Here is a 72,089-nt window from a genome sequence, read left to right on the forward strand (position 1 = left end):
CCCTTCACAGTCTAAATATTTGGGTTCCTCTATTTCTTTCCTGTATCATAGACTGTATCAACATGTCACACCAGCCTTAACTTCAAAATTTATCTCAAATATGAGCACTTCTTGTCAACAATATCACTACCATCCTGGTATAAATTATTCCACCTCCATCTTTATTCACATAGGTTTAATTATGCATACAGCAGGTAATATGATTTTTCTATAATAATATAGACCACCATCCTTTGTTCCAAATCTACCAGTGGCATCATATATCAGCAATAATAAATGCCAAAGTGCCTCCCGGGCCACAAAAAGACAGTTTTTTGTCTGGCTTCCATTTCCTTCCCTGACCCTATATACCACTAACTCATTCATATCTGCCTCACTGGCCTTCTCATTGTTTCTCAAAAAAGATCTCATGATATTTTCTTTTGACACTGCTTAGGATACTCTTCCATATTTCCTCATTGACTCACTCCTATATTAGGTTCATATCTCTCTTCAAACTCAGATGTCACATTATAGAGGCCTTTCCTGATTTCCCTGTATAAAACAGCAGTTCCTGCTACCTCAGCCCCATGATTCCCCACCTCCATTATCTTGATTTATTTTACTTGATAGTAGTTGTCACCATTTACAATATATTATTTGTCTATAATAATGATACTTTTATCAGAATGTAAGTTCTTCAAAAGTAAGCACTTTATGTGTTTTGATCATTGATGTATCTTCAGCATATAGAATATGTATCTACATGTAACAGGTACTCAATAAATGTGTCGAATCAATGAATGAATGGTGACTGTTTGAAAGCAATTTAATTAAAATCAGAAATCAGAACAAAGGAGATATGCTATTATTCAACATTGTATCAAGAGTCCTAGCAACTAAATTTTTTGTCAATTAAAATGAGGTAAGAATATCAGGAACACTGATTTTGAGTTCATTATGTACAGATTTTTTATCTACTGAAAAATAAAAACCACAAACTAAAACATTATTTGAAATAAGGAATGAGGTAAAAAATGTAGATGTGTTATACATTTACATTAATAGCCTCAAAACTTTATCATCCCAATACCCACACTTTTCCCCATGTAGTTATGCAGTTCTTATAACTGGAGAGATGTAGTATTTTATTCCATCTTTAATTTTGGTTTTAACAGTGTGACTTTCCGTGGTCAGTAGAATGTTACCTGAATTGACTCAAGCAAGGGCTTGAAAAGCACTTGTAATATTGAGTTTGTTTTCCTGCACCCATTTCTGCCATATCCCAAAGAAGAAACATGTCAGTTCTAGCTTGTTTGTGGCAAGCAGAGAATGACAGAAACCTGGAGATGAGGCATCCCTAGCCAAGCGAATTCGAGATGAGCTGACCCCCAACCAGCCAGGTATAGGAGTGAGGCTGGATAAGACCAGCAGATACGCCCAGCTGAACCCAGTCTAGGTCAGCTGACTTTTAGTCAAACTGTAGACTCATAATCTAAATAAATGTCTATCAGTTTATTCTGCTGGTACTTTGTGGTTGTTCATTATGCACATTATTATGGTTATAGTAAACCTAAACTTGATATAATCTCAATTTAAAATAATTAATGATGCATTCTTCATGAGCAATAACAATACTAAAATGTAATGGAATGAAACTACCTTACAAAAGCAAAGTAAATAATCAATTGCTGCAGAAGGATATATGTTTGTGTAGAATGCCACAAAATTTGTAAAAGACCTAAGAATAAAGAAAATCTTGTTCAAGGCTAGAGAAGGTCAATAATCACAACAATTCTTCTCTCATTAATGTACTTATTCAAAAACAAAATTCCTATCACAACTTCAACAGTATTACTCAAGAAATTTGGAAAGCAGATTCTAAAATGAATACTCAGGGGTACCTGGGTGGCTTAGTCGGTTAAGCATCTCACTTTGGCTCAGGTCATGATCTCACAGTCTATGGGTTCAAGCCCTGCATCAGGCTCTGTGCTGACAGCTCAGCATTCAGATCTGCTTCAGATTCTGTGTCTCCCTCTCTCTCTGCCCCTCTCCTGCTCATGTTCTCTCTCTCTCTCTCTCAAAAATCAGTAAACATTAAAAATTTTTTAAATGAATATTTAAAAAATTAATGTACAAAATAAAGCAAGTCTATTTGGGAAGAGTCAGATTCAAAGAAAGCCATCAGGATATAACAGAGCTAGATAAATATGTCGATTGTATCAAACAGTTAATCTAGGAATTTTTTCAGATATGTAAGGATTTTATAAAATGGTGATGATTGGTTTTCAGATAAGTGAAGAATGAAGACATAATAGCAACAACAATGCTGAGACAATTTTTGGAAAATTAGATACCTTAGAACATTCATAAAAATAAGTACTATTAAAATTATCTAGAATATTACTATAACATGTAACATAATATGTATATGATTTTAAGTAAAATTTTTAAATAAGGCATGGAAAGCATGGACATCAAAAGTACAAAGACAAATGTGTATGTAATTTACACTGCTAAATTAAATACTTCTGAAGAGTAAAAATATCATAACCAAATTTACACACAATAAGAACTCCAAGAAATTTATAGGAAAAAGCCAAGTAATTCAATACAGATTTTTGCAGTGTATATAAAAATCAAGGACAGAAGTAGAAATGTGAATGGTCAATAAAGGCCAAAATATTTTTATTCTCATCAGTAATAACATAAATGCAAAATAAAACAATTTAGTAGCATTTTTTAATCATCTTCCTGAGAAGACCCTCAAAATGTGAAGCTGTTTCACATTAAACTTTTCTCTAGGCATCCTTAGGGAAAAAAAAATGTAGTTGGAAACAGAAAAGTTTGGCTCTTATGATGAATAATAACAGACTTTTCTGATATTCAACAATATGAAGAGAGTGGCCTATATGATTTCTATGGTTTCTTCTCCACTATAGCATCATTATAATATAAAGGAGAATTCAAAACCATAGGGAAAATATAAAATATATGTTGTAGCGAAGTAAAATAATAAATATAACATGTAAAAAGTGCAGAAATGAACGTTCTCATTCTGTCAATGATGAAAAGATAAATCACTCAAATCAGAAATAAGTAAACATACATATTTTAGTATCATTATCTTATACTATAAAATTAGTTCATTATTCATTTAAAATCGATAAGAGAACCACATTAACCACATAAAAACAATTATTTAGAAATGAAATATACTGGTATCATGAAAGGAGATGATCTATTTACTCCAGCTGGAGAATATTTTGGTTTTGTGAAATAGATATTAAAAAAAAGTATATTCTTTAAAGCTGAGATCAATGATAATGCAAGGCATATTAAGGGTGTTAAAAATTATTTCAAAAGTTATTTGAAGCATTGGTGCTACTTAGATATGCAATTATCATTACCTTAAAAATTGTTTTTCAGCTTTTGCAATAAATCACAATAAATTGGCTAGTCTTTTAGAATGGTAGTCTTATTACTCTAAAAAACAAGACACTAAAATTGTTGTTTCCTGGTTGTATTCACTTACCTGGAACCTTTATTATTCTAATGTAAAAACAATCATTCCTGAAATCAAATGAAAGGAGATTAAAAGTATAATAACAAAGAGCCTGGCAAAATATGTATTTTGTAATTATAAACTATAAGAAAATAAGTGATGAAACATTGATATGAAGGTATTTTTAAGGAAATTATAGATATAAACATCAACATGGAGAATTTGAAAATCTATTCTCTCAAGTTAATACAAAACAGTCTAAATCATGCATTCAACATGAAGGTAATTAAATGCTGTAAAGGAAATTGCTAGAAATATATGCAAAAAAATTAAGGAACGACAAATGTTAGGAAGGCTTACTACGTTGTCAGTTTTTGACAAATTAAATTCAACAGTGATCAGTAGATAATTTAAAATACAGTCAAATTTATGTTTTAGGCAAGTTTATAATCATGTCTGCATTATTATTAAATAAGAAAACTTCATATGAATGAACAGAATTCAGTACAGAAAGGCTGACAAAATGATACAACTTCAAGGAAAGGGAAAATTAATTTAAATATAAAAAAGGTGGAAATACTGGATTACATGTTACGTATGTATGATCTTCTGTGTTATATATAGTCATATAGTTTTCCAAAATACTTTTTCATTTAAACTCCCACCAACAGTATATATGAGTTCAAATAGTTTCACAGCCTCAATAACACTTGTATGATTTGCTTTTTTGTTTGTTTTTTTAATTTGTTTTAGTTGTTTATTTATGTTGAGAGAGAGAGAGAGCATGAGCAGGTGAGGGACATAGAGAGAGAGAGTGAGAATCCCAAGCTTTGATGCAGGGCTCAAACTCACAAACCGTGAGATCATGACCTGAGCAGAAATCTAGAGTTGGTTGCTTAACCAACTGAGCCACCCAGTAGCTCCAATTTTTACTTTTATTTTTATTTTTATTTTTATTTATTTATTTATTTATTTATTTATTTATTTATTTATTCATTTATTTATTTATTCATTTATTCATTTATTTATTTATTCATTTATTTATTTATTTACTTATTAGTTTAGCAACTCCATTAATGTATAAAGGTGGAACACAGTGAATTTTAAGTTGTATTGCCCTGGAATGTAATGAAATTGAGCAACATTTTTCATTTGGTCGTTTGAATGTATTCTGTTTCTGTTCTGTATTTTGCACATTTTTCTTTTTTTTTAATTATCTAAAAACAATTTAACATGATAGCTACCTTCTCACATTTTAAAATATGTAGCACAGTACTGTTAACCATAGACACCATTCTTTATAGCAGATCCCTAGAATGTATTCATCTTGCATAACTAAAACTTTAGTCAATGGCAACTCTCCATTTCCCTTATTTTTTCTTTAATTGGGTGTCCTGGTTTATTCTTACTTATTTTTCAGGAGTAAACATGATAGATAGATGATAGATAGATAGATAGATAGATAGATGATAGATATAGATATGGAATTTTTCTCTAATATCTATTGCAAATATTTTTTTGCCAATATGAACATTTTATTTTCATTCTCCTAAGATATTTTTCTGATTACCATAAATTCCTAAGTTTAATGTAATGCAACTTTTTTTTTCTTTCATGGTGAGTGCTTTTATGTCCTGTTAAATAAAACTGTGCCTGCTCAAATAGGTTTTCATCTAAAGTCTTCATTGTTTCTTATTTCCTTTTTAGATCTATAACCTATTTGGGATTAATTTTTGTGTAGAATGTGAGATGAGGCTCAAAATTCAGTTTTTTCAATACAGACGTCCAACTGAACCAGCACCATTTATTGAAAACATCATGGTTTCATCACTTTAAGACAGAGTCCCGTTAGCCATAATTCACATGGTCATATCTGTATTAACATGTTTCTGGAATTTCTGCTATTAATTTGTCTGCTTATGTTTGTTATTGAATCAGTATTCAATCACTTTGTTTTGTTTTAGATGTATAAGAATTCTTGATATTTGTTACTGTTCATTCACCCAAAGTTTTGTAAGAAAAATTATTAGTATGCAGCTTGATAAATTGTCTCCAAGTGAGCACAAACTAGCAACCAGAAATAAGTCAGAGGAACAAGAGTACCAATCCTTAGTTCTCCTATGCATGCTTCCAGACAGGATTCCTGCCCAAAGTTCACAATATCCTGACATCTAGCACTTGAGTAATATCATATAGGATGTACTCTTTATCTTTAGCTTATTTTATTTGATACTTTGTGAGATTCATTTTGTATAAAGTAGCATTTAGTTCTCATTACTGTATTTTATTGCATCGACTGTTTGTGCCACAATGTTTATATTCATTCTACTTTAGATGGAAATTAGAGTTGTTTCTAGTCAGGGCTGTAATTAATAGATGTATTAGTTTTCTATTACTCCTGTAACACAGTGACATAAACTTAGTGGATCTTACTGTTCTGGGAGTTTTAGGTCCAGGTGGGCTTCTTTATTTACACACAGTAAATAAAATAAACATGCAATATATCAAGTGATAAGAAAAGCAATAGAAAAATCAAGAAAGCATAGTATTGATAAAGTGATGGGAGCATAAGAGAGTTTCCATCTTAATATCAAGTAGTTAGGAAGGAACTATGTGTTAAAGAGAATTTGAGCCAGACTGGTTTAAAGTGTGAGAATGAATCATGTAACTCTCTTAAAGTGTAATGGATACATCTCAAGTATAAGGGATATCAAGAACTACAGCCAAGGCCAGTAAGCAGTCTTCTTAGAGTGTTTGAGGAATAACAAGGAAACCAGTAATGGCTAAGTGAATTATGGGAAGAGTGCCTCATAGTGTTTTAATAATCTTTATTCTTTGTAATTAGTATTTATTATATATATGATGTGAAATTAAAATTAAGTTGTACATGCAAAATATTGGATGTTAGGCAATGTTGCCCCTGGTCCATTTTTTCTGCTATCTACCTAAGTCCAATCATTCAACTTCTCTAGGACTTATACTTGTCTTCTGTTCAGGAATGGGACCACATCATTTACTTAGGACTTTCTATGAATATGTTAATAAGCAAAATCATTGAATAACATTTTCCTGTGTATCCAAGAAACAGTCTCTAAACCTTAATAATATTTCAGTAGACCATTTCTTTTTTATATGTGTACATTTTAAGTCTGTTAAAACTTCTCATTCCTTTTTGAAGACTTAGATCAAAAATGGATTTATAAAAATTGTAATTTTTTCACAATGTAAATTAATATAGCAGCTTAAAAATCAAGAGTAAAGTAAATTTATGAAAACTGTAATTCATATGTGAAGTTGGTATATTTTAAGCAAGTCAGAATTCTGAATGACAGGCATTTTATTTTCTATTTTTGTATCTATTGTATACATATTCCTTGGTCAATGCACATAGGCCACCCATAAATGAAATTTTGTAACAGGATTTTCCAATGTCAAAAGGTATTTTTTCCTTAGTAAAGATAACAAATGTATTATTCCTCACCTGATGTTTTATGTTTGCTACACTTTTTATAGAAAGTGAAATAAATGTGCTAAACATTATATATCTTATAATTATATAAGAAAAAATGTAGAACTTCATTAATATAATATTCCATGAAAATAAAAATATTTTATTAAATTTTAGATTTTTTTTTACCTCTTCAGGGATAATATATTTTTAGGTTTAATTTTTTGAAGTTATCTTTTAATTGTATTTATTCTGGAATAATATTTATTCTATAACTAATATTTATAAATTCTCATTTGATACCCACCTGTGAAAAAGCTTTGGATGGTATGAATATAATGTGTTATTTTTCACCATACATGTTAAGATTATTAAGTGTGGAATTCAGACACAGTAAGCTTTTACCCAATTTTCTAACCTAAGTAAATCTTTTAAAACTCAGTTAAGACCTAAACAGAGCTATCTGCCCTCTCACAAACTAATTTGAGCTAGCAGTTTCAGCTCTGCTTAGTGCAGAGATTTGATAGCTAAAGACATATTTTATAGCTGGTTTCAAACTAGAAAGGCGTGACTGCTCTTGGTGAGATTGATGAAAAGTCATTCCTGTTTAGTATTCTTGATTGATAAAAATAAGTATTCCTATAGAGAGAAGTGCCATACTCTATAGCTGATGATTGAATATATTAGCCGCAGTAATAGTATGGTTTTGATGTACATTTTCATTCTTTCTTAAGGTAGTAAAACCATGTATTGTAATGCTTATCCAGAAGCTAAACTAATTCATAAAGTCTAATTCTTTTTGTTTTTTTTTGTTTTTTTTTTTTTTAGAGATCATGTTGCATATACTTTGGGGACCCCTGGGGAACATTTTTTTCATGTATAATGTAAGAAAACAACCTGTTTTGAATGACAGTATTATGAGTTAATAATATATAATTTCTACTAAAATATACCATTCATCAAAAATTATGAACATTATAATGGTATCAGAATAAATAATAATGTAAGGTAAAACATTATTTTTTGAAATGAGATGAATAAATATGATTGAAGTAAATTCTGAACTACGTGACTTCCATTGATAGAGTTCATCATTGATATTTAACTGAAACTGGAATAGACATTTTCAATACTCATATTAGGTTAAATCAATATTTAACAAGTTGGAGTGTGCCATTCATTGCACATTTAAAAAATATAATGTTTAATGCTTATACAAATATATATACATATTGCAGTTCTTGTCAAATTCTTATTTAAATAATTAAATAGTATGTGGTACTATTCTTGATAATCAACATTTCTGAGTTTGCTTTGTAATAGTCATCAGCAAGAATAACTGCTTACATGTCAGAAAATAAAGTAGTGTTTATAAATAAGCCATTGATCTTTTGATAAAATCAACTCATTCAACAAATAATTATTAAGCATAACTGTTGCACTTTAAAAAGGTACCTGAGGGGCACCTGGGTGGCTCAGTCAGTGAAGTGTCTGGCTCTTGATTTCAGCTCAGGTCATGATCTCTGCTGGCAGCACAGAGCCTGCTCGCGATTCTCTCTCCCTTTCTCATTGCCCCTTTCTGCCTCCCTTAAAATAAATAAATAAATAAACTTAAAGCAAACAAAAACAAACAAACAAACAAAATTGAGGGGCTTAAAGGAGGAAGGAGGGAAAATGGTTTGAAATTAATAGTGAGAAACAAGGAAAATGCCTATCAATCTCCAGCCCCAGGGGTTTGAAGGCTCAAGGAGAGAAAGAGAAAAAAAAAAAGTAGTCACTACTTGAAAGGGCTGCTGGTGATGCAGGTCTTCAGATGAGCTACAATTTTCTGTTAGAATGAGAATGTGAAGGGACAATTCAGAGAAGAGGTTGATGATATAAATGACTTTGCTCATGATGGACTCTAAATTCAAGAGAGTAGACTAAGAGTCGGGAAGACATTTGGACATATTTATAATGAAATGTTATTTGTTGCTTAAATAAAATACAGACTTAACTAGACGTACTTGTATCTTATCTGAGAACCCTGTATATACTCCACAGAAATGCATGCACATGCACACAAGGAGACGTGTACAGGAATGTTTCTAGCATTATTAGTAATAATAATAATTAAAACCTAGAAATAGCCCAATATCCATCAATAGTAGAATTGAAAAAGTACTATTATTTAGTGGCTGCACACAGCTCTCTGGAGTTTAGGATATAATAGTAAAAAAATTACCTGGGAGTTTGGGATTTTCTCATGGTGAATAATGAAAATACAGAAAAGGTAGAATAAATGCAGTTATAGTAGATTCAAGATAATATAGTGGGTGAAAAAGCTGAGGTGTTTGGGAACCAAGGAGTTTGGGAAAATTGTGATTTAATTCCACAGTGAGAACTCCTCTGGCATCTGATGGTAATAATAAAGCCTAGAGGAAGTATGTCTTAGACTTAGGGTGTGATTTTGTCCTGATATATGTTGTTTTTTCTGTATGTTTATTATTTCTATATTTTATTTTTTATTTTTACTCAGTTACGGGGGGAGGATACAGACAGAAGGAGAGAGAGAATCCCAAGTAGCTCCTTGCTGTCAATGCAGAGCCCAACTTGGGGCTCTATCTCAGAACCATGATATTATGACCTGAGCTGAAATCAAGAGGTTCAATGCTTAACTGGCTGAGATACCCAGACACCCCTACCCTGACACATGTTAAAGGAGAAGTGAGTCTACCGCCTGATTCCTGGCCCTAATTGGAAATTTTAGGTGGGTCCTGACTTCTAGGAATCTACTTGTTACACTAAGGGCTAGGCTTCTGTGGAGAATAAGCTTAGGAATCCTCCAGGCTTACACCAATGGGTTAACAAGGCATAAAGAAGTACAAAGCCATAAGATGCTCACACTCCAGTTTGGGTAAACAATATTGGCACCCCAAGAATAGGGAGCTGCAAAGGTATCCCAGAACAGAGAGGGGGTACAAAGCCTCCAGAATAGAGAGGGGGGGCAAAGGCCCCCAAATAGAGAGGGACACAAAGGCACTCAATCCAAAGATATATGAGGTAAGCAAGATTAGGCATTCAGGGCAGAAGCACTCCCCAATTTAATATTATAGCAAAAAGCTGCTATCACAGGAGGAAAGGACCAAGTTAGGTAAACACATAAATTGAGCTATAGATCGCTGTGCTGCCCAAAATGGAAATGGTTATCAAAAAAAAAAAAAAAAGTGCCTTGTGAACCCTGAGGTTATTCCCCCTATCTGCCTTATCCTCTAGGGTAGCTAAGATAAACAGACATAGCGCCTCCTGTCTGCCATTAACAACCATCTGCCCATCTGCCCATCTGCCCGGTGCCAGGATTTTGTTTTATATTGACCCAAACGCCAAACACCATATATTTTCAAGACTCCCTTTTCCCCTCACATCCCCAAGTTAATGTTTCCAGTTTCTTTGTCTCTTTGTGCACACCTATAACGTTTGTAAGCCTTCTGATCTTAATAAACATGGGACTCTCGTTTTTTTCCCAGACATTAGCCATCTCTCGTTTTCATCCTGTGTCCTACTCTCTTTCTAGACAAGAGAGAACTTTACACCCAGAGTCTATGACAGGCTTTCTCTTTATCTGTAAAGAAGGAGATGCAAGGCTCAAATAAAGCATAGACTTTAGACCTAGATCATAAGTTAACTCTTGATCCATACTGAAAAAAGACTGAGCTTACTGTTAAAATGCTGTTACTTTTGACCGCTTCTAACAAGGTCAACGACCCCTCGTGAAATCTTTAACAATTAATCCTTCACACTGGAAATAAAGTGATTTTTAAGACTCCTTTCCTTTTTGCAACAGTAGGAAAAGCTTGAGTCCTTATGCTTCTTTCTTTCTCTGAGTAACTAAGATTGTCATAGTGTCACATATTAATCATAGCTTCTAACTTCAGGAGGGAACAATGTATGGTTACCACCTGCAGATATGTAGAACTATTTCTTTCAGTTAAGTAGTCAGTTTAGTCCGGATGATATTTTAAGTTTAGTCTCAGTTAAGCAACCAAGAATTATCCAAACTATTTTATATTTAGATTCAATTAGGAGGGGAAGTGAATCACATTGTTCCATGCCTAGTGGGGATATTTCTTTGACTTGAGTCAACTTTTGGTTATAATATACAGTCAGAAAAATTTTAACGAATTACAATTATCAACCTTAAGATCCAAGAATCCTCCAGAGTAATCTAAAAAAACATACTAAATTTATATACATTTTAAGGTTATGTCATCAAGATGACCCATCATTAGCTAAATTGACATTTCAAATAATTTTGCTCTAATATTTTCTTCCACATGGTCTCAAAACAACATATAGCCAAAGCATTTGCTTTTTGAATAAAGACTTTTATTTCTCATTGCTGTAGTCATTTTAATACTATAGTGGTCTCTTTTAATGTTCCAATTACAGATTTTTATTAAACTGCCTTAAATGTCATTAAAAATATTTTTCATTCATTTATTCATTTTATGGTATATTAAATATTTAGCACCTTCTATATATCAAACTTTCTTTGATTTATTAGAGAAAGGAGAATATGTATTCTCATGAACCTCACAATCCAACAAGGTGAAACAGATGATAAACAAAGCAGAAGAGGGGTTATAGAGTTCAGGGAGAAGAGTGGTGATCTGCAAGTTCATTTAGAAGGTAAATGAAAACTTAAAGAAAAAGATGGCATTTCAGGGGGAAAAACTGGATAGAGTGCAGGCAACTAGACATTTGGAGATATGAGAAGATAAAAACAAATTCAAAAGTCCTAAGATGGAGACATTTTGATATGGACGAGGAAAGGACACAGGTAGCTGAAGCAACATAATAAAGGAGAAAAGTAGAAGGAAATGAGGTCAGAAAGGTCAGCTATTTGATACTGATGCAATTGATTTGATGCAGTTTGCAATTTGAGGGGTTTTGAGCAAAGGATGACAGGATATGATTTATAGCATCACGGAAGAGCTCTGTTTAGCTGTATTCAATAAACTATAAGGGAAAAGAGTAGAAACAGACATATAATAATAAAGTCTAGAGATAACAGTAGTCTGGACTATTGACAGAGCATGGAGAGATGGTGGCAAGTTGCAGAAGCAAAAGGATTTCCTGATGGATTTAATGGTATAAAAAAAAAAGTCAAGAATGGCTCCACTATTTTTTACTTGAGCAACCAAATGGGAGAGGTTGGCAATAACTGAGATGAGAAAAGCTCTTGATGGAACAAGTTTAAAGAAAACATATTTGGAGTTCAGTTTTAAACATTTAAAGCCTGAATTGCTTATTGGGCACCCAGATGGAAATGTTAAATATAGAATCAGATTTATAGTTCGGAGTTCATGGGGAAGGTCTAGGCTGAAGAAAAATATTTTGGAGTTGTAAATTTGGACTGTTCTTTGAAGTCTCATGAAAAACTCTTGTGAAGGGAATGTGTGTAGAGGACAGCATTAGTCCAAAGAGATGCTTTGTTTATAGAAGCAGACTTTTCTATATGAGAAACAGTATTTTCATCTGAAAATTACTTTAAGAGAATTTATATAGAAAAAAAGTCCACAAAATTTCACTATTGTAAGAGATGAAAGGACATTTTCTCCACCACATTTTATTCCTCAATAAAAAATAATTTCTATTAATCTGTTAAAACATTGCCATATGTTGAATGTTACATGATTTCTTCATAGGTAAAACTGGCCTATGAACAGGTAGTTCTACAGGGTCTTTTTAATGTATCTTCTTAGATGGAGTCTAATACTTCTCAGCTATAAATGAAATATTACAGTATTATGATTTTTTTTGGTGTTAAGGTCGTTACAATGTTCTATTTGCTGCTACATAAAGGCTAATAATAAATTATTATTTTCTATATTTGAGTGCCACTGAAAATGCATACCTTTCTAGGAAATTAATAAAAATTAAAAATTAATTACCTTTGCTAAAACTGTAGTACCCCATGCTTTCACAGAGGCATCCTGAAAAAGGTTAGCTAGTTCCCTGCAGCACATTTAAGCAGATATGTTTTACTTGTTTGTTTAAATTCAAATATAAGTAGTGTGATCCATATACACTAGAACAGAGTCAGAATTTCCAATGAATATACATTTCATTTTATTCCACTGACACATTTTTAATGAAGTCATAGAAGAGACATTGATGCAAATGAGGTATTGAGAACACTGTTTTTCTTTATTATTTTAAATAACATAAATGGTATTTCAAAACACTTATAATTTATTCTAAAGTGATCACAGAGTATACAACACATTTTCTAAGGGTTTGCTTTAAAGGAAAAATCTCTTTACTACAGAATTTTCTCTTATATTGAAATTGATTTCATAGTATTAAATGTTAAAAGTGCCATACTTTACATCCATAGCTTTTGTTTATATGAGGCATTCTTGTTAGTATCTGTAAGATTAAACACCTCATACTAGATAATATGTAAACTACAAAAAATAAAGTACAAATATATGATATATATTTACATTCAATTATATATTATATATATAGGTTCATGTCTACCTCAACAAAATTGAAAATGTTTTAGTAGAATTTGTACATATTTTTATATAAAACTTTTCCAATTTGTTACAATCTATTTTTTGGAATTTGATACTTATTATGAATTCTATGTAAGGATAGCATTTTTCTACATGAATGTATTAGTTTTTAGTTGAACTAAAAAAATTAATTAAGTAATCTCTATGCTCTACATGAGACTTGAGCTCATGACCCTGAGATCAAGAGTCACATGCACTGCTGACTCAGCCAGCCAGGTGCCCCTAGATAAATTTTTTGAAATATGAAAAAATCTTGAGTCACTGCTTTAGAGGCACATATATTTTATAAATTATCATGTATTCCTGACTTAGTAAAGCCATATAAAATTACAAAAAAATAAGCACAATATAGGACTAAGTTTTGAGGAAACTGAGGCCTCAAAACAAAGCAACAGTGCAAGTACACCACTTCTCCCTCATACCCTCCTCATTCATGGGTGTCAGCAGTGAAATCCCTCTTCTACAGGGGAGTTAGGGCTTGCTTTGATAGGGGAATTACTGGTGGAGATACAGACTGCTTGAATGGAATACAAATTTTTGTCTTTTTAACAACAGTTCATGAGAAGTTTCAGATGAAGGGCTTTAATAACAATTTTTGTATTCTCATTTGAAATACTAGCAAAGTTAGAATAGCAGTTTAAAAAATAAGTATAATAAGTTGAAGAAGAGTATGTTCTTCAAGAAACATAATCCAATACATTACAAAGGGCGGCATGTAAAAAGGGTGAAAATGAATAGCAGAAAGCCAAGGGAGAGAGTTGCAGCCTGGACAGGTATAGGGTCCTGTCTGCCCCCATAGAACCCACAGGCCTTGTTATCTTCAAAGAGCAAGTTAAGACTGCAGGAGGAAAAAGGAGGCTAAAAAGGGAGATAGTAAATGTGTGGGGCTATTTTTGTTGTTTTTGTTTTGTTTTGTTTTGTTTTATGTACAGAAGGCCCAATATTTTACTTGAGGGAAAAATATTCAATACTTTTTTTTTTTGTGGTCCTCAATAATTTTTTCTTATTTATTATTTTTTTAATATATGAAATTTATTGTCAAATTGGTTTCCATACAACACCCAGTGCTCATCCCAAAAGGTGCCCTCTTCAATGCCCATCACCATCCCTCCCCTCCCTCCCACCCCCCATCAACCCTCAGTTTATTCTCAGTTTTTAGGAGTCTCTTATGCTTTGGCTCTCTCCCACTCTAACTTCTTTTTTTTTTTTTCTTCCTTCCCCTCCCCCATGGGTTTCTGTTAGTTTCTCAGGATCCACATAAGAGTGAAACATATGATACCTGTCTTTCTCTGTATGGCTTATTTCACTTAGCATCACACTCTCCAGTTCCATCCATGTTGCTACAAAGGGCCATATTTCATTCTTTCTCATTACCACATAGTACTCCATTGTGTATATAAACCACAATTTTTTTTATCCATTCATCATTTGATGGACATTTAGGCTCTTTCCATAATTTGGCTATTGTTGAGAGTGCTGCTATGAACATTGGGGTACAAGTGCCCCTATGCATCAGTACTCCTGTATCCCTTGGGTAAATTCCTAGCAGTGCTACTGCTGGATCATAGGGTAGGTCTATTTTTAATTTTTTGAGGAACCTCCACACTGCTTTCCAGAGTGGCTGTACCAGTTTGCATTCCCACCAACAGTGCAAGAGGTTCCCATTTCTCCACATCCTCTCCAGCATCTATAGTCTCCTGATTTGTTCATTTTGGCCACTCTGACTGGCATGAGGTGATATCTGAGTGTGGTTTTGATTTGTATTTCCCTGATGACGAGCGATGTTGGGCATCTTTTCATGTGCCTGTTGGCCATCTGGATGTCTTCTTTAGAGAAGTGTCTATTCAGGAAAAGACCTCTCTGACCTCAGCCGCAGCAATTTCTTACTTGACACATCCCCAAAGGCAAGGGAATTAAAAGCAAAAATGAACTATTGGGACATCAACAAGATAAAAAGCTTCTGCACAGCAAAGGAAGAAACCAACAAAACTAAAAGGCAACCAATGGAATGGGAAAAGATATTTGCAAATGACATATCAATTCTTTTCTTTTTTTAAAAAAGCAGAATCTTGGAGAATTCTTGGAGAAAACTCAGTATGCCAGAATAGGTTTAGAAGTGAGAATAAATATCTTGGTTTTGTCTGTTGTCAGTTCTCTACTTGCTTGCTTGAAAAGTAATTGCACTAATGTCTACGTATTTACTCATTTACCCCCTCTGAAATTTCATGACCTATGATGTAAGCTGAGTACACAACTTCATTTTTTCCCCAAGATTACCTAAATTTCTAATGGATATCTAAATAATAATACTGCTTTGTGATATTTTCCTTAGTAGATATACTAAGGTAAGAATATATATACAATTTTAGGTCATCCATTTTTATAGAAGTGCCATACATTAAAAGTTTAGAAAAATGCTTTGAAATAGTGTTTTATAATCTATTTTTTCTTTATTACCAACTAAACAGACTTTTAGATATATATATATTTTTTTCTAATTTCCATCCCCACTCATGTTTCTGTTGTCCAGTAGAGTTGAGCTTGGGAGGACCAAATTATTTTAATACGTACTACTAATACTGATAGAAACTATTATAATATCTAGGAATTTTGCAGCCCCAAGACCAATATTCATCCCTTTGGGGTGATATCACTCTCATTGGTAATGCGTGATTGAAATCAAATTAGTGTGAGACAATTTGGAGCTTTAAATGAGCAAATAAGTGAGGTAGAAAATGTAATACAAAATATTTTCCAAATGTATTTGAAACAATTTCTGTTTTTCTCTTATTTCAAGGCAACAGTGTTACAATATAGAAATTTGTGGAAGCAGTGAACCTATAGCCTTTGAGGATCTATGCAATTCTTATATTCTTTCATACTTTGTTCACATATGTACTCAGGTCCTGTGGTTTGGCATTAAATCACTGACCAAGAATTGTGCTTGATCTTTTTTCCTCAACTTTCTTTCATGTAGGTGTAAGGTAAGTGAAATTTGAGTAAAATCTATAAATGATGACCACTGACTGAATGAGATTAGCAAAGTTTTTTTTTAAGTCATCTTATTTGCAAAGCCTTCTCTCTGTGTCACTTGTTTTCTTTTACTTTAAATGTAGTGAAACCTTTTAAAAAAAACAATCTAGCTTCTCGAGCAAAGCATTTTTTTAAAAAATTCTCAAGTAATCAAAATTCAGAGAAAGTGAAATATTACTCTGCATCTAAATGCCAGAAATTAAATCAAATATTTAACATTTCTTTTTAACCAAAACTGGTTCTGAGTATCCTCAAAACTATGTTTTTTTTAAACTTATTTAGGAAACCCGTTTAATAATATGACATATGATACTATATTACTATCATGGCCTCTATTTTGCAAAACGTCATTCACAAATCATTGTGTGTGTATAAAGAAAAAAAATTCAACTTTTTCAATGAAGTAAGTTATATCAATGAAATGAAATAAAAACACCCCAGATAACTGCAAAGATAAGAAATATATGTAAGATCTATACGAAAGTTTTGATGAAGAATGATAATTGCTTTACATTTGCTTTGATCACATTTTTTCTCACTTTTAAAATTTAAATTTACTCATGATGATCTTTTAGCATTAGATTGCTTGGAAGCAACTAAATAACAGTTATTTCGCATGATAAATATCTATTTCTGGCTCACATAAAACAAAAACAGATGTGGGCAATTCAGAACCTGTAGAGCAACTTCACAAAGTTGTAAGGGGCTCAAGGTACTTCTGTATCACTGTCCTCCCTCTTCAGCATCTAATCTAATGACCTGAAAAGTTTGAGAGAGCTCCAGATCTCACATACTCATTGTAGCCAGCGATAATAGGCAGAATGAAAAACAAGTTAACCCCTCCCTTCAAGACTACTTCTTATATGTAGGGCAATTACTTCTGCCCTCCCATAGGGGAGAGGATATGTTCTTACTAAGGAGTAAGGGGTAAGTGTAGAATAGGAAATTAGAAGTCACTACTAAATCAGGCAACCTAATATAATCTAAATGTATTATATAATAAAATTGCTATGGAACATTTTATATTTAATTTTTTCCTATTTATTAAGAATTACATATTATTTACCTGGTTATTTTATTTCCATTTCACTAATTTTTGCTTCCCAATATATGTTAGTTAATTAATCTTACAGGGTTACCAGGGATTTTTGAGTTTTTCTTATGGCATTGTCCACATCATTGTGTTTTCAGTGTATACTTGGAAATAAGAACACAATAAATTCACTAGGGAGTCACCACCAGTATTCTGAAGAAACTTATATACTTATATTCCAGAAACTTTAACAGTCCAATAAAGCACAGTATATTGCATTCAGTTCAGTTTTGTTTACCTCACTAAATTGACACATTCAACTTCACGTGCAATCAAAAAGATCTTGAAAATACAATCTTCTGTTTCACAAGAAACATAACGTTGACAAAACTATTTAAGTTATATTAAATAAAGAAATTGTAAAATATAAAGGATGGATTATCTTTCTCATATAGTCCCTCTAGGGGTGCACGGGTGGCTCAGTTGATTGAGCATCTGACTTCAGCTCAGGTCATGATCTCACGGTTAGTGGGTTCGAGACCCTCATTGGGCTCTGTGCTGACAACTCAGAGCCTGGAGCCTGTTTCAGATTCTGTGCCTCCCTCTCTCTCTCTGCAAACCACCCTCCCCCACCTCACTCACACTTTGTCTCTCTCTGTCTCAAAAATAAATAAACATTAAAAAAAATTAATCTCTCTCTGTCTCTCTTTCTCTCAGTATAATATTTCAGCAAGCATACCAAGAATGATGAATATTAGGTAGAAAGCAAAGTAAATTGAAATTTTCAAACATAATTTCCCTAGTTGAAGAACACAATATAAATTTAAATGTACCTTGGTATTCTTTGCCATTTCCTAACTCAACAAAAGAGGTACAATTTATTTAAGAGTTGTCATTATCATCAGTAAAAAATATTTGGTGTATCACTGAACAAGAATGTGGGGTGGGAGCAGGCGTTTTACAATAACGTGCTTTACACAAAAACATAATGCACATCGGTCCATGATGAAACATTTTAAAATACTAGTATTAACTGAAATAATATATGTTACTGTGCTTTTGATTATATGGTTCTTTTAGAGTCAGGCATTTTAGGAAAAGAGGTCATGTATGTTATTACGTTTTTATATGAGTTGCAAAGTATGAGTTTAAAATTTAACTTAGGAGTTTTTTTTTAAATGTTTATTTATTTATTTTGAGAGAGTGAGAGAGAGCAAGTTGGGGAGGGGCAGGGAAAGAGAGGAAGAGAGAGAGAATCCTAAGCAGGCTCCACACTGTCAGTGCAGAATTCAACACAGGGCTTACTCCCACGAACTGTGAGATCATGACCTGAACCAAAATCAAGAGTTGGACACTTAACTGATTGAGCCATCTAGGCACTCCTTAACTCAGGGTTTTAAGTGAAATTTATTAAGTACTATTAGAAACTTTGCTGAATAAACAGAAAACACACAAAAATCCGCTTTATACGTGATACTATATGACATGGTCACAAAACACAATATGCTCAAATTCTTTACATAGGAAACAATAAATATTAAAGAAAATCTATACAAATGTAACATATGCCATTTTTATTGATAAAAGGTCAATATTAAAAAGGTATAAACTACCTCCAAACCACTTTATTGATTGAATTTAACCTCAAAATTAATCCCAGCACATTTTTGGCAAATTAAGTTAATCACTCATATGGAAAAGCAAGGGGCCAATAATATTCAAGAAAAATTGAAGCAAACAATGAATTTATAGGTTTCAAACTATCATATATCTAGTATAATCATAAAACTACAGTAAATGAGAGAGTATGATATTGGTCATAAGATAGAGAATCTAAAACCAAGCCCCTCACCATTTCATGTATATTTTTAGAATAGAAAAAAGAGTATAATATTATGTATTATGTAAAGGTATCTATGTAGATATAAATATAGACATAGGTATAGACTGAAAGACATCCATCTCCGGTGTCTCTTCCTTTTCTTACAAGGACACTGATCTAATGGGATTAGGGTCCCCACCCTTATGATCTCATTTAACTTTAATGACCTGCTTAAAAACCCTATATCTAAATTCATTTACTTTGGGGAATAACGCTTCAAAATATAACTTCTTTATGGGGGGGGGGTATAATTCAGACCACAGCAATCCCTACAAAAATTATTTCTCCTTTGTGTTGGAGTATAATAATACTAGAGGTCTTACTTTCTATATATGACTTAAGAAATGGGCTCTCACTTATTCTATAGCAAATTATTTTGGTTGCAACTGCTGTTACTCTGACTGTCCATGATCAATGTGAGCATTTAAGTAAAGTAGCTCTACTCCTCTATACCATAATTGGGCAGGGAAATTTTTTTTTCCCCTGAATTCTCATTAGTGAACACATCAACTCTCTCCTACCCTGTCTCTGTCTCTCAGACACACACACACACACACACACACACACACACACACACACACATACACACACACACTCCATTAACCTGCCACAGGTCCTGCAATTTAAGAGGTTCCTGCCAATCATGGAACCTAGCCCAAATGTCAGATGTCATTATCTTGGGGATACCTTCATTAAACAAAATCTGTCAACATGTATCCCTTCTCTTCTATATCCCTGATGAATTCCTATGAATGGGTCAGGACTCCCACATAAAGGCTTGTATAAGGATAATCTCCAGGGTGTCATTAACTTCTCTTTGAGACTGAAACATAATATCCATTAGTATAACCTTGAGACATATGAGGATCATACAATACACAAAGATTTGTCCATTCTAGTTATTTATTTATCCTAAGATTCTCCTCCAGCTGCAAGAACAAAACAAATTAATACAATAAAGTGTCCCATTACATTCATATTCCTTTGGCTGGCAGAAGCATATGCTCAGAGAATTTCAGAGCTGATAAGATTGAAAGGGTTATTGACTCCAAACCCCTTATTTCACACATGAAGAAACAAAGCCTTGGAGAAGTTTAAAAACTTCTCAAGATCACATAAGAAGTTAGTTCCAGAAACTTTCTCTCCATGAAATGCCTTTCTTGTATTCATTCATTCATTTATGTGTACAGCATATTATTAAATATTTATTCAAAACAACTTGCCAGTATATGATTAAATAATTAACTTATCAGAAGTCAGACCAGATGGAAGTCTTAAAAATATGAAAAAGAGAATTTGTATTTAAATGGCTTGTTATTGGGAAAAACAACAACAACAACAACAACAACAACAAACTATGCTGTGTGTGGCATGTCAAAATTCATTTTTAAGCCTTATTGTATTTATGAAAAGATAAATTCCAAAGTAATTTACAGAAGTTTGGATTAGCTCTTGCTTTGTTTGTTCATTTGTTTTACTAGTTTTAAAGTGGAGTAAAACAGGAAGTGAGGGCAATCTGGCTGCAACACCTGTCACCCTATTGATCTCCAGGGTTGATGCAGCTGATCTGGCTGGCTAGGCAGGAGTCCCTGTCCTCCTTCACCACTCCATGTGTGTGCTTCCCAAAGCTGTGTGCTCGAAGAGGCTGACCTTCCCTGATAGAGGAGGGCCACTCTTGGATCAGGGGTTTAATTTAAAATAGATGATAGATAGATGGATGGATGGATGGATGGATGGATGGATGGATAGATAGTTAAAGTGGAGTAGAACAAAGTCCACATTTCACTGCTGCTCAATCTGCAGCAATGGCATTGACATTTCAGTAACATTCAAATCACACCTGGCAACACTGTGAAACCAAGTTGGTTATCACATGGTCACGTTTTAGGCTTTAACAACATGTGGTTGTCATTTTTAAGAAAGATGAAAAACACTGAGTGCAATATAAGGGAACCAATGCTAAAGAGAAAACATAATAATTTTGTGGGGAGTTCGTATGGAATTATCAATTGAAAATGCTTGGATAGGATGTTTTATCTAGAGATATTTGTCAGTATCTTGAAAAGGAATTTGCCACTTGATCACATGCAGTTAAATATTTAATTTGCTATTAAAGATTTCCTTTTTTTGACCTTGGTACTCAAAAGCTTTTTTTTTTTTGTTTTTTTCATTAAAAAAAATTGTGATGTGTAGCTTTTACATTTCAGAGTTTTGAGTTAAAAGGCCTTTTTTAATATTGGCTAAGACTCAACAACACACCTAAACTAAATGAAAAAAAGAAAGAAAAAATGATGACTACATAATACGGCAATACAAAATATAGTTTAAATGAGATTAAGATCCATTTTGACATTAAATCTGAAGGTGATAAAAACAGTATTTCAGATTAATTATAAAACTTATCTAATATATGTAGAAATGTCCAAATTTTCCTGCACACATGAAGCATTAATAATAATATTAATTAACTTATTATTTACTATGAGCTAAGCATTGGATTAAGAATTTTAGATGAACTATCTCTTAGGGTACTATGATTAGTTACATTTCCTTTCCAAATGCACAGATGAAGAAACTGATTTAAATGGCTAAACAACTTGGCAATTTTCATAAAAATAAGAATCAGTAGAAATATTGTACAGTGATTGAAATCCTGATTGTTTGACTCCAAAGCCCACACTTTAACTAATGTGCAATACTACATGTTCATAAAATAAATATAAACATTTATTTCTCCTCATATCTGATTATATAAATCTTAATAACAAATTATTGAGAAAATATTGACTAGAAAACAATGTGCTGAAATTATTTTATCAATTTGGAAATACCATAAATCAAGAGCATATAGATAGATGATAGATACATAGATAGATGTATATAGATTCACAGATAGGTGAGTTCTACCTTGGACTAAATCTCCTGGATGATGTTTCCTAAGGAAATGAAAGGAAATTATGTATATATAAAGAAGTCAAAACCTTAAACCACAACGAGAGAAAAAGTGAAAGAGAAAAAGAAAGAGAGAGAGAGAAAGGAAGGAAGGAAGGAAGGAAGGAAGGAAGAAAAAAAATGTTAACAATTCTGAAATATCACCTGAGAGGAATTAGATTAATAAGTTATAGGTAAATAAATATTTTGAGGGAAGAGGTAAGATGGCTGAGTAGTAAAGAGATCTTGAACTTTTCCCACGAACACAGCTAGATCAACATCAAACCATTTTGCACTCCTAGAGAATCTGAGGATTGACAGAAAAATCTGCGTAATTTGAGGGAGAGAACACAGCAGGTTCCTGGTGCAGAGAAGTAAATTGGGGGAGAGAAGAGCCATGGAGCCCCAGAGGGGAGGGAGTCATTTTCACAGAGAGGAGAAGGACAGAGAGTGAGAGAGAGCAGTGCATGGGGTCTGCCCAAGAAAGCATTCCCCCTTAAAGCAGCTAGAGAGAAAAGAGTAAAAACACACGCAGGAGACTGCACAAGAAAACTGTTTCCCAGAACCACTGACAGGGGAAAGAGGATACCACCAGTTTTTTATAAACAGCATAGCACAGAGTCTTAAATTTCAGAGATTAACACCTGGTGGTGCTTAGGTGAGGAAGCAGGGCGGAGTCCTGGGAGTGGGCAGCACAGTCTGAGGATGCCCTGGGTTGCAAGGGAGAAGCAGTTCTCCTGTTTGGAGTGCATTTGGTAGACGTGATACTGCTTTTCCATGGGCAAAAGACCTGGCAGGCGCCATCAAGCTTCCCCATGAACCATATAGAAACAAAGACACCAGCTGAGGGCAGCAAACCCTGGTGCTGACTGTGTATTGTGATTTACTATAAACTTTGAGCTGCTGCTGCTGTGAGGTGGTATGACCATTCCCTGGGACAAGCTGGCCCTGGCCACAGTGTGGCCATACCCTCCCCCAGAAGATCAACTTGGGTTTGAACTGCAGGAGTCACTGAAATGTGTGTGTGTGTGTGTGTTTCTTTTTTTAATTTTTTAAAATGTGTTTTGTTTGTTTGTTTGTTTGCGACAGAGCACGATCTAGGGAGGGGCAAAGGCAGAGGGAGATACAGAATCTGAAGCAGGGTCCAGACTCTGAGCTGTCAGCACAGAACCCAATGTGAGGCTCAAACTTATGAAGCACCAGATCATGACCTGGGCCAAAGTCGGATGGTCAACCAACTGAGCCACCCAGACACCCCATGAAGTGTGGGGTTTTAAACACAGCCATGCCTGAGATAAAACTCTGGAGAGAGATGCCTCCTGGTAGATGGACAGCCTGTACACAGACAGGGGGAAGGCAGGGAGCTGACAGAAGCAGGGGACACAGGAAGGGTGACTGATCACATCTTTGAGGGCATGAACTTCCTTCTCTGGAGACTTGAGAGTGAGGTGAAGCCATTTTCACCATTAGCCCACCAACACTGATGGACCCCAGTGAGCTAAACAGTGCCACCAAGCTGAGAACAGAGCCATTACACCAAGCCCTGCCTTCCTGTGCCCTCCAGGTACATCTCCATAGGGCAAGTCCACCTGAGAATCAGAGCAGCAGGCCCCTTCACAGGAAGACCAGCACAAATCCCTTCTACCTGCTTAGTCTACTGACTGCAGACTGCTGCAAAGTTAAAGCTCTAGGGGAAACTGGATCTAGCTTTATTTGGTTTTGTTTGTTTGTTTGTTGCTATTGTTGCTTCCATGTTTGTTATTGTTGTTTTATTTTCTTTTGTTTCTTGGGAACAGAAAGAGCATTTAAAAAATTTCTCTCTTTTAACCCCCTCTTTTTTTTCTATCAGGCTTCTCTTAACAAGCAGATCAAAACACACCTAGGATCTAGTTTCCTTTATTTGATTTAAAAAATTATTTAATTTTATTATTATTGCTATTATTATTATTTTCTTCCTCCAAAATCACAAGACAGAGGAATTCCCCTAAAAGAAAGAACAGGAAGAAATAATAGCCAGGGAGTTAACCAATGCAGATATAGGTAAGATGTCTAAGCTAGAATTTAAAACAATTATAAGGATACTAGCTGGTCTTGGAAAAAAAAAGCATAGAAGACACCAGAGAATCCCTTTTTGCAGAGATAAAAGAACTAAAATCTAGTCAGGCTGAAATTAAAAATGCTATAACCAAGATGCAAACCCAAATACAGACCATAAAAATGAGGATGGATGAGGCAGAGGAATGACTTAACGATATAGAAGATAACATTATGGAAAATAATGAAGTTGAAAAGAAGAGGGAAACAAAAGACAGGGATCGTGAAAGTAGACTTAGAGAACTCAGAGGCTTGTTAAAAATGTAATAACATTCGTATCAGGGGAATACCTGAAGGTATCATAGGAGTCTCTGAAGATGAAGAGAGAGAAAAGGGGGCAGAAGGTTTATGTGAACAGATTATAGCTGATAGCTGAAAACTTCCATAATCAGGGGAGGAACTCAGACATCAAAATCCAAGAAACACAGAGAACTCCTATTAAATTCAACAAAATTCAGCCATTGCCAAGACATACCATAGTCAAATTCACAAAATACACAGAATCCTGAAAGCAGCAAGGGAAAAAAGTCCTTAACCTGCAAGGGAAGACAAATCAGGTTTGAAGCAGATTTTTCCATAAAACTTGGCAGGCCAGAAGGAGTGGCAATGTGCTGAATCAGAAAAATATGCAGCCAAGAATACTCTATCCAGCGAGGCTGTCTTTCAAAATAGGAGAGATAGTTTCTCAGAAAAACAAAAACTAAAGGAGTTTGTGATCACTAAACCCACCCCCATAAGAAATTTTAAGGGGAACTCTTTAAGTAGAGGAGGAAAAGAAAAAAAAATACCAAAAGCAACAAAGACTAGAAAGGGCCAGAGAGCATCATCTACCAGTAAAACAACTGCGCTAAATTCATATATTTCATATCTTTTTTAATATTTTTATTTATTTTTGAGACAGAGAATGAGTAGGGGCAGGGCAGAGAAAGAGGGAGACACAGAATCTGAAGCAGGCTCCAGGCTCTGAGCTGTCAACACAGAACCCGACGCGGGGCTCGAACTCACAGACCGTGAGATCATGACCTGAACTGAAGTCGGACGCTTAACCGACTGAGCCACCCAGGAGCCCCTACATTCATATCTCTCAATAATCACTCTTAATGTAAATGGACTAAATTCTCCTAACAAAGATGCAGGGTATCAGAATAGATTAAAAGAAAAAAAATTAATCTATATACTGCCTACAAAAGGCCCATTTTAGACACCTGCAAATTGAAAGTGAGGGGATGGAGAACCATCTATCATGCTAACGAACATAAAAGAGAAAGCTAGAGCAGCCATACTTATATCAGTCTCTGTAAAACAAAGACTGTAACAAAAGATGAAGGTCATTATACCATAATTAAGAGGTCTCTCTATCAATAAGATTTAACAATTGTAAATATTTATGCTCCCAACTTGAGAGAAACCAAATATTTAAATCAATTAATAACAAACATAAAGAAACTCATTGATAATAATACAATACAATAATAGTAGGGGACTTTAACAGCCCACCTACAGCAATGGACAGATCATCTAACTCAACAAGGAAATAATGGCTTTGAATGACACACTGACCTGGATGGACTTAACAGATATATTCAGAACAAGTCACCCAAAAGCAGCAGAAAACACATTCTTTTCAAGTGCGCATGGAACATTCTCCAGAAAAGATCACATACTGGGTCACAAATCAACCTTCAACAAGTACCAAAAATCAAGATCATACCATGCATATTTTCAGATCACTATGCTATGAAGCCACCTACAAGAAAAATGTTGGAAAGCCCCCCAAATATATGGAGGTTAAAGAAGATCCTACTAAAGAATGAATGGCTTGTGGGGCATCTGTGTGGCTCAATCAGTTAAGCCTGTGACTCTATCTCAGTTCACAATCTTTCAGTTCATGAGTTTAAGCTCTATGTCAGGCTCTGTGCTGACAGCTCAGAGCCTGGAGCCTGATTTGGATTCTGTCTCCCTCTCCTCACCCCTGCTTGCACTCTGCTTCTTTTTCTCTCAAAAGTAAATAAACATTAAAAATCTTAATTAATGAATGGGTTAACCAGGAAATTAAAGAAGAAATTAAAAACTATATACACGAAAGCAAATGAAAATGAAAACACAATGGTACAAAACCTTTGGGATGCAGCAAAGGCAGTTCTAAGAGGGAAGTATTCTGCAATTCAGGCTTATCTCGAGAAGCAAGAAAGTTCCCAAATTCACAACCTAACCTAATGGAGCTAGAGAAGGGATAGCAAATAAAGCATGAAGCCAGCAGAAGAAGGGTAATAATAAATATTAGAGCAGAAATAATTGATATAGAAAAAACAACAACAACAACAACCAATAGAAGAGATGAAGACTAAGAGTTGGTTCTTTGAAATAATAAACAAAATTGATAAACCCCTAGCCAAACTTATAAAAATTATCAAAATCACAAATGAAAGAGGAGAGGTCACAACCAACATGAAAAAATACAAAGAATTATAAGACAATACTATGAAAAATTATAAAGCAACAAACAGGGAAATCTGGAAGAAATAGACAAATTCCTAGAAACTCACAAACTACAAAACTGCAACAGGAAGAAATAGAAAATTTGAACAGACCCATAATCAGCAAATAAATCGAATCAGTACTCAAAAATCCCTCAAAAAGGGTCCTGGGCCAGATGGCTTCCCAGGGGAATTCTACAAGTTAAAGAAGAGTTCATACCTATTCTTCTCAACTGTTCCAAAAAATAGAAATAGAAGGAAATCTTCCAAACTCATTCTATGAAACCAACATTATCTTGATTCCAAAACCAGACAAAGATCCCACTAAAAAGGAGAATTACAGGCCAATATCCCCAGTGAACATGGATACAAAAATTCTCAACAAGATATTAGGAAATTTAATTCAACAGTACTTTAAAAGAATTATTCAAGTGGGATTTACTACTGGTCTTCAGGGGTGGTTCAATATTTGCAAATCAATCAATGTGATATACCACCTTAATAAAAGAAAGGATAATAACTATATGATTCTTTCAATAGATGCAGAAAAAGCATTTGACAAAATATAGCTCCATTCTGGACAAAAACCTGCAACAAAGTAGGGATAGATGGAACATACCACAACATGAAAAGGCCGTTTACAAAAGACTCACAGCCAATATCATTCTGGGGAAAACCTGAGAGCCTTTCCCCTACATTCAAGAACAAGACCAGGAGGTCCATCACCATTACTATTTAACATAGTACTAGAAGTCTTAGCCTCAGCAATCAGACAACAACAACAACAAAAATTTTAAAAAGAATCCATATTGGCCCAGATAGAGTTAAACTTTCACTATTTGCAGATGGCATGATACTCTATGTATAAAACTCAAAAAGATTCCACCAAAAAATTGCTAGAACTGCATGAATTCAGCAAAGTTGTAGGGCATAAAATCAGGGTGCAGAAATCTGTTGCATTTCTATACACCAGTAACAAAGCAACAGAAAAAGAAATCAAGGAATCGATCCCATTTGCAATTGCCCCCAAAATAATAAAATACCTAGCAATAATCCTAACTAAAGAGGTAAAAGATCTATACTATTAAACTATAGAACACTTGTGAAAGAAATTTAAGAGGACACGAATAAATAATAATAACAACAATAATAATAATAATAATGTTAAAATGTCTATACTACCCAAAGCAATCTACACATTTAATGCAATCCTATCAAAATACTATCAGAATTTTTCACAGAGCTAGAACAAACAATCCTAAAATTTGTATGGAACCACAAAAGACCCTGAATAGTCAAAGCCATCCTGAAAAAGAAAAACAAAACTGGAGGCCTCCTGATTCTGGATTTCAAGCTACATTGCAAAGCTGTAATCATCCAGACAGTATGCTACTGGCACAAAAACAGACACATAGATCAATGCAACAGAATAGAAAATCCAGAGATGAACCTACAACTATATGGGGAACTCATCTTTGAGAAAGCAGAAAAGAATATTCAATGGAAAACAGACCGTCTATTCCCAGTGTTGGGGAAACTGGATGGTGACATGCAGAAGGAAAGTGGACCACTTTGTTACACCATATGCAAAAATAAATTCAAAATGGATGAAAGACCTAATTGTGAGACATGAAATCATGAAAATCCTAGAGGAGAAAATAGGCAGCAATCTCTTTGACCTTGGCTGGAGCAACTTCTTACTAGACAAGTCACTGAAGGCAAGGGAAACAAAAGTAAACAGGAGCTATTGGGACTTCATCAAGATAAAAAGCTTCTTCATGGCAAAGGAAACAATTAACAAAACTAAAAGGCAGCCTATGCTATGGGAAAAGAAATCTGCAAATGACATATCAGATAAAAGATTAGTATCCAAAATCTATAAAGAACTTATCAAACTCAACACCCAGAAAACAATAACCCAGTGAAGAAGCTGGCCGAAGACATGAATGGACACTTTTCCAAAAAAGACATCCAGATGGCTAACAGACACATGAAAAGATGCTCAACATCACTCATCACAAAGGAAATACAAATCAAAACCATGATGAGATACCACTTCACACCTACCAGAATGGCTAAGATTAACAACACAAGGAAGAACAGGTGTTGGCAAGAATGTGGAGAAAGGGGAACCCTCTTACACTGTCGGTGGGAATGCAAACTGGTGCAGCCACTCTAAATAACAGTATGGAAGTTCGTCAAGAAACTAAAAATAGAATTACCCTTTGGTCCAGCAATTGCATTCCTAGGTATTCACCCAAAGAATACAAAAATACTGATTCTAAGGGGCACATGCACCTCAATGTTTATAGCAGTATTAGCCAAACTGCTAAACTATGCCAAACTATGGAGGGAGCCCAAATGTTCATTGACTGATGAATGGATAAAGAAGATGTGGTACACACACACATGCACACACACACACAATGGAATATTACTCAGCCTTCAAAAAGAATGAAATGTTACCATTTGCCATGATATGGATGGAGCTAGAATGGATTATGCTAAGCCAAATAAGTCAATCAGAGGAAGACTAAAACCTGAAACCAGTATTCAACTGTATGTTAACTAAAATTTAAATAACAAAAAAATACATTTTTTGGTAAACCTCACATACTATTCAAAATTCAGTATTTCCCTTCTATAAATTTTCTTACAGAAAACTGAGCCTCTTCCTGCCATTATTTCCCATGTTAAATGCATATATTTGGTAATTTGGTAATTTTATATTGTCTGCAGTATCCTCTCAGAATCTTACAGTAAGTTCAGGCTAATGATACTCTGTAATTTCTTAACAAAACTAAATATGGAGAAAATAAATGAACTCTAATTGGGAAATATAACTGGCAGAAGTTTTTTTTTTTTGTTTTTTTGTTTTTTTGTTTTTTTTACAGCCATATGTAAGGACTTGGGAATATGTGGTATTCCAAATTTTTAAAGGGATAACTAAAAGTCTTCCTTTTTAAATTTATAGAACTGAATGGAGTATTTGAAAGGGTGTACTAATACTACTATTGCTAATAACAATAATGACCAGAGTCAATAATAAGCTAAAAAATTGCTTCTTCTCAAATTTCCCACTTTGATTTTCTAGCAAATGGTTACATTGATTGCAAAATTTGCATAATGATAAGATCAGCATTATCTAAGGATGCATTTTTTGTGGTCCTCTAATTTTGTTTTTAAATTCCACCTATAATAGCACTAGATGCTAATTGTTTCCAGGAAAAATAGGTCACCATCATTAGATAAAACTTTCTTACCTTTTCCTCCAGAAATTATTTTTTCTACTTTTATCAGAGGAAGCTGTGGCAAATATAGACAGCTAACATTAATCTTTGTGCAATAAATGGCATATTAATGAAACAGAAATAACCTGAGTAGACTGCCATGAAGTAATTTGTAAACATTATAGTATCGGATCAAACACAATTAATTCAAAGAACAATTAAAGGTATTGAGTCCTATATTTAGTTTCTGAGAATAAAATAACATTTTAAAACTTACTGGCAAAGTTTACTTAATAAAATGAAAAGAATCCTAATTTTTTAACGCCACTACTTTTCCTGTCAGTTTTTTTCTATGTACCGTTATTACATACTAAATATTACAATGGAATTTGAATACTGCCTTTGTATAATTCAAGAACTTCTCCATATTGACGTCAGCAAAAACAAACTCAAAGTAGAAATGTATATACTGAACAAACGTAAAACCAGCTAATTTAACTTATTTAGTCATTAGAAACTTTGTTAGAATTTGGAATATTTTATACAATTATACATGCCAGAAGGTGGCACCAAAAGACTCAAGTTCAGATTATCTTTATTAATAAATTCCTAAGATTTCTCTATATTTGGATGCCTAAGTGTGGGAAAATAGCAACGCAAATGTTTATTAAAATTATAAAAGTAATATATACCTTTTAAGATTCTGCTTAATGCTGAATGAAATAGTCTAGTTTTTACTTCAGTTATGGCACTGCAGAAGTCTAACAGTGTATATGCTCGTTCTTAAAACTTTATATGTATTTCTGATCTCTTTAATAATAATTACTTGTAGGGGCACCTGGGTGGCTCAGTCCTTTAAGCATCCAACTTTGGCTGAGGTCATGTTCTCATGGTTGGTGGGTTTGAGTCCTATATCAGGCTTTCTGGTGTCAGCACAGAGCCTGCTTTGGATCCTCTGTCTCCCAATCTCTCTGCCCTTCCCCTGCTCATCTGCACATGCTCACTCTCTCTTTCTCTCTCAAAAATAAACATTTAATACTACTACTACTACTACTAATAATAATAATATTTATAATAACTTACAAATAGTCAAATGGTAGTCCAAATACCTAAGGAAAATATCATGTCTTATCAATGAAGTATTTTTAATATCATGCAATTTAATTTTCTGTTATGAAACTTCAGCCATACCAGTTAGTTTTATCACTTTAAAGATATAGCCAAAGTCACATTAAGGGAAAATAATTTCCAAGCTTCATCAATATTATCAGTAATTTATCATTCCTTTTCACTGTTTTTCTCTTGGGAGGTAGTTAAGGTCTGTGATCAGGTGCTCAAGTTCTAGTGTCAGAATATGTGAGTTTGAATTCTTGTTTTGTCACTTAGTAGCTGTGTGATCTTGGAGAACTTAAATTCTCTTGACACCTCTCTCACTTTCCTCTCTCGGTCTCTCTCTCTCTCTCTCTCTCTCTCTTTCTCTCTCTCTCTTTTATTAAGCTTAATTTTTGAAAGGGTTACAGTGGAACTTGAATAATATACACACTTAAAGTGCTTAGACAATTCTCAGGACCTTGTAAGCATTCAATAAATATTAGGTGTCAATCATATTTCACATAGAAGTGTTCCCCTCTGAAAGTTATTCTCAAAGATGCTTTAATCTTAAATTCCCAAATAATAAAACTTCTTGATTAGAGATCATACAAGTAAACATTATCTGATTGGCTTCTCAGTACAGAAAACTACATTGATTTTTTAACTTATTCCCCCAATTGCCACAAATATAAATATATAAGTATTTTAACATACCTCTACAAAGAAGTCTTGAAAAGATTTATGCCTGAGCACTCACCTCTCTATAAAATAGACAAACAGAAAAATATATGGAGAAATAAAATTTAAGCAATGACAATGCTTATGAAATCAAAAACTATGTTAATTCAGGCAGAGAAAGAAAATTTAGCAAGCCATATTTAATAATGAGTTCTGTATACAAGATAAGTAATATTTTTACTGAATTATATATATAATTATGTATATAATATTACATATACATTATATATAATAATATACTATATACATATATAATACATATATACATATATAAATACATGTATATATATAAATATATACATATTTAACTGATGTGTGGGGCTATGAATATATAGCACATTTATCTTTGGAACATAGACATCAAAACTTGGAACACTGAAACTCTAAGATACTCTAATACATTAGGTAAATAGGTTGTAGGGAGACATAAAACTATTCCATTTGCATGTAAAATCATATTGCTCTATAAAATGGAAAGAACAAATGTACACTATTTACAAAACATATATTTGCAAAACAAAGGCCTATTGAAGTAGTTGAAACAAAAAAAAATCTAATCTTCTAGTCTGTCAGTCTCAAAAGACATAATTGTTCATTTTGTCTCCATAAAAACATATCTTAATAATAAAAATAGAGAAGAGACAGGAGACAAATATACTATCACTAGAAAGAAACGAAGAACTATTTCTATAGCAAGAACATGATTTATAACCATAGCATATTATCACCTTATCAACCTTTCTCTCTGTTCTAGAAGATTCTAAATTCAACACACCTTTATTAGCATAGCATAGAAAACCAAAGTTCATAGTTGATTATTACATCACTTATAAATCAAGTTATAGTCTATTTATTTTTACCAGTAAGACAATAGGACTTGAATTAGTGTTAGGTTAATCTCAAGAGGTATAGAGACTCAGCTCAAATAAATATTCCTGGTTCAAATTGGCTTTTGAAAGCTTCTTGAAACAGTCACATTATTCTGCCATGTTTCTTGCTATTAATTATGGAAATTTTCATATGTGTACATACAAATGTTTATAATATACTTTCATGTGTGCCCCACACTTTTTTTGCATATCCCTTAGAATTTCCAATAAAAATCCTATTAACCAAACCTTTCTCCAATCCTTTAACACCACTCTACACTATAAAATGAAACTTTTGAGGATTCTGCCTTAAGAGCTGTCATTTTAAACCTGTCATGTCTGTACCACACTTTTAATAAAGATAGTTGAAGATGGGCTTAAATATGCACAATTTTATTTTTTAATTACACCACAACAAAGCTAAAAAGAAAAGACAAACTTCATTTCAGAGCAAATTTTTTTTTGCCTTTATGGCAAATTTGAAATGCTTATTTTTGGTGGTAGATTCCTGGGTTTGCTGGTTGGATGTTCATTTACTGTATTTTTGTTTTGTTTTTAATTTAACCCAAAAGAAATGCCAATCATGCTAATAAAACTTCTATTTACCTTTAAATATTTCCCGGGTGCAGAGACATGTTATGAGTTTTATATAAGGCATCTAATTGATGCTAACCTGAACACCTGTTATATGATTTAGAAATGTTTTATTCCCATTTGACAGATAAAAAGTCTAAGCCATGGAGGGTGTATGTGACTTAAGGTCATTAAGTTAGTAAGGCAAAGACAAAGCATTTATAAACAGAATTGTCTAAAATCAAAGCATATGTTTAGATACTACATTATCGTATCTTGACCTGAAAGATATTCTCCTATCTTCTTTTCCAAAAAGATTTGTTTTTAAGAATCTGCTTCATAAATAATATATTACAATATTGGTTCTTTGTCCTGTTCTCCATTTAACATGGGGGTTTAAATAGTCATAGACACCTTCTATACATTGCTATATGCAAACTAAAAGTGCATTAAATAATGTAAGTTAGATAATCTAATACCAAATAGAATTAGTTATAAGTCAGTCTCAAAGAGTTGTTTTAATGATACAGATGCTTTTATCCTTTCAGTATAATAACTTCTTTGCTCAGCTCAAATAAGATCTCCTTCTATGTTTCCTTATAAGAATTCTATAATTTTAGTTATTATATTTGGATCTTTGATGATTTTGAGTTCATTTTTTGTACAAGGTGAGGTAAGGTCTGACTTCCTTCTTTGGAATGTGACTATTCATTGTCTCAACACTATTTATTGAAAGGTTATTCTTTCCTTATAGAATGGTCTTAAAACCTCTGTTGAAGATCAATTTATCAAATATATATGGGTTCATTTCTGGACTCTCAATCCTATTCCATTGATGTATCTGTTTATCCTTTTGATTACTCTTGCTTGCTTTGTAGAAAAACTTGAAATCTGGAAATGTGACTTCTACTTTGTTCTTTTTTCAGGACTGTTTTTTTGTGCTTTCTATATGAATTTTAGAACAAGCTTATCGACTTATGTTAGGGATTATGTTGAATCTGCAGATCAGTTTGGGGATACTGACGTTTTAACAATGTTAAGTCTTCCAATCTATGAAAGCAGGATGTTTTCAGTTATTTAGATCTCTTTAATTTACTTCAATCATCTTTTGTAGTTTTCAGAGTATAAGTTTTACATCTATTTTATTAAACCTATTTCTAAGAATTCTATTATTTTTGATGCGCTTGTGAATATAATTGTTTTCTTAATTTCATTTTCAAATTGTTCATTTCCAGTATATAGAAACACAATGGATTTTGTGTTAATCTTATATCTTGCAACCTTGCTAAATTAAGTTATTGGCTATAATAGTTTTGCAGTGGATTTCGTAGGATACTCTACATACAAGATTGTTTCATGTGTGAATAGAGATTCTTCTCTTCAATCTGGGTGTCTGTCTTTTTTTTTTAATTGATTTTTGTTATACTGAAGTCTGTAAGCTTTTCTGACATTTATTAAATTTTATTATAATTTTTCTACCAGTATTTTTAATTTCATTTTGATATCCTATTTAGCATGTCTTCATCAAAAGTTTTCTGATGTTTTTGTTATTTTTTAAAATTTTGCTTAAGACATTTTTCTCCATTTTAATTGTTAAGCCAGGGCTAGAATGCTGCTGCTGCTGATGATGACTGTTGTTTATTGTTGTTGTTGTTGTTGTTTTTCTATGTGTAAATCTCTTGTGATATCTTTCTGACAGCCAATAAACTCTTCCTAGATGTTCTGGAGCTTCTAGATATTTATAATATTTTAAACTTGCCTATGTCACTGTACCAACTTATGGCCACTCTATTTAAGAATAAAAACACAGCTACTGATTTTTGCATTACTTATTTAATTTAAAATTATTTCCTAATTTTTCCATCAAAAACCTTTAGGTGTCTATGGAAATTTTTGTGTTTTTCTTTTCCTCATGTCTTATCTTGCCTGCCAAAAATTGTGTGGGAGATGGAATGTGATGTAAAAAATGTACTCTAAATGGGGTACCAAAGCCATATCAAGCTCAGTAAGACACTCAGCATTCCATCAACCAAAGTGAATTGCTGTTGCATGCTATGTGTTTTAACAATTGTGAACACCCTGTTTTATGCTCTCTTCTTATCTTGATATTGAACTCCTATAATCAAATTTTTGTAAGCAGTAAATTCTCAAGTAAATTTGTACAGTTTCACAATTTTTTAAGCCTAGAAATACTTACAGAAATTATTCTCTATCGAGGTTTCTAACTAGTAACTATAGCACAAATATATTCACGAAATTATACTTAATATAAAAAAGGGGTTTGGCCAAAGTGAGAAGGTAGTTATTTTCTTATTCCCTTCTAAATAGTGGGTCTATTCAAAGACTATGGAATTTTCTCATTCTACAACAGACTATACTAGACTGTTGGACTCATAACAAGAGTACACAGTTTTACTAACTGGTACTTTAATTCTGATCCACTACTCTGACTCTTGACAAAGAATAGATTCTGAATATTATAGATCTGTTTTTATCTACTGATTTTCTAAGTATTCTGATAGGATACCAATTGTGAGCTAAAAGAGTAGCCTCATAATTTTCTTAAAAAATCATTCCATATTTAAGACTTCCACTGGCTATTATATTGAAATTCATTTATATGTCCCATATCCTAGAGGGTTCTTAGAATAGTTTCTGGCACACAGTTAGTAGCCAATAAAAGTAATTATTTTTTCCTTTGTATTGATGAGGGTGATGATGATGATGATGATGGTGATGATGATGATGATTGTACCCCACAAGGATGAAGTAATGGTAAAACAAACAGGGTAAGTTGCTTAAGGTTATACAGTTAATAGCCACAAAATAAGAATTCCAAATTAGGCTATCTGATTCTATATTATGTGACGACTATTACATATATTCTGACCACACTTTTCTTTTACTATGTGCTTGTAAAATAAATAAATAAAATCAAATATTTATGTCTCTGATTTTCAAATAAGGAAATGAAGTCCAGAGTGATGAATTAAGGAACGAATTAGTAATATTCACTTTGTCTATGTATCTGTTTTGCACTCAGCATTTCTAAGATTTGTAAGAGATAAAAGAGAAGAAAATATGTGCACGTATACATACACACAAAATATGTATAAATATTGACTTAAAATTAGTAAGAAAAAATTAAGGTATATGAGGTAATTGAAATAATTAAATTATGGCTTAAAAAATGCTACATAACTCAGAAAGGGAAAATGTGTGCCCTTAACTGTAAAAGGTTCTGTGGAAAAGGAAGATAGTAGTCAATTAAAAACAAAGACTTTGAATAGAATAAATAAAACCCTGGGAATTCCACTGGTGAAAATATATCTAACTAAATCTTGCTTTGGATGTCTGAGAAATACTGGGAAATATCGTTGCCTAATTATAGCAAAATCATATTGTACTAGATTATGAAAGTTAGGAGAGATTATGAGATTTAATAAATTAAGTACTAGGGTAAAATTGTGTATATAGGAGAACAATAGGAAGAGAGAAATGATTTATAAATGTTATATGTCAACAGATTCCAGGCTGAAATAAAACAGAATACTGAAGATTATAATCATGTATTCATTCAACAAATATTTAAAATCAATTCCAAGAAGAGAAATGGTTTAGTGGGGAAAGACAGTTACTTTTGATAAGAAAGTTTAAGATCATATTAATCAGAAGAATGTGTATATTTTGACTAGCATCTGCGTAAGGTAAACCATTCTGTTAGAGTCAATTTCCCTGGCAGAGATAGAAGTAGAACTCATACTAGTGAGATTAGAAAATTGTGGAGTGATGAATCTGCCCAGGTTTACTTTCCCTCCTAACCATGTTGCTCATTTTATTGTGCAACAGGAGAATGAGCAATCTTATCATAGAAGTTAAAAACTAATTTAAACGAGTGGATACTTAACAGTATATAATTTTGCATAATTTAAGGATTAGAATTTAGATGTGACATGTGACCAATGAATTTATTGAAAAAAATCTAAATACAGGCAATCTTAGAAAAACTTAACGGTGGTATAAAACGTAAGAATAAAAAATTGATTCGGAAAACATAATCACAGGGTAGGTGCTTAGAAAGAAGTGAAAAAAAAGAGATTAATTATATAGCAACTAGGAAGAACATCAAGATTTTGTATTTTTCATTGTGGATATGAATCTGTGAGAAGAATGATATGAATCACTGTTACTCCATCTCACTCCCACTGCTGGAGGCACATCAGGACATTGTACTTGCTATTCTCACTGTCCATAATATGACTCTTCTTCCTGGTCTTCATTCAAGTCCCTTTTATAATATTCATTCTTGGGGCATCTAGGTGGCTCAGTCAGTTAAGCATCCGACTTTATAGCTCAGATCATGATCTCATGGTTCGTGAGTTTGAGCCCTGTGTAGGGCTCTGTGCTGACAGTTTGGAGCCTGGAGCCTGCTTCGGATTCTGTCTCTCTCTGCCTTTCCTCCCTCTCTCTCTGCCCTTCCTCCGCTCATGCTCTGTGTGTCTCTCTCTCAAAAATAAATAAGCATTAAAAAACTAAATAATACTCATTCTCTAGGAAGCAGGACTTTTACATTCACAGTGACTAAGATTGTGGAAACTTTAATTTCCCAAGTAAATCACTTTCTGACAGCTGGGCCACTCCTACTTCATTGCTTTACTTCCAGGCCCATTTATTCTATCTTTTAAAATTAAAGAAGCATACAATATCCATTGATTTAAGGACTGTTCTACACCATGAAGGATAATGTGCCAGCTTCAAAGGGTATGTATAATCACCAAGCTGGTGCTTCTGCTACACTTTCAAGAGGCCACTCCAATGTTCTTTCAGGATGGAAACTTCTGGATGATATACCCATCAACTAGGACCAGTAATTCAGGGTAATGTACCCACATCACATTTTCCATCAAGTAGATTTCTAAATCTGAGACACATTATGCAGGATCACACTTTTGTGAACCTCTGATAGCGATGCTTGGTGAAGTGCATGGGCAAAGGGGCTAACTTATAACTTGAATACATGCTAAACATAATTAGGATGAAATGTTATTTCTGGAGTGGAAGGGATGCACTGTTATCAACTTGCCACCAAGACATTGGTTGGTCTCCTTAAAGGATCATGGCATTGGCCTTTGTTACTGGTAGAAACATATGTTCAGTGTAAATATTAGTTGATGAGCTTTGATGAGAAAATATCATTGCTGCTATACATGGCTATATATGTAGATAATACTTTAATAGAAAATTCTTAATAAGTGAGCTTTAGGAGAACATACAGACTATAATTACATATATGAATATTAAAAGATGGAAAGTAATTATATGTGTGTATGGATATGCATACAAGTATGCATGTGTATATGTGTATATACATAGTTATATATATACATGGTATGTATATATATATATATATATGTATATATATATATATACTTAGTTAGGTTAGGGATACACAAATGTGTAGTAAAACAACAATGAAATTCATGGAAATTATATAAACTAAGTGTGGTGGAGAGAGTGGAAAACACAAACAAAGGTGTTGAGCAGAAACTTCCAATATATTGGTAACAGTGTATTATATAACATGCACGTTAAGTGCTTTGGTGTTTTATATGTCATTATTTATACCTATTTATTTGTGAAATATTTCATAAAAATATCGCTTAATAAGTTATTGCTGCCAATTTAGCTTTTTTTGGCAAGGCCTTTGTTCTCCCGTGAACTCTGTATTTTTATGTTTTTTAATAATTGTGCCTATTGGTAATATTAATGTATTAAATTTATTTATTTATTTCAATTCTAGTATAGTTAACATACAGCCTGATATTAGTTTTAGGTGTACAATATAGTGACTCAAATATTCTATATATGACTGAGTAATCATCATAAGTGTACTCTTTAATCTCCATCACTTATTTCACATTCTCTCAGATAACCATCAGTTTGTTCTCTATAATTAAGAGTCTGTTTTTTGGCATGTGTGTGTGTGTGTGTGTGTGTGTCTGTCTGTCTGTCTCCCTTTTTTTTCCTTTGCTTGTTTGTTTTGTTTCTTAAATTGCACTTATGAGTGAGATCATGTAGTATTTGTCTTTCTCCCACTGACTTATTTCACTTAGCATAATACTCTCTAGATCCACCTATGTTGTTGCAAATACCAACATTTCATTCTTTTTATGGCTAAATAGTATTCCAGGATATAAATAATAGTACCTTATATACATACATACCACATCGTCTTTATTCATTCATCTGTCGATGGACACTGGAGTTGCTTCCATGGTATGGCTATTACAAATACTGCTGCAATAAACATAAGGGTGTACATACCACTTTAAATTAGTGTTTTTGTATTTTGTGGTTAAATACCCAGTAGCACAATCACTGGTTCATAGAGGTAGTTCTGTTTTTAATTTTTTGAGGACTCTCCATACAGTTTTCCACAGTAGTTGCACCAGTTTGCATTCCCACCAAGAGTCCAAAAGGGTTCCTTTTTCTCTACATCCTCACCAATACTTGTTGTTTCTTGCGCTTTTGATTTTAGTCATTTTGAAGGTGTGAGATGATATCTCATTTAGTTTTTATTTATATATTTTGAATACTAATCCTTCATCAAATATGTCATTTTCAAATATCTTCTCTCATTCAGTAGGTTGTCTAATGTATTAAATTTAAATGGAACTTGGCATACTTTTATATATAAAATTTAGATAAAATCATACAAGTTACATATGTCAGATTTTCAGATCTGAAGAAGCTAGGAATAACAGTAAATTATTTTGATGAAATCATTAGAATAAAAAATGATCCAGACAGGTTAGAATAGGCTAACAGGCTAAATATCCCCTGTGTAAATGGAAATAAAAAATGTTTAGCAGCAAAAAACCTCTATTCATCCATCCATCCATGTATCTATCTTTATTTCTTACAGAAAATAATTGATTAAGGCATATAATGAGGTACTTGCATGAGGGATGTGTTAAAAATTTCTGGGATAGGTTTTGACTTTTTTCATATACTTTTTTTTAATGTTTATTTATTTATTTTAAGAGAGAGAGAGTGCATGTGCAATTGGAGGAGAAGCAGAAACAGAGATAGGGAGAGAGAGAATCCCAAAAAGGCTCCATGCTGTCAGCTCAGAGCCCCACATGAGGCTCAATATCATGAACTGTGAGATCATGACCTGAGCAGAAATCAACTAAGTAAGCCACCCAGGTGCCCCAAGTTTCAACTCTTAACAGGAATATGGTACAGAGAAGTTGCTAATTGAATCATGTCAGGCCATACCTGTGATGTTGCATAGAATTCCCTAAACCTTATAGTAAAAAAGATGTTAAAATTTAAGAGTATCAAAAATATAGTTGTTTGGCTGGTATCTATTTGTTTAAGAAAGTGTCTCTAATGATCTACCAATACTTGGAATCTATCATTCTTTCCACTGAAGCCTAGTTTTTTAGTTTTAGGAAATTATTTTTCTAATATGTTAAAAAATAAAACAGTTCGACAAAATCCCACATGGCTGTAATCTAGATTAAACTTTTATTAAAATTTTATCATATTTGTTTATTCACTACTAAGTATGTAACTAATCTGAAAGCGAGCATCCCTTATGTAATGGAATTTCATTCCCATACACCTCTGTATTCTTTTCAATAGAAGCTGCTCATTACCTTGCAATCAACATTTTTATTACTATAAATTACCAAAATAATAGTAATAGATGATAATGATGCTTGGAAATATGTTTTATGGTGATTTAAATATAGAAAAGATTTAGGGTTTAAATGTTAAGTATCTTCAATATTGGATGATATGCAGTTGGATGGAGAAGTATGTATTTTTATATTCTCCAGACAGAAGGACCAGGACCAGTGGTTGCAGCATATAAGCAGATAATCCTGTGTGTATAAGATGGAACTTTCATTAGTTTTGAATGCCTGATATGGAGTTAGTGAAATCCTCAATTTTGAAGGTATATAAATATTGGAAAGTTTAAAATGTCCCAGGGGAGGGGTGCCTGGGTGGCTCAGTCGGTTAAGTGTCTTAGCCTCAGTCGCTCAGGTCATAATCTCATGGTTCGTGGGTTCGAGCCCTGCATCAGGCTCTGTGCCAACAGCCCAGAGCCTGGAGCCTGCTTTGATTCTGTGTCTCCCTTTCTCTCTCTGCTCCTTCCCTGCTCACGCTCTCTTTCTCTCTCAAAATTGAATAACCATTACAAAAACATTTTAAAAAAATGTTCCAGGGGATTAAGGAATAAGCATGGGTTAAAGTAGAAAGTCATATCATCCAACACAGATACATTTGAATATTATATTTGAACTGAACATTTTGATACATATTTGTTTTAATGCAAGAAACCTGTAATGTAAATTAAAAACAGAAAACATTTAACTTATTTTCTAAGCTTTAAGTTAAGATAATCTCAAAGACAAACAAAAAAACGAATTTTAACAGAAAGATATCTCTGGAATAATAATCTGTTCTCAAATACATGCTGATTTCTCATCTCATTCTGATTTATCTTTTTTTTCTATGTGTACAGCATATAAATACCAAGGTTTGTCCCCTAAATATGCTCCCTCAAACCTGAAAGAAATGTTAAAATGTAGATACTTTTTCCTTAAAAAATAACATGATAGAGAAAAACATAGTTCTGAAGAAAAAACTAATGGTAGACAATGAATAATACTAAAATGTTCATGAAAGGGGTGCCTGAGTGGCTCAGTCGGTTAAGCATCCGACTTCAGCTCAGGTCATGATCTCATGGTTCATGAGTTCAAGCCCTGCGACCGGCTCTGTGCTAACAGCTCAGAGCCTGGAGCCTGGCTGGGATTCTGTGTCTCCCTCTCTCTCTGCCCCTCCCCCACTCACACGCGCGCGCACGCGCGCGCTCTCTCTCAAAAAATAAACATTAAAAACACTAAAAAAAAAAATATAAAATGTTCATGAAAATAAATAAATAAATAACATACCCAGAGAAATAATCCTTTAACCTTTATAAAACTGAGTTAGCCTCAGTGTGATTATTTGTCGGAATGTTAAACTTTTTAGTCATTAGTACATATATTAATATCAAATTCAAATCAATAAATACAAAACTCTCGTAACTCCCAGAGCCTCCCTTCTTCATCACTGAAATTTTCTCAACCTGTTACCTATGCTTCCTGCATGGAACTCTTATAAGACCTATTCACTAAGACCAGGAGTAGCAGAGAGTCATCAGCACTTCATAAACAGTGAAGTTTACTGAACTTCTCTCCCTTGGAACACAAGTGGGAAAATACACACCCAGAACCTTAGTTGGAATTGTAATGTCTGCAGTGTATCAGTGACGAATGTTGTTGCCTTATGGCAATGGTCTCAAAATTAAAATGGCCTAAAATATAGCTTAAGTTCTATGCAGGTAGTTCGGTGCTGCTCGTGTGTGTGTCTGAAACTGTGTCCCACAGGGTTAATAAGGTTGAAACTGGCAGGAAGTTTAAAGCTTGTTTTTCAGAGAATTGTTTCCTCTAATCAACTATTGTGTCTTTTCAGCCCCACTAACAAATCCAATCCGTCTCTGCAGAAGTCTAGACTCTAGGTCCAATCATATGGTTCCAACATATAAACAAGGAAAGCCCTGTATTCCTAACAGGTGACAATGAGCCCAAAGCACCATCCATTTTACACCAGCTCTTGAAGAGTGTCCATAGCCACTTGTTCTTGTCCTAAGATAATCTCCTGAGGTTAGGGGCTCAATTTTGCCTTGTTCTGATCTCTCCTCCAAAGTGCACATGGGGTGTAGGTTATATTATGTTTGCTCAATGCAATGCACCATCTTTTTTCATATATAGTCATAGGTTTTCACGATATGTATGTAATAGGTTTTCACAAATATGTATGTAATCTCCTACCCTGTATTTCCCCTCTGAAAACCTACTCCTTAATCTGGAATCTGGGAGATGGTCATTGGACATTAGTCCACTGTCTCCTCAGGTTGCCAGCCTCTTGAATAAAGCAAACTTTCCTTTCCAACACCACTTGTCTCTTGAGTATTAGCTTTAGAATGGCAAATAGACAAACTTGGGTTTCCATAACATCTCAGTGATGCCACGAAGAGGTGCCAAAGTCCTTCCATATGTCAGTTCCCATCTTTAGTACTTCAAGTAATCCGTCAACAAGATCAACACTAGAGCACCAACCAGTAATTCCTAGTCATACTCAGGAAGAACAAAATAAGGGAAAAGGAAATTACTTGATTTTGCAAAGGAAAGCCAAGACAAGAAGAGTTCTTTATACAGCTGAATATATTCCTGTCTCTATCAATATATTCTTTTTATTGCTAAAGCAAAAGGAGAGAATGGATTTTCAATAGATAATTAGCAATCTCTGCCACATTTCCCACATTAAAAAAAAGTTTCAAATGCCCACAGATAAAAATTACTTGAAAACTTTGGGAAGTAAGATTTCAATTCATTAATATATTTGAAAAATTATTTTCAAAGTTATTCATAGTTTTACATATTTCTTGAATGCAAAAATTGAGATTTTAATAATAAGGTATCATTCTATATATGCCAAAATGAAAAATGTTCATTTCGGTTCAAATCAGAATAATAGGTCCTTGAATAATGAGCAAGACCAATGTGAAATAACCTTTTATAAAATGATTTTATGTAATCAATAGTAATTTTAGAAAAATAATTGCATTTATGCTCCTTACAAGGAAATGTTAAATTTAGCTTTTCATATTTGGGTTTAATGTTGCTGCCAAGGAAATAATGTGAAAAGAGTGTATTTTTGTCTAAAATCTAGTATAATTATTTAAATTACTATAATGGTATTTATTTTAATATTTTATGCTTCAAATCTAAGATTGGTAAGCTGGACCAAAGAAACATAATTACATTGCTTGTATTCGGCACAGGTAAGCTAACTTAGTTGTATTAGACTTTTTATAAAACTTATTTTATTAATGAAAGCTTTCATTATCATAAAGCCTTTATGTGATTTCTATCATTTTTAATTTTATTAGAACTTTCTCATGTAAACACTAAGCACTCTTTTTAAAATATGAGAATATTCAAACAGCACTTTCAGCATGTATAATGCTTCCAGTTGAGAGGAAAAAGCACAAGGAAGGCATAGGCAACCTTATCGCTGACTGTCTCATTTCCCTGCCCATCCCCTGGCTCACAGCCTAGTGTCAGTCCTGGTCTCTATGACCACACTCATGCTCACCACTGAGAAAACAGAGGATTTGTGATGTTTGGGAGAGCAAGAAATGAGTGATGAGAGAATAGTGATACAGTAAAAGGAAGAAGAGAGAAAGAAAGAAAGGGAAAAACTGGAGTTTTAAGTAAAACATTAATTTTGCCTCCATTTCAGTTCTCATTAATCTATTAAATTATTTTATTGTTTTTGTGTTATCCTCAAGATTAATTGAACATGGTAATGAACAAATTCAACTATCCTTGCTGGAAAATGAAATCCAAACAAGAATTACAATGTCAGAATATCATTTTTTCATTTCAAAATAATACCACAGCCACTATTATTCTTAAGTAAGTCAAGCACCTGGTGAGGGCACAGTTGAGTTATACAGGATGAAACAATGAGCCAGACAGTCTGAAATGCTGCTGCAAGTAGTTTGCTTATTACTTAAAGAAGCAGTGGGAGAAAGGAAACAACTGAATAAGAGACTGAATATTCATTCATTTGGCTGGATTCCTCTCTATGGTATATTTGTGAAGTGCACATCAATTCCCAATAACACGTACAGAGCAGGTGCTCAAAGGTATTGACTGGATTCTGAGCCTGCTGAGTTAATCTTAAAATGTCCATTTTGCTTCCACTTTGCTATAGCAACAAAGTATTGTACTATCTTGATCACTGGTTACTCATACACCCAAATCCACAGTTCTACCTTTTCCCCCCCCTCACTGTTCCTCACTTTTCATTCATGGCTATCGCCATTTGATTTCACCTTTTAGCTGGTAATTTCAAGCATATTTTCATTTCTGCTTTTTCAGTATGGATGTTATGTGTAAAAGTCTGCTGTTTAAAGTAAGTCATTTATGGAAAATTACATTGCAAAGTTCACAGAGAACTTATGCTTTTAAAAGCCCTGAAAATTTTTATGCTGTTGGCCTGCCTTGCTTTGGTCTTTGTTTTGAATGAAATTTTTCTGTATGGTTTTTGATTATATGTTAAATTGTAATTCCCCTTCAACAGAGATCCATTCATTGACTTTAAGTATCACTTATCTGAGGAATATAGAAAGAACACACAGATTAATAAGGATTCTCAATATAACAGTAAAATCAAATATATAAAAATCAAAAAGAACAAAAATATTTCTTAAGAAAATCAAAAGTTTAAGTAATGCTTTACTCTTAATTTTCACCTGAGACTAGAAACAGAAATTTCTACTTGAGACCTATTTGCTATTTTAGGTGGTAGAAATACAAATGCTGATCATATTCAGATACTCAATGATATTACATCAGGAGTTTATGATTACTTTTATTATATAGGCTTCAGTCTACTCTATTTGATAAAAGTCTCCCCCTTCCCCAAGCTTGTTATGTTCATTGATAGGCTGGGGAGAGAATAATTACATTGGTATTTATAATCAATATAATATTTTAAAATAAATTTAGGTTGCATTCTGTCACTCAGTGTATCTGGCTTTACAAGGGAATGAATATTATTTTTAAAAAGGAATAGAAGGTCATTCACCATACTTCACTTACAGGGATTTTAGAGGAAGCATTCTGTCTGAGATAAAATATGTGACACAAGCAAAATGACCCAAGAAGTTTTACGTGATATCTGTTCTCAGTTGTTCAAATTTCTACACCAATAACCCATCTGTGATTTTAAATGAAATTACTACTTCTATGAGAAGCATATGGAAAAGCCTCTACCCAGAGAAAACAAAAGGGACTATTGCTTCAGACAATGTTATGCTGATAGATGGGAATTTTGAAGTTAATCATACCTTATTTTGAGGGCATGAAAATGTCATTTTAATAACATAAACCCATTAAATTTATATTCTCTAGTAATGAGAAAATATATATATATATAGTTTTTCGTGACTCAATTATTGTTTATTTAAAGAAATAAATTATTTATGTTTATTACATCCAGAAATTAGATTGAAGGAAGTTCAATGTTTTCTAAAAACATTATTGCTTCAACAAAGCAGTTTAAAACAACCATGAATTTGTTAAGTCTAAGCACTTCTTTGCCTGGATGCAGACCCTAGCATTCATTAAGTATTCTCACCTACACATATACTATGGCAGTTGTTCTCAACCCTCAACCTTTACTAAACATTAGAACCACTTGAAGAACTTTTAAAGATTTTGGTGTCAATTAAAATCTCTATTTTTGGAGGACTTACACGTGGGGAAGTATTTGTAAAGCTTTCCAGGTGATTATAATGTGCAGTCAGCATGGAGAACCACTATACTATAAAATATGCTAAATGTGTAATAACCAAATTTTCTGTTTTATCTCAGGATACTTGACATAGGCAAATTGACCTGCCAGTGAGATCATCAGAGAACCCTAATATGACAGTGGTGGGGTAAAATTTATGAACTTTTCATTCTTGTGCTATTAAAATCCACTTCCTTTCTGAAGATGTTGCAGAAGACTCCAACTTTTGGTGCCTTTTTAATTTCTTTGAATTTTTAAATAACTAATTTTTTCCAACAAGTATTCAATAAATTTTAATGGAAACATACTAGGTACTAAATACTCTATTTTTTCTTGCATACTGTAATTTGTTATACCTTGATGTCTGTTCTTTCAATTAAATATTTAACATCTCCAATAAGATCATAATCATGCTGAAGGCATGGACCAGCATTTCACCTCTGTAAAACATATAGTATAGTGAAATAGATAGACTTTTCTGTGGAACAATATGGAATACAGAGTCCAATGTGTATGAATACGTATCCCAGTTTTGCTATTGTGGTCTCAAATAAAGTAATTTCCATGAACCAGGATTATCTTGACTATAAAAATATGTGATAACTTCATTTGAAAGTTGTGAGGATTATATGAGATCTCAAATGTAGAACACCTACCATAGATCTAACCATGAAAAGCATGCATTTGTACAGCCATCCACTTATATAGCAAATATTCGAGTTCTTGTTCTCTTAACAGTCACTTTTTCAGATGTTAGATACACTGAATGAATCAAAACATATTACATCTCTGCCATAATAGTGCTTAACTTCTCATGAGGGACTCAGACAATAATAAAACACACATTTTTTTTTCTTTTTTGAAGAAGGCAGGGCAAGGAAATGATAATGAATATATTATAATCAATAGGTTGTGTAGTGAAGGATTTTTTGAAAACAGGACATTTGAGTAGCTAAAATGATGCAAAGGTGAATTTTAAATGTGTATCTTCTTCCTGTTCAAGAAGGAAGGAAAAGATGGCATAATGGCCCTGCCATCTGAATGAAATCCATGTTTTAAAGAGACAACAAAAGGTTCATCATGGCTTAGATGCATTTAGAGAGGCACAGAATGGTAGGAAATGAAAGTGAAAATATTGCCAAGTGTAAATTATGTAAAATTATAATAAAAATGTGTGGTAGGCAGAATGATCCCCAAAGCTGTCCACATCCTAATCGCCAGAACCTGTAAATATTTTATGTTACATGGTATGGGGGAATTAATATTTTAAGTGGGATTAAGTTTGCTAATCAGATGCCTTTAAAATAGTATTATCTTGGATTTTCTCAGTGGGCCCAATATAATGTAATTCACTGGCCATTGCCGGTTTTGGAGATAGAAGGAGGCCACTAGCCAAGATATATGAACAGACTTTAAAAGCTGCAAAAGTCAAAGAAACAAATTCTCCCCTAGAGCCTCCATGGGGAGTACAGTTCTGCTGACACCTTGATTTTACCACAGTGAAACCCATTTCAGATATGAAATTTTAAAACTTAACAATAAATGTGTGCTATTTCAAGGTACTAAATTTGTGGTAATTTGTTGTAGCACCAACAGAAAACTAGTACAATATGATAAAGATGACTTTGGTGAGTCCAGAGAAGAGGATCACCTCAACTGATTAACACTTTAAGAAAGGCATTTGGCTTCTGTATGGAGAATCATGTGTAGGGAGCAAGAGTGGAAGCAGAGAAGTCAACTGGGTAGGTATTTTAGTAGTTCAGGTAAGAGACGATGGCACTTGAGCTTTAGCTTTAGCTAACAGGTTTGATGCAAGGCATGATAGCAATAAGGAAAATAAAATATACCCAAACTGCTTTGATCTGCAGGATGAATTATAAAGCTATTTATATAATTGAAGTGAATTTGAAGTGGGACTTGCCCTACTGCACATATAACACCTAATACCTTAACAACACAGTAAGCACTCAATAAACATTTAATGAAAACAATAAGAATACTGTTGAATATGATGATGATAATGGCAATGAAAATAGTAATGATCCAAAATGATGATATTAATGGTGAAAAATATAAGAAAAACAGATCCTTAATGGGCCTCTATTGAATGTTACAAATAAGCATGTTAAATACTACTGTTTAATTTTCCCCTAAGTTTTTTGCTAGGATTCTAGTGAGCTGGTTGCAGTGAGACAAAAACAGAAGGTATACCATGAGCTACATATAGATTTGATTCCATATAGATGCTTAGGATTTTCTCTTAGTTTGTTTTTAAACTTTATTATCATGTTACCTTTAGTCAAGTAACCAAAAATTAAATTCTATGATCCTCTTTATAAATCTATTATGCCTCCATATCATATAGAAAAACCTTAGCAAGCCCTGTACATTTGTCAACATTTAATTACCACAGGTGTTGTTCATTAGGATAGAACTTTGCTTTGTTTACTGCTGTGTCCCTATCACCAAGAACAGAAAATTGCATATATAGTGCTCAAAAGACTTGTTGATAAAATGAACAAATGGATACGTCTTTTCTAATCTTTGTTTCATTGGTATTGCCTGAATAATGCAAATCCTAGAGGGACTCAATTTACCAAAATGTCCAATAAATTAAGTTTGGTTTACAATTATATGGGTAATAGCAGACATTCTTTGAGAACAACATAGATAAGATTTCAGGCCCAAATTCTGACATTATTTAAAAAAAAACACACAACAAAGTAGTTCTCTGTAGGACAATACATTCATTTTAGGTACACCTTGCCAACATAATAAAATAAGAGTTAGGTTTGATATTGTGCCTGTTAATATACTACTACTTCATTACTTTCTCTTGAAGAATTACAGAGGAAAAATGACCAGATATTTAGGTATGTAGAATACAGATAATCTTTGGATATATGATGCTCATTTGTCTTCAGTGTTTCCAATACCCACATTCATAACCTGAGGAGTAGGCTACGCCCAAACCACCAAATATTCCAGGGTGCCTGGCTGACTCGGTTGAGCACGCAACTCTTGATCTTAGGGTAGTGAGTTTGGGCCCATGTTGGGTGTAGAGATTCCTTAAAAATAAAATCTTTGGGGTACCTGGGTGGCTCAATTAAGTGTCCGACTTTGGCTCAGGTCATGATCTTGCGGTTCGTCAGTTCAAGCCCCATGTCAGGCTCTGTGCTGACAGCTCAGAGCCTGGAGCCTGCTTTGGATTCTGTGTCTCCCCCTCTCTCTATCCCTCTCCCACTCGTACTCTGTCTCTCTCTCTCTCAAAAATAAATAAACATTTTTTAAAAATCTTTGAAAAAATAGTTTAAAAAACACTAAATGTTTAAAAATATTTTTTAAATATAACATTTTGAATATTAAAAAAGGAATTCTGTCAATAGACATACCATATTGAAAATAAAAATGGGAAAAACATGCTGGGCAAGTTGAATAACTGACTTTAATTTTGATTCACAGTTGAATGAATGTAAGTGCCTAAATTTAACATTTTTAGTTACTTAGGTTTATAACTATCCAGAGGTCAGTTGTAATTGGAAATATTTACTTATTTTCCAACTAGTAGTGACATTTAAAAATTAAAGTATAACTAATCTCAAACTGAATATGATTGAAGTAAATTTAAACTGTAACAAATTATCATTTGTATATAAGGTAAAGCAGGCAAAACTGTCCCAGTTTCTAAATGAGTTGGACTTTTCATCACTGAATAATTTTATCCTATGAAGCTTTCATAAAACTCAATTAAGAAAATTTTAAATGCCAAAAATAATCTGAATTCAAAACAAAAATACTATATTAATTTGAAAATCTTACTGAAGTAACAATATATCCTTAGAAATTGAGAATATAAATTATTGCATATGATTGAATTTGTTCTTCATTAACACATGTAAGGATATATAAAAAATTATGATCACTGAAAAAATGGTGGAATATAATGTGATTATAATAGGTAGCCTATAGAACACCCACATGGTTTGTTTGTGTTTATTGATAATGTAGGATTAGGAGGTGTCCATGCGTGTACTTAGACATCAGACTTTTTCTAATGATACACTCATCATAAAGTAGGGGATCAAATCAAAGATATAACCTAAATAGTATGGGAATGTCTAAAAACAGACTTTAGAAACTTATTACTATCTTTAGTGTATTAGTCTGCGTGGAAGGTCATTTAAACACACACACACACACACACACACACACACACACACACACACACACACACGATGTGGCTTAAACAACAGAAATTAATGTTTTCACAGTACCAGAGACCGGAAAGTTCAAGATCAAGATCAAGGTTTCAGCAGGGTTTGGTTCCTGGTGAGGCCTCTATTCCTGGCATCCAATCACCTCACTATGTCCTCTCATGATTTTTCCTTGGTGAGTGGATATAGAGACAGCATGCATTCTTGAATTTCTTCTTAGAAAGACACTAATCCTATCAGATCAAAGCCCTATTCTAATGATCTCACTTAATGTTAATCATCTCTTTTTGGGTCCCATTTCCAAATACAGTTATAACGGGAATTAGGACGTTGACATATGGATTTTAGGGAAACACAATTCAGTTCATAGCATTTACAAATATTACTTAATCATGCCAAATAACCCTTATGCCACACCTTCTTCTAAGAGATTTACAAGTATTATCATCCAATATTCCAACTCTATGGAATAGATATCATCATCATCATCATCTCTATTTATAAATGAAAATAAATGATCAAAAGATGCTGAGAACCATATCCATGTTCCTGTAAATGATACAACTGCATTCTGTAAATGATAGAATTTGGAACTAAAGTAATCTGTCTGACTGAAGCAATTTGTGATCTGAATCATTAATATTGTCTCTAAGGGAGACACTATAAAAAAAAAGAGGCAAAAAGAAGAAAAAGAAAAAAAATGTTTATTTAGAAAATTAACCAAGTGATTATTATTTCTCAGGGCTCAGATTTTAGTCATAATTAAAACATTTGACTGATTTCAAAAACTATCCCAATATTAAAATTACAATGTGAATGTTGATTAGGTATATTAACATCAAAAAATGTTATGTGAAAAAAATTTTAAAACATCAAAACTATGTAAGACTCACCAAAAGCATTTCTATTTTTTTTACTACATTTTAATTATTCTTGCAATCTAACTAAATTTCTGCTATTTTATGAAAAGGAACATGGTAATTCTACCTTGATTTCTGGGCCTTAAAATCAAAAAGTCTACCCACTACTTCTAAAAACCTGAATGTTAGAACACTTGTGTATTAAAAGCTTTCAATGAAGTCTTGAACTGTGACAGATCTGGAGAATTAATGAATTTAGCTTTGGTTATTAGAAAAGATACACACGCATAATGTATTTCTTTTGCTTAAATGTTTTTATGAATTATCTTTCTAAACCTTTTAATTTTTGCCTATGTGTTCTTCTATTTAAAGACTGTTTCTTATAAAAACACGGTTGGTTCTTGCTTACTTATCCAATATGACACCGTCATGTTTAAACGATTAAATTTAAATCATCATTGTGGCTGAACAAAATCTACTACTTGGCTAGATGTTTTCCACTTGCATCATCTTTTTTCTGTCTCTTTTGTTCTCACTCTTTTTCAGTTTTCTGTCAATTTGAGAATTTTTATGATTCTGTTTATCTCACTTATTGATTTACTATGTGTATCTCTCAATTTTTCATGGTTTCCCCACAGTTTATTTAACATATAATATAAATAACATATATGTATATATATAATAATCTGAGTATTCTATCAAATAATATTACAATATTTCCTGTGTAGTATAAAAATTTTATAACTATATTTTCAATTTCTACTGTCCATCTCTTGTGCCATTGTATTCATATACCTTACTTTTATATATGTCATAAAAACACCCTACATTGTTCCTCATATTGCTTTAAATAGTTACTCTTTAGAGTAATAAAAGGGGGAGATGCTTAACCTTACTTTATTCCATATTGGATACTTCTCATTTCTTTCTGTAGACCTATCTTTCTGACTGTCTTGTATTCTATGCTTTTCACATTGTCATGTAGAACAGGTTTTAAAAAGCCCTATTTTGGGGCGCCTGGGTGGCGCAGTTGGTTGAGCGTCTGACTTCAGCCAGGTCACGATCTCGCGGTCCGGGAGTTCGAGCCCCGCGTCAGGCTCTGGGCTGATGGCTCAGAGCCTGGAGCCTGTTTCTGATTCTGTGTCTCCCTCTCTCTCTGCCCCTCCCCCGTTCATGCTCTGTCTCTCTCTGTCCCAAAAATAAATAAAAAACGTTGAAAAAAAAATTTAAAAAAAATGAATAAATAAGTAAATAAAAAGCCCTATTTTTTTAGAAATATTTCTATCGGGTATATAATTCTTAGTTGATGGTCTTCTTTTCTTTCTTTTTCAGTGTTTTAAAGGTTTCACTCCTGTCTTTTTGTTTGCATGGTTTCTGATAAGAAGTTTACTATAGCAGTTACCTTATTCCTTTTTAAGTAATAAGTATTTTTCTCTGTCTACCTTCAAGATTTTCTCTTTGTCTTGCATTTTTATCAGTTGGAATGATACACATTGGTTTAGTTTTTTGTTTTGTTTTTGTATTTATACAGTTTGATGTTCTCTGAGCTTCTTGGTTCCATAAATTGATGTCTGTCACTAAAAAACTGTCAGCCATTATTTCTTGAAATATATTCTGCCAATTTTTTTTCCTTTTCTCTTTTTGAGATTTCAATTATATTAGACTTGCTATGGTCATATAGTTGCTGATGCTCTATATCTTTTTCCCTCTTTGTATTTCAGTTTGAGTAATTTTAAGTAAACTATTTCAAGCTTACTAATTCTTCCCTTGGGTGTCTTGAATCTACTGATTAGGTTATCACAGGTACTTTTAACCTGTTTTTGTGTCTTTGATTTCTAATAGTTTCCATTTTTTTGCTGAAATTACCTGTGTGATACTGTGTCTTGTTTTCCTTGTGTATACAGTCTTTACATATTTATTCTACTTATTTAAATTCCCCGTCTAATAGTTCTAATATTTGCATCATATCTAAGTCTGGGTCTGATTATTCCTTTTTCTTTTCTGACTGATTTTCTTCCTTTTATATGACTTGTAATTCTAGGTAAAAACTAGATAATATTATATAGGATAGATAGAAACTGAGATAAATATTTTTATGCAAAGAGATGAGAATGTAATTTTTTCTGGTTAGCTTTTAGTGTAGGTTTTAGTGTTTATGTAGTCAGACATTGAGATGGGTTTGGATGTTGCTTTCTGATTGGCTTTAGATTTTTACATTTAACTCTAGGTTTTCCCTTTGTGGTTCTTACCAGAGAAATGCCATCACTTGGAACTTTCCCAAAAGTATTCTTATTTTATTTTTATTTGATACTTGTTAGGATGATGGCAGGTATGAGGTAAGGAGGTCATTCTCTGCTGTTCAGATTAGGTCTTGGTCCTAAATAGGCACTGTGAATCTTGGTCTTAGAGTTTGGCCTTCACAAGTGTTCCTCTCACAAGTGTTCCAGAAGTAATCTTAGGCCTAGAAGTTATATCTGACAGTTCTCCAGGTGTAATGGTTTCTTTCCTTTCTTCCTTCTTTCCTGCCTTCCTTTTATTCTAACTTCTTTTCTTGATTTGTTTTTCCTTTCTCCCTTTTTCTTACATTTGTTTGCTAATCCCCTCCCTCCAGATACAGTGGTCTTCCACCATTATCCCAATAACTACAACTTACACTTTTGTTGCCATTCTCCCTTCAATGTAAGGCTTTTGTTCCACAGAGGAGATGGGAGAGATAGATAAGCATTTCAGTGGTGGTTGTTGCTCTGATCCCCAACTCCAGTGGGTATCCATTAGTGCCCCACCCCAGGTATTTTTTTCCCTTAGATTTCTTCCTATAAACAAGGGGTACTGTTCCATATGAATGAGAAGGAAGATGGATCTAGGCTTACTTTGGCAGTGTCTGTTATTTTTCTCCCCAGCACCACAGTGTAAACTTTTTTAGAATTCTCACCCATGTTTTCTGTCAGTCTTTTAAGGTTCTTAAAGAGAAGCTTTCAAGATGATGTGAACTTTCCTATTTCTATGACTCCCAGGAGCTTCATATACTCAGCTAGCTCATACTCAGTCTTTTGTGATTAAAAAGAAAAAAATCTAGCTAAGTGTTCCTTATAACATCCAGGAGAATCTGTCCTATGTCAGAGAAAGACAAAAATGTATTACTTCACTCATATGAGGACTTTAAGAGACAAAACAGATGAACATAAGGGAAGGGAAACAAAAATAATATAAAAACAGGGAGGGGAACAAAACAGAAGAGACTCATAATTATGGAGAACAAACAGAGGGTTGTTGGAAGGGTTGTGGGAGCAGGGGATGGGCTAAATGGATAAGGGGCACTAAGGAATCTACTCCTGAAATCATTGTTGCAGTATATACTAATTTGGACATAAATTTTAAAAAATAATAAAAAATAAAATTAAAAAAAAAGAATCTATCGTATGTAGGCAAATTCTCAGGTCCTTTTTCTCCCCAAAAGAGCATGCATCCCTCCAGAATTAGTTTTTGTCTAATAACTTCAGAGAAAGTTTTTACATCTTTCTGCTTATTGTGTGGAATAACACACTTTTGAGCACTCTGCCTGCAAGCTAAAACTATATATCCCTTCTGAGACCTTTGATTATTTTTTGTCCAATCAGTATATTAAAAAATAATTTTAGGGGCGCCTGGGTGGCGCAGGCGGTTGGGCGTCCGACTTCAGCCAGGTCCTGATCTCGCGGTCCGTGAGTTTGAGCCCCGCGTCAGGCTGTGGGCTGATGGCTCAGAGCCTGGAGCCTGTTTCTGATTCTGTGTCTCCCTCTCTCTCTGCCCCTCCCCCGTTCATGCTCTGTCTCTCTCTGTCCCAAAAATAAAATAAAAAAAAAATAATAATAATTTTAGAAGTACCCAGAAAAATTTCTTCATGTTAAAAGACAACATTTATTAAGAAGATATTCTTGGGGCGCCTGGGTGGCACAGTTGGTTAAGCGTCCGACTTCAGCCAGGTCACGATCTCGCGGTCCGGGAGGTCGAGCCCCGCGTCAGGCTGTGGGCTGATGGCTCAGAGCCTGGAGCCTGTTTCTGATTCTGTGTCTCCCTCTCTCTCTGCCCCTCCCCCATTCATGCTCTGTCTCTCTCTGTCCCAAAAATAAAATAAAAAAAAAATAATAATAATTTTAGAAGTACCCAGAAAAATTTCTTCATGTTAAAAGACAACATTTATTAAGAAGATATTCTTGGGACGCCTGGGTGGCACAGTTGGTTAAGCGTCCGACTTCAGCCAGGTCACGATCTCGCGGTCCGGGAGGTCGAGCCCCGCGTCAGGCTCTGGGCTGATGGCTCAGAGCCTGGAGCCTGTTTCTGATTCTGTGTCTCCCTCTCTCTCTGCCCCTCCCCCATTCATGCTCTGTCTCTCTCTGTCCCAAAAATAAAATAAACGTTGAAAAAAAATAAAAAAAAAAGAAGATATTCTTAAGTCTTATATAGATTATAGGTTAAGGATGTGGAACTATCCATTACGAAAGACATGAGTTCAGAATGTTTTCTACAATTAGAAAAACCTGCCTATTAAAGCCTGCTCCAGCATTTCTAAGTTGTTTGACATGTAGAAGATGTGAATGTTAAAATAGCTAATGTATATGAAGAACTGATGATAATGCTTACCATATAGCAAGTATTCAATAAATATTAGAAGTCATTCTTGTTACCAGCACAGATATGATAGAGGTGTCGTGCAAGGTTTTAAATGAAAATATTTATAGAACCACCCTACATATTAAATTTTAAAAAGCTTGTAACAGCAATCTACAAATGGCTATATAGTAACTGTTTAATAAATATGGGAAAATATGTCTATTGGTGTGTTCATCACTGTGCTAGAGCTTTATGAAACACAAATACACACACAAGCCCACACACACATACTCACACTCACATGGTTCTAAATCTTAAATTAATTGCCATATTATACAATGAAATAAAAACACAACAAAATTAGAGAAAATGCATATTTTTTCTACTGCCGCAGATATTAAGTTAGCATGCAGGAAAGTTATATACAGTCAATCCTCATTATTAGTGGATTCCTACTAGATACAACTTAGCTATAATACCAAAATTAATACTCATGGTGTTATCGCAGACATTTGCAGATGGGCACAGAGCAGGTGACACCAAATCACCTTAATCTCAAGTTCCCAGCTGAGGTCAAACCAGGTGATGCTTTCTGCTTTCTTGTTTCAGTTCTCTAACAAAAATTACCAGAAAGTGGAAATGGTAGGGGGTAGTGCAGTGTAGTGCAAGAAGCTCTCTTCTCTGTGGCCATTTGGAAGGGGTTTGTAATTCCAGCACTGGCACTCGTTTATGAGGTGGCCTCAGGCAAGTTGCTGAACGTATCTAAATCTCATTTTTCTCTTTTGTAAAATAAATGGAATCGGCCAGGAGGGTTTATTTTTAAGACTTAGAATTATAATATATGTGATATATGTGTGCATAGATATAGATGTACATATTTACTTATTTAGTTAGTTATTTTTATGCTTTACACCCAGCATGGAGCCCAAAATGGAGCTTGAACTCATGACGCTGAGATTAAGACCTGGGCTGAGATCAAGAATTGGATGCTTTGCTGACTGAGTCACCAAGGCACCCCTAGATATAGATATAGATATACATTTAGATGGATGTATAATTTCTCCTAGGAATAATGGTTCAATATTTGGTAATTCAGTGTTCAGAGCAACTTTATAGAACACAACTCCTGCAAATCAGGAGAACTGACTGTATATCACTGTGAAAACAAAAAGGTGTGGCTTATATATAGTGAGAAGACACATCTCTCTTAAATACGTTTTCACAGTCAAGAAAGGACTATAGATTTAAATATATGAGCATATATGAGAAGTGAAAGCTGGAGAAGAGGAACAGTGAGAGAAGTTCAGTTTATGGAAAGCCTTAAGTGCCAAATTGAGCCATTTGGATTGGATCGGATAGTTAATTCAGAACTAGCAAAAGGTTTTGACTGAGGGAATAAATGCTGAAAGCAATCTTTGAAGAATATTAATCTGGAAACAACATAGAAGTTATCTGTCTGTTAAGTTCAAAATAAAGAGACTGGAGAGTCTTATGACACACCAAATAGAAGAGATGAATCTGGAGGTCATTAACATAGAAAAAGTGATAAATCATATTAATGGAGATGAAGCAGTGATAGGAGTCAAAGTAATGCTAAAATTGTGTCCCAGAGTAATTGGAAAGAATAGTAATGATCTTGATAGAACTGTGAATTTAGAAAGCAGAGCAGGATGAGGAGACAGATGTAAAGCACAGCATCTGAACAGCTGGTGTTTTTCATTTTAAATGAAGGCAAAAGAAATACTATCAGGATGCACCAACACACAGCTGAATTCACCAAGGCATAGATGTGGAAAACAGAGAAACAACAGTGGCAAAAAAACCAAAATGATGCACAACCCAGCAAAGATGAATTGCTCTTTTTCAGCAATGACTTAGTTAGTAGAGGTTGCTAACCCTGCCAAATTACTGCTGGAGAAACTGAAATGTTCAAAAATAATTTTAGACAGCAAAGAAATTTCTGAGTAGCATATGGATATAATAGGAAAGAGATTTTTTTTTCTCCTGATAAAGTCACAAGATGAGTAGTGTTGATTCATTGTAATGAGGCATCTGGATGTCAAATCAACTATTTCATCTTGCCTCTTCAGGCATGATTCTCATTCTTTCTGGGAAACTACATTAAGTGGATCTGATTAGAATGGAGAGGCTCTTCTCCCTTCCTCTAAGAAGAATTACAGTTACAAAGGGCATGCAGTGCCCATGTTCATGAGAAATTCCTCCTCTGGTTCTGGTGATTTCCTCCATGTTCATTGGATAAGGTTTCCCTTTTAGGCCTCTACCTTACACAGGGTGTGCAAAGCTCCTGTTTTCTATTGCTTTTGGACAGGGGAGGAAGTATACATATGAGTGTCTTGTGCTGTTATAGGCCAGATAGCCCATAGGTAAAAGCAAGTTGGATAAGCATGCCAAATGATAGTTTATCCTTGCATTCCTTAGTCGTTTCTCCCTAGCTCCAAGGCCCTCTGTAGTGGCCTTTTCCCTTACAGCGACTATTTCTCTTCTACCAATATATCCAAGTATGTTGCTTCCCTTTTTCCTCTTGCACTTAAAGGTGAAATGCTGTTTCTACAAGTCAGAATTTCTCCTTCACTGAGATACGTGTTTTCTTTGAATCACTGTTTTTAATTTACTATGGGTGGGAATAGAATGGGTCTTAAAAAAGCAAGGGGGGGAGGTAGAAATAAGCAGAAAAAAACAAAATGTTTTTGATTGTTATTGTTCTGTTTCTACCACAATGTTTTTCACTCTTTCATTTACAAATCAGTAAACCATGGATCTTAGAATAATCACAAAGCAAACAGTCAAATGACAAACTACAAGAAGCTATTATCAGATTACATAATAGATTTCACATATTTTCTCTGTGGGAAATAAAAGCTTATTTGATCTCAAATATATTTGGAATTTAAAAGTTCACAAAAGTATATGCACAGATTGTAAATTAAGTATAAGCGTTTTATACATATAGGCAATAATGCAACTCATGCCATTTTTAATTATTCAGCTACCAATTATTGATTCTCTTTTGTGTGTCAGGTACCCTGGGGTATTTGTATTTAAATTGTACAAATTGTATTTAAATGTATATGTATATATATATATATATATATATATTTATGTGTGTGTATATATATGTATATATGTATATATATGTATATATATGTATATATGTATATATATATATACATATATATATATATCTATCTTGCCTACTTTGTACTTACATTCTGTTGAAGCAGCTAGCTGTATTCTCCTCAGCTTTACTGATGTACAATTTGCATAAAATAAATATCACCTATTTTAAATATATGGTTTGATTAATTTTGGAACTTATATAGTAATGTAACCACCATTACAATCAAAATATATAACATTTCCATAAACTTAAAAAATACCCGTATGTGCTTTTTGAGTTGAGTTCTGCTCCCAGTTTCCCACACTGGCAACCATCAATCTGTTGTCTATCATGAATTCTCCTTTCCTGGAATTCATATACATCAAATCATACCATATATTTATGTTTAACATAATTTTTTTGTAATTATCCATGCTGTGTTCATTAAGATGGTACTCTTAAATTGCTAAGTATGATAGCATAGTATGGATATAACGCTATTTTTAACACACCAGTCAATGGACATTTCAGTTCTATTAAATTCTAATTATTAAAAATAAGACTGCAATAAAATTTTTCTTATTTACAAACCATTCTTTGAATATAGGTTTTTATTTCACTTGGGTAAATTCTAAAGAATGAGACTGTTGGGTCATATTATAAGTGCATATTTAATCTTATAAAACACTGCCATACTGTTTTCCCAAAGGACTGTATCATTTCACATTCCACCAGCTGCGTATGAGTTCCATTTGGTCCATATTTTTGCCCACACTCCATATTCTTGGTCTTTTTACTTTCAACATTATAGTGAGATTGTAGTAAAATCTCACTTTGGTTTTAATTTGCATCTTGAATGTCTAAATGTATGCCTTCCATCAATTTTAGAAATTTTCAATTATTATTTCTTCAAATATTTTGTGGCCACATTTTTTATCTCCTTTCACACTTGGATTCTAATTCATTGATATACTTATCCATCTTCAACTTCACTTTACCCTCCGTTATCTCCATTTGGCTGGTGAGACTGTTCATTGATTTGCTTATATAAAATAATACACTTTTGAGTTCCAAAATTGCCACTACTTTTTCCTCATTCAATTTCTCTAAGATTCATTATCTTTTTTATTTGTTGAAAGCATATTTTGTTTTATGTCGTTAAAATTATTTTAAAGAAACAACTTTAAAATTGTCATTTCAAATTCTAACTGCTGGGTCATTTCAGGATTGGAATCTGGTTACTCTTTTTTTCTTGAGAATGAACTCTATAGTTTTTTCTTTATATTATCATGTATCAGTTAATTTGAAGTTGTACTGGATCGTAAGTGATGAGTTTCTTGTAAATCTAGAATCTGTTCTTTTTCTATAGTAAGTGCTGTTTCTTTTGTTTTAGCAGGTAATTATCTTGGTTGGACTAGATTGCAGACTCTGTTTCCTTTTGTTCCCCCCAGCTTTATTGAGGTATAACTGACAAATAAAAATTGTATATATTTAAGGTATACAAAGTGATGTGTACATACACACATTGTGTAATAATTACCATAGTGTACCACAATCAAGCTAGTAAACATATCTAATACCTCACATAGTTATCTTTCACATGTGTATGTGAGAACAATTAAGATATACATTCTTAGCAAATTTCTAGTGTATAATACAGTATTAGTAACTATAGTTGTCGTGCTGTACATTAGATCTCCCAAACGTACTCATCTCATATAACTGAAACTGTATAACTTTTGGCCAACATCTCCCTATCCTCCTCCCACCCCACCTCCTAGCTCCTGGTAACTACCATTCTAGTCTCTGCTTCTAAGGGCTTCAGTATTTTAGATTTCCACATCAACGTAAGATTATGCAGTACTTGTCTTTCTATGTCTGGCTTATTTCATTTAGTATAAAGTCTGCAGGTTCATTTATGTGTTGCCAATGACAGGATTTCCTTCTTTTTAAAGCTGAATAAGTAATTCATTGTTTATATGCCACAATTTCTTTAATCATTCATATGTCAACAAATGCTCAGGTTGTCTCAATATCTTGGTTAATGCACATGGTGTTGCAATGAACATGAAAGTGCAAATATCTCTTTGAAATACCAAGTTTATTTCCTTTAGCTATATACCCAGAAGTAGGTTGAGGAATCATATTTTTAATTTTTTGAGAAAATTTCATTGTTTTCCATAACAGCTGCACCAATTTACACCCCAGCCTGCAATGTACAATGTTCTCTTTTCTTCCTCATCAATAGTTGCTACATTTTGTCTTTCTGATAATGGCCATCCCTAGAGATGTGAGGAGATATCGCATTACAGTCTTAAATTGTACTTCTCTGATGAACAGTGATGTTGAGTACATTTTCATAAACCTGTCTGTCATTTCTATTTCTGCTTTTGAGCAATGTCTACTCATACCCATTGTCTGTTTTTTAAATTGGGTTATGTTTTCTTACTATTGAGTTCAGTTCCATATATTTTGGATGCTCTCCATTTGTCTATTTTTGCTTTTGTCACCTGTGTTTTTGGTGACATGACCAAAATAATCATTGCTAAGACCAACGTTAAGAACATTTTTTCTACACATTTTCTCTCATTTGAGAGAAATGAAATGTTTTATAGTTACATTTAACTAAATATATTATGAGTTAACTTTGCATATGGTATGAGATGAGGGTTCATTTTATTCTTCTGTACATAATATCCAGTTTTCAAAAAAATCATTAGACACAATCCTTTCCTGGTTGTGTGTTCTCGGAACTTTCATGAATCAAAAGACCATAAATATGTGGGATTTTTTTCAGGGCTCTCTACTCTGTTCCATTGATCTATACATCTGTTTTTATGTCACTACCATACTGTTTTGATGATTATGCCTTTTTAGTGTATTCTGGAATCAGAAAGTATGATGCTTCCACACTTGTTCTTGCTCAAGACTGATAGAAGAATATTTCGGGTATTTTGTCATTCTATATGAATTTGAAGATTGTTTTTGCTATTTCTGTGGGGGGAAAATGTCATTGGAACATTAATTAATTAATTTATTTATATTTGAGAGAGAGAGAGAGAGCGAGAGCAGGAGGCAGGGGCAGAGGGAGAAATAGAGGTGGGGTGGGGAGAGAGAGAGAGAGAGAGAGAGAGAGAGAGAGAGAGAGAGAGAGACTTAAGCAGGTTCCATGCTCAGTGTGGAGCCCAACATGGGGCTGGATCCCACGACCTTGGGATCATGACCTGAGCCAAAATCAAGAGTGAGATGCTCAACTGACAGAGAGCCAGGCACCCCTCTCATTGTTATTTTGATAGGGATGACCCTGAATGTATAGATAACTTTGGGTAATATGAACATTTAAAAACATTAATTTTCCCAGTCTATAAACACAGGATATCTTTTCATTTGTTTGTGTCTTCTTTAATTTCTTCCATAAGTGTCTTATATTTCTCAGTGTATAGATCGTTTGCCTCATTGGTTAAATTTATTTCTAAGTATTTTCTTAGTTTTGATGCTAATGTAAATAATATTGCTTATATTAATTTATTTTTCAGATAGTTCATTGTTAGTGTATAGGAACACAATTGATTTTTGTATATTGATTTTGTATCCTGTAACTTTACTGAATTTATTAGTTTTAACAGGTTTTGTGTGTGTGTGTGTGTGTGTGTGTGTGTGTGTGTGTGTGTGCACGCGCGCACAGACTTTAGGTTTTCTATATGTAAGATTATGTCACCAGCAAACAGAGAAAATTTTACCTCTTGTTTTCTGAATTTGATGCCTTTTATTTCCTTGCCATGTCTCACTGCTCTGGCTAGGACTTCCAGTACAATGCTGAAAAAAAAGTGGTGAGAATAGGTATCCTTGCCTTGTTCCTGATCTTAGAGGAATGGGTTTCAGTTTTTTACTGTTGAATACAGTGGGCTGGTCATATTTTGCTTTTATTATTGTTGAGATACATTCCTTCTGTATGTGATTTGTTGAGAATCTATCATTCAGGATAGATGTTGTATTTTGTCAAGTGCTTTTTCTGCATCTATTCAGATGAACATATGCTTTTCATTCTTCATTATGTTAATGTGGTGTATCACATTTATTAATTTGAGTATGTGGAACCATTTGTGAATTCTAGGAGTAAATCCCACTTGATTATGGTGTATGATCATTTTAATGTGCTGTTGAATTTTCTTTACTAGAATTTTGTAGAAGAGTGTTGCAACTGTGTTTATTAGGTATATTGGCTTATAATGTTTTCCCTAAAATTTTTTTTAATGTTTTTCATTTTTGAGAGACAGAGAGAGACAGAGTGTGAGTAGGGGAACGGAAGACAGAGGGAGAGACAGAATCTGAAGCAGACTCCTCTGAGCTGTCAGCATAGAGCCCGATGTGGGGCTTGAACTCACAAAGGCAAGATCATGACCTGAGTTGAAGTCAGACGCTTAAATGATTGAGCCACCCAGGCACCCCATATAATTGCATTTTCTTATAGTGTCTTTATTTGGCTTTGGTTTCAAGGTAATGCCGGTCATATAAGTGAGTTTCGATGTATTCCATCCTTTTCCTCTTTTTTTTTTTTGTTTTGTTTTGTGTTTTGTTTTTGTTTTTTTTAAGAGTCTGAGAAGGATTGGTGACAATTCTTCCTTAAATGTTTGGTAACATTACCAGTGAAGATCTCTGGTCTTGACTTTTATTTTCTGGAAGGTTTTTGATTACTGATTCTATATTCTTACCCATTACTGGTCTGTTCAAATTTTCTATTTCATCATGATTCAGTCTTGATAGGTTGTATGTTTCTAAGAATTTGCCCATTTCTTCTAGGTTATCCAATCTGTTCATAGTAATTTCTCACAATCCTCTGTATTTTCTGTGGTATCAGTTGTAATATCCCCTCTTCCAATTCTGATTTTATTTATTTGTGTCTTCTTCTTTCCTCCTATAGACTGGTGGCAGATTCGTCAGTTTTGTTTATCTTTTCAAAATACCAGTTATGAGTTTCACTGATCATTTCCAGTGTCTTTTTTAATCTCTACTTCTGCTTTAATATTTATTATATCCTTCCTTTTGCTAACATTGGACTTAGTTTGTTCTTCTTTATCTAGTTTCTTCAGGTATAAAGTTAGGTTTCTTTTTTGAGATTTTTCTTTTTCCTGAAGGTAGGCATTTCTGTAAACTATAAACTTCTCTCTCAGAACTGTTTTTATTGTATCCCATATGTTTTGATATGTTGTGTTTCTATTTTCATTCGTCTCAGGGCATTTTTTTATTTCATTTTTGGAGGAAAAATCTCAGTATTGTATTTTTCCCCAACCACACACAAGAGTGTGGGATGTAAGAGGATGCCTGCCCCTTTTCTTTACTGCTAACTATTCCAGGGGACTGGGTTCTATCGGTTGTTCAGTGGAATGAGGTCATAGAGAAACTGGCTTCTCAGAGGGTACCCTAAAATGCTTGGGATAATGCCCCTTTACTCCCTTTGCTCCCCAATAGAGGAAAACAAAACAAACAAAGCAAAGCAACAAAGCTCTGTTGTGTGCCTATTCCCAATCTCACAGGGCAGTGCTGGTTGTGAGGAAACTCCTCCCTTTGCCTTCTTCCTACCTCTGCCCCAGGGTAGCAGGTTCTGCAGATCACTCAGCACTCAGCTTAAGGCAAAATAGAAACGTGCCTCATGGAGAATGCCCTGATAGGCAAGGAGCACACTCCAAAATCTCACTGTCCCCCATCATAGGAGAAATCACAGGCACTCTTCTCATTTGGAGTAGAGCGAGTTGGAAGATAGGATTGTTTAGGGTAACATGGAATTGCTTTTCTCACCCGTTTAAATGTGGCTGTTTTCAGTTTATGCTTGTTCAGAGCACTTCTACTTCTTAGCTATACACTGAATTTCCCTTCAAGGTGTTTTGGTACCAATAATATCATTGTTTTTGTGGAGGAATGAGAGATAGGAATTCCTATTATCCCATCTTTCTTTTTTTTTTTATTTTTTTTATTTTTTTTTTTTTATTTTTTCTGAAATTTATTGACAAATTGGTTTCCATACAACACCCAGGGCTCATCCCAAAAGGTGCCCTCCTCAATACCCATCACCCACCCTCTCCTCCCTCCCACCCCCCATCAACCCTCAGTTTGTTCTCAGTTTTTAACAGTCTCTTATGCTTTGGCTCTCTCCCATTATAACCTCTTTTTTTTTTTTTCCTTCCCCTCCCCCATGGGTTCCTGTTAAGTTTCTCAGGATCCACATAAGAGTGAAACCATATGGTATCTGTCTTTCTCTGTATGGCTTATTTCACTTAGCATCACACTCTCCAGTTCCATCCACGTTGCTACAAAAGGCCATATTTCATTTTTTCTCATTGCCATGTAATATTCCATTGTGTATATAAACCACAATTTCTTTATCCATTCATCAGTTGATGGACATTGAGGCTCTTTCCATAATTTGGCTATTGTTGAGAGTGCTGCTATGAACATTGGGGTACAAGTGGCCCTATGCATCAGTGCTCCTGTATCCCTTGGATAAATTCCTAGCAGTGCTATTGCTGGGTCATAGGGTAGGTCTATTTTTAATTTTCTGAGGAACCTCCACACTGCTTTCCAGAGCGGCTGCACCAATTTGCATTCCCACCAACAGTGCAAGAGGGTTCCCGTTTCTCCACATCCTCTCCAGCATCTATAGTCTCCTGATTTGTTCATTTTGGCCACTCTGACTGGCGTGAGGTGATACCTGAGTGTGGTTTTGATTTGTATTTCCCTGATAAGGAGCGACGCTGAACATCTTTTCATGTGCCTGTTGGCCATCCGGATGTCTTCTTTAGAGAAGTGTCTATTCATGTTTTCTGCCCATTTCTTCACTGGGTTATTTGTTTTTCGGGTGTGGAGTTTGGGGAGCTCTTTATAGATTTTGGATACTAGCCCTTTGTCCGATATGTCATTTGCGAATATCTTTTCCCATTCCGTTGGTTGCCTTTTAGTTTTGTTGGTTGTTTCCTTTGCTGTGCAGAAGCTTTTTATCTTCATAAGGTCCCAGTAATTCACTTTTGCTTTTAATTCCCTTGCCTTTGGGGATGTGTCGAGTAAGAGATTGCTACGGCTGAGGTCAGAGAGGTCTTTTCCTGCTTTCTCCTCAAAGGTTTTGATGGTTTCCTGTCTCACATTTAGGTCCTTTATCCATTTTGAGTTTATTTTTGTGAATGGTGTGAGAAAGTGGTCTACTTTCAACCTTCTGCATGTTGCTGTCCAGTTCTCCCAGCACCATTTGTTAAAGAGGCTGTCTTTTTTCCATTGGATGTTCTTTCCTGCTTTGTCAAAGATGAGTTGGCCATAGGTTTGTGGGTCTAGTTCTGGGGTTTCTATTCTATTCCATTGGTCTATGTGTCTGTTTTGGTGCCAATACCATGCTGTCTTGATGATGACAGCTTTGTAGTAGAGGCTAAAGTCTGGGATTGTGATGCCTCCTGCTTTGGTCTTCTTCTTCAAAATTCCTTTGGCTATTCGGGGCCTTTTGTGGTTCCATATGAATTTTAGGATTGCTTGTTCTAGTTTCGAGAAGAATGCTGGTGCAATTTTGATTGGGATTGCATTGAATGTGTAGATAGCTTTGGGTAGTATTGACATTTTGACAATATTTATTTTTCCAATCCATGAGCAGGGAATGTCTTTCCATTTCTTTAAATCTTCTTCAATTTCCTTCATAAGCTTTCTATAGTTTTCAGCATACAGATCCTTTACATCTTTGGTTAGATACTAGCAAATCGAATTCAATGGCATATAAAAAGAATTATTCACCATGATCAAGTGGGATTCATTCCTGGGATGCAGGGCTGGTTCAACATTCGCAAATCAATCAACGTGATACATCACATTAACAAAAAAAGAGAGAAGAACCATATGATCCTGTCAATCGATGCAGAAAAGGCCTTCGACAAAATCCAGCACCCTTTCTTAATAAAAACGCTTGAGAAAGTCGGGATAGAAGGAACATACTTAAAGATCATAAAAGCCATTTATGAAAAGCCCACAGCTAACATCATCCTCAACGGGGAAAAACTGAGAGCTTTTTCCCTGAGATCAGGAACACGACAGGGATGCCCACTCTCACCGCTGCTGTTTAACATAGTGCTGGAAGTTCTAGCATCAGCAATCAGACAACAAAAGGAAATCAAAGGCATCAAAAGTGGCAAAGATGAAGTCAAGCTTTCGCTTTTTGCAGATGACATGATATTATACATGGAAAATCCGATAGACTCCACCAAAAGTCTGCTAGAACTGATACAGGAATTCAGCAAAGTTGCAGGATACAAAATCAATGTACAGAAATCAGTTGCATTCTTATACACTAACAATGAAGCAACAGAAAGACAAATAAAGAAACTGATCCCATTCACAATTGCACCAAGAAGCATAAAATACCTAGGAATATCCCATCTTTCTGATTTCACTCCCTCAAAGTCTTTTTCTTGGCCAAATATTGCAGTATGATTTCAGATATTTTGAATTGAGCTGCTTTGACTCTATTTGGCAAAGGCTTCATTCATACTGGCCAAACATGTGGATATACAGAATTTAGAGATCTTTCGTATGGTTATTTTCTACCTGAGATTGCCCATCTACTTATCTGGCAGTTCCCCTAGATTTAGGTTTCTGGTTTCTCAGCAAGAATGACTGAATATTTTCCACCAATATCAACATCCCAGGTGCCACACAGAATGTGGCTGGCAACAAGCTAAATGTGAAAACAAGAACACATTCATTGCATACAACTCAGTTCTTCCAAGTATATGTGCTCAAGAAGAATTTGCCTCCTTTTGCCTGCTCTGTTTCATTTTCTAGTTCCTCCAGGTTATTAAGGAATTCCTTAATATATCTAGATTTTAGAGCTGTGTTCTACAGAGCAATCAGTGCTATAGGAACTCAGTACAAATGGAAGCTTTTGTTTTGTTTTCACTGTATGGAGATTTTACATTCTTTCTCAATCATACTGACTTCAATATACTGATTTTTCAGTTCTAAGAAAATGTTAAAGAACTTTAAGTATTCAAGAAGAATATTAGTAAAAGCAATAAACCTTTTAGGAAAGAGAGTACATGCTATTTAATTTTGCATCCCTAGTATTTAGTAAAGTGTCTGATAAACTATATGTTTGTAGAGCCTTTAATTAATGGACAAACTTTTTAATCAATCATTTTTTAATCAGTCAGTTTAATAATACTTCAGCACTAATTTACTGTGACAGTTTATAAGAAATAGATGTTTTCTCTCACAGAGTATAATGCATAAGGATGACTTTGATGACATATCTAATGTGTGTTCTGTGACAGAGCAGTTACAAAAGTTCTTCCAAGGAGAAGATACAAAACATTCATGATAAAATGCTACATTATTATATATTTTTCTCTTTGAGATCTGCAGTATAATTAAAATAATTCATGAAAAATTACTTTATATATTAAGGAAATTTATCTCCTCACTGACTGTCCTTTACACTGCTTCAATTTACAGTATAGTGTTAATCTCCAGTGACATATGAGAGTCTGTGTGAAATTTGCTTTGTTGTCTATCTCTTAAAGATATAAACTCCTTCACAGGAAGTTCCACATCTTTTCTTTAACTGCTCTATCCCAAGCTCTAGAAAAGCACTTGGCAGTAAGGAGAAATAAATGAATGCCAGTAGCCCTTGTGCTTTCATTCAGAAAACTCTTATTAAATACTAATTATATGTGAGGCTTCATTCTAAGCTCTGGGTGTAAAGAAAAGAATAAAACACTGTATCTCCCATTATGAAGTTTATATTTTGATAATTACTGAAGAAAAAAGAGAACAATTAACATAAATACATATTATAAAAGAATATTAAATTGCTATAAATTATTGCCATACGTGGCTGAATTGAAAACAGAGTTGAACACAGAGTAGTTGATCTGACAGTAATTTAAATATACTCAGAAAACCAAACAGAGAGACATATTCACCTTCTAAATAAAATGAACAGTTCATCTTTCATGTCTCAAGATATTTTACTACTTTCTTTTACAGTCCACTAATTATATAAAATATTAAAAGGCAGTGCTTTTCTGTAAAATAAAGTGAATTAAAGGACATTATATTTCAATAGTTTTAAAACTTGACTGTTTTCTTATCTATTTCAATATAAATCTATATAGGCAAGATACCTTGTAATTATGGCCATAAAGCAAAAAAGATTGGGGATGTGCTCACATAACAAATCTTTTAATGTATAAGTACTACGTGGAATTTGTACTCTTTTTTTTTCCCATAGCAGGTATCTTTGTGAAGATTTCATAATCAAATGTGCTCTATAATACAGAATTTAATTATTATCATTACTTCCATGAGAGAAACAATACTTATAGAAAATTGTTAATTTTTTTAAGAAATGCAGAGAAAAATCTTGAGTCTCCTCATTTGTTGCTAATTTAGCAAAGAGTTACCACATATGAATTTAATTAAGAGCTACCCATGCCTCATTTACCACTCAATGAGCTATAACAGGTTTGGAAGAGCTAGTGCCACTTTTCTGAGTTAATGCAATATTTAAATTAATGACATTCATGGATAATGTATGAAACTTCTAAATTGTGTTTATATGAAAAAAAATGTTACCTAGCATATGATTTTGTATTCAACAAGGAAACTTATCACTACATTGTCTTCTTTGAAGAAATACAAACTGAAATGCATACAAAATAATGCAAATTTTATAATCTTATTGACTCATATGTTCCTGTTTCTCATAAATGTCAAATATTGATTGCTTGAAGTGTCTTCCTGATAGCATGGTTTGATGATCTTCCTTCTCCTAATGAATTTTCCATTAAACATATATCTAAAATTATGCTGCTGTATAATCGTTACTCCTTTGCTATAAACACAAGCAGTCTATTTACACCTATCTCATTCTAATCAAATTATGTAATTACTTTGCCTTACTTTTTCACTTATGATATGAAAAACTGTATCTTGGAGTATGTGACAATTAATACAACAATACTTTAAATCATATTCAAATGTGTAACTTTCATAGTCCTCTAAAGTTCAACAACATATCTTTTGTCTACCTAATAATCCTCAAATAATTTGAAACATGATTTAAAATGCAGAATAAATAATTTTGGCAATAATTCTGTACCAATGATTTCTTTTATCTAAGCAGGATGGAATAAATTGAAAGGACTTGGCTTATAAAAAGTATTTATTATATGATTGATAGTATCTTCAACTTTACAAATGTTTGAGTGACATGCCATGCTTTTTTGTTAAAAGGAAAGCATTTTCAGAGAGTCAGTAAGTTTTTGAGATGTACATCATCAAATAAAACACTTGTCTGTATTTATTAACGATCTATTGTTTAACTTCTTAATTCAATATTCGCTTTCTTCCATACAAAGTCACTATATAATAATTATATATTATTTTAAGTATAATGAGTAGTAAGACAACACAGTGATATTTCCTTGAGTTGAAGCCTAATGTAAACATATCGAAAATTATTCATTAATTATATACTTAAAATAATAAAAAAAACCCAAAATGAAAAATCATATGGTCGTTATTTAAACTATTTTATTTTTTTCAATATATGAAGTTTATTGTCAAATTGGTTTCCATACAACACCCAGGGCTCATCCCAAAAGGTGCCCTCCTCAATACCCATCACCCACCCTCCCCTCCCTCCCACCCCTCATCAACCCTCAGCTTGTTCTCAGTTTTTAAGAGTCTCTTATGCTTTGGCTCTCTCCCACTCTAACCTCTTTTTTTTTTTCTTCCCCTCCCCCATGAGTTTCTGTTAAGTTTCTCAAGATCCACATAAGAGTGAAACCATATGGTATCTGTCTTTCTCTGTATGGCTTATTTCACTTAGCATCACACTCTCCAGTTCCATCCATGTTGCTACAAAGGGCCATATTTAATTCTTTCTCATTGCCATGTAGTACTCCATTGTGTATATAAACCACAATTTTTTTTATCCATTCATCAGTTGATGGACATTTAGGCTCTTTCCATAATTTGGCTATTGTTGAGAGTGCTGCTATTAACATTGGGGTACAGGTGCCCCTATGCATCAGTACTCCTGTATCCCTTGGGTAAATTCCTAGCAGTGCTATTGCTGGGTCATAGGGTAGGTCTATTTTTAATTTTTTGAGGAACCTCCACACTGTTTTACAGAGTGGCTGTACCAATTTGCATTCTCACCAACAGTGCAAGAGGTTCCCATTTCTCCACATCCTCTCCAGCATCTATAGTCTCCTGATTTGTTCATTTTGGTCACTCTGACTGGCGTGAGGTGATATCTGAGTATGGTTTTGATTTGTATTTCCCTGATGAGAAGCGACGTTGAGCATCTTTTCATGTGCCTATTGGCCATCCGGATGTCTTTTTAGAGAAGTGTCTATTCTGTTAAACTATTTTAAAGTATATAGGTTCAAATGAATTGCAAAA

The sequence above is a fragment of the Prionailurus viverrinus genome, chromosome B1 (assembly GCF_022837055.1).
Source record: "Prionailurus viverrinus isolate Anna chromosome B1, UM_Priviv_1.0, whole genome shotgun sequence".
NCBI lineage: Eukaryota > Metazoa > Chordata > Mammalia > Carnivora > Felidae > Prionailurus > Prionailurus viverrinus.